Source organism: Sminthopsis crassicaudata, chromosome 6 (genome assembly GCF_048593235.1).
Source record: "Sminthopsis crassicaudata isolate SCR6 chromosome 6, ASM4859323v1, whole genome shotgun sequence".
NCBI lineage: Eukaryota > Metazoa > Chordata > Mammalia > Dasyuromorphia > Dasyuridae > Sminthopsis > Sminthopsis crassicaudata.
Genome location: NC_133622.1, coordinates 209,513,679 through 209,585,767, shown reverse-complemented (window position 1 = coordinate 209,585,767; position 72,089 = coordinate 209,513,679). Strand labels below are relative to the sequence as shown.

Sequence of the window (72,089 nt, the reverse complement as noted above, 5' to 3'; positions counted from 1 at the left end):
TTTGTATCCTGCCATTTTGCTAAAATTCTGAATTATTTCTAATAGCTTTTTAGCAGAGTCTTTGGGGTTCTCGAAGTATACCATCATGTCATCTGCAAAGAGTGATAGTTTGATTTCCTCATTTCCTACTCTAATTCCTTGAATCTCTTTCTTGGCTCTTATTGCCGAGGCTAGCATTTCTAGTACTATATTGAATAGTAATGGTGATAGTGGGCAACCTTGTTTCACTCCTGATCTTACTGGGAAAGGTTGCAGTTTATTTCTATTGCATATTATGCTGACTGACGGTCTTAAATATATGCTCCTGATTATTCTAAGGAATAGTCCATTTATTCCTATAATCTCAAGAGTTTTTAGTAGGAATGGATGTTGGATTTTGTCAAATGCTTTTTCTGCATCTATTGAGATGATCATATGGTTTTTATTAATTTGATTATTAATATGGTCAATTATACTAATAGTTTTCCTAATATTAAACCAGCCCTGCATTCCTGGTATGAATCCTACTTGATCATAGTGTATTATCCTGGGGATGATTTTCTGAAGTCTTTTTGCTAATATCTTATTTAAGATTTTAGCATCAATATTCATTAAGGAAATTGGTCTATAATTTTCTTTCTCAGTTTTCGATTGACCTGGTTTGGGTATCAGTACCATGTCTGTATCATAAAAGGAGTTTGGTAGGACTCCTTCATTCCCTATTTTTTCAAATAGTTTATATAGCATTGGGGCTAATTGTTCTTTAAATGTTTGGTAGAATTCACATGTGAATCCATCTGGTCCTGGGGATTTTTTCCTGGGGAGTTGATTAATAGCTTGTTCTATTTCTTTTTCTGAAATGGGACTATTTAAGCAATTTATTTCCTCCTCTGTTAATCTAGGAAGCCTATATTTTTGGAGGAAGTCATCCATTTCACTTAAGTTATCAAATTTATTGGCATAAAGTTGGGCAAAGTAACTCCTTATTATTTCTCTAATTTCCTCTTCATTGGTGGAAAGATCCCCCTTTTCATTTGTAAGACTAACAATTTGATTTTCCTCTTTCTTTTTTCTGATCAGATTTACCAAAGGTTTATCTATTTTATTGGCTTATTTTAAAACCAACTCTTGGTTTTATTTATTAATCCAATAGTTTTTTTTTACTTTCAATATTATTGATTTCTCCTTTTAATTTTTGTATTTCGAGTTTAATTTTTGGTTGGGGGTTTTTAAATTGGTCTTTTTCTAGCTTTTTAAGTTGCAGGCCCAATTCATTAATCTTCTCTTTCTCTATTTTCTTCAAATAAGCCTCTAAAGATATAAAATTTCCCCTTATTACTGCTTTAGCTGCATCCCACAGATTTTGGTATGATGTCTCATCATTGTCATTATCTTGGGTGAAATTATTGTTTCTATAATTTGCTGTTTCACCCAGTCATTCTTTAAGATGAGATTATTCAGTTTCCAATTACTTTTTGGTCTATTTACCCCTAACTTTTTACTGAATGTAGCTTTTATTGCATTGTGATCTGAGAAGAAGGCATTTATTATTTCTGCCTTCCTACATTTAATTTTGAGATCTTTATGTTCTAATATATGGTCAGTTTTTGTATAGGATTCATGAACTGCTGAGAAGAAAGTATATTCCTTTCTATTGCCATTCAGTTTTCTCCAAAGGTCTATCATACTTAGTTTTTCTAATGTTCTATTTACTTTTTAAATTTCTTTCTTATTTGTTTTGTGGTTTGATTTGTCTAAATCTGAGAGTGCAAGGTTGAGATCTCCCACTATTATAGTTTTCTGTCTATTTCTTCTTGCAATTCTCTTAACTTTTCCTTTAAAAAGTTAGATGCTATACCACTTGGTGAATATATGTTTAGTATTGATATGGCTTCATTATTTAGGCTACCTTTCAGCAGGATATAGTTTCCTTCCTTATCTCTTTTAACTAGATCACCTTCTGCTTTTGCTTGATCTGAGATAAGGATAGCTACCCCTGCTTTTTTGGCTTTACCTGAAGCATAATAGATTCTGCTCCAACCTTTTACCTTTACTCTATATGTATCTCCCTGCTTTAAGTGTGTTTCCTGTAAACAACATATTGTAGGGTTCTGATTTTTGATCCAGTCTGCTATCTGTCTCCGTTTGATGGGAGCGTTCATCCCATTCACATTTACAGTTAAAATTACTAATTCTGTATTTCCTGCCATCATATTATCCCCAGATTATGCTTTTCCCCTTGACCCCCCTGAATCCCTTCCCCGATATTTAATTTATAGACCCCCCTTGTGACGCACAGCCCTCCCCTTTTTTAGTATCCCTCCCCCTCCCTCCACGTCCCTTCCCTTATTCTCCTTTTTTTCCCCTTTTCCTCTCCCTCCTTTTAATGAGGTGATAGAGAATTCTCTGAAAAACAAATATGTCAATTATTTACTCTTTGAGCCTCTTCTGATGAGAGTAAGATTTACACAATTTTTCTCCCCCTCTCTAAATTCCCTCAGATATGGTGTATTTTCTATGCCTCTTCCTGGGATGTAGTTTCCCTCTTTTTATCACTCCTTCTCCTTTTTCTGATACTACCCCCTTCCCTTTACTACACTCTCCCCTTTTTTTCTTTTATATCAATAAAATCAAATTATCCATGCATACTTTCTATATACCCACAACAGAGATACAGTTCTCAAGGGTTCTGTGTACCTTTTTCTGTTTCTCTTCAGTCTTGTGGATGTAGATCAAATTTTTTGTTTAAGTCTGGTTTTTTTTCTTAGAAACATATGGAATTCCTCTATTTCATTGAATGACCATCTTCTTCCATGCAATCCAATAATTCTTAAATGATTTTTCCTGGATCTATTGTTCAAGTCAGTTGTTTTTCCAATGAGTTATTTTATATTTATTTTATATTTTATATATTATTTTATATTTTATTCTGTGTTTTTTAATTCTTTTTTGATTTACAAAACATATGCATGGGTAATTTTTCAACATTGACTTTTGCAAAACCTTCTGTTCCAAATTTTCCCCTCCTTCCTTTTATTTAAGGTTTTTTTTTTTTTTTTTTAAGGGATTGACACCAATTCACATTTTTCTTCATGGATTTGCCAAGTTGCTTAATCCAATTCTTTATCTATAAAATGAACTGGAGAAGGAAATGGCAAACCATCCCAGGTTTTTTTTGTTTTGTTTTTGTTTTGTTTTGTTTTGTTTTGCTAAGAAAATCCTAAATGGGGTCGTAAAGAATCAGACATGACTGAAATGACTGAACAACAAGCACAACAATAACAGGAACTCTACCTCAGATGTCAACAAATCCCCACATGTCAATATAGCAGTTCCTTCCATGGAATTGAGCTCTAACTGTCTAGTTGACCTGCCTGTACTCTGCCTATGATTGCCACCTCCATTGCTACTCCGTGGAGTATTGCATGAAATGATATTAGCCACCCTTTTCTAGATTCCCTCTAGAGATCTCTTTCATTATCAATAAATTCCTTTTTTTCTACATCTCTTTCTTTTTTCGTTCTTTTCATCTTCTGCAACTCATTGTAACTTAGATTTTTCCTCAGGATACTATGCCCATTTGATTGTGGACTTCTTAAGAGAAAGGACTGAATTTTTTGCCTTCTTTTCTATTTCCAGTACTTAGTGATACTTAATAAATATTTGTTGACTGATTGATTTATTGACATCTATTGGGCATCTTCTTCAAGATACTCCTTCTGATACATAGGTCCAGAAGGAAGAGGCAGCATATATCTTTCTCCCCACTGATACTCAGATCTTTTTTCTACTTACCATTACACAGCAACCAACTCTCTGTAATATCTAGTCCATCATATCCAGATTCTTGTGGCCCTTCAAGTGATACTCTATTCTCCCTAGTAAGCCTACAGTCTTCTTTTCTACCCCAAACTGCATCTTCAGGTTTCTCAGTTTCAGCAATCTGCCTTGGGCTGATCTCCATGAACTAGAGAAATGTTCCCATCTTGACTCTCCCTGGCACCTTGTTTATTCTTGTGCCCAGGTGCCACTAGCCTAGATATGGTTCTGATGGCCATAGCACAGATAAGGAAAGCAATTTCTTCTACTAAGGTCAGATAAGCCTTCCTTAGCAAGTTAGTATATAATTTCAAAGTAGAATTTGTTTCTTGTGATAAAGCCAAATCGTTAGCTTATGATCTTATACTGTCTTTCTCTTTGAGTATGGGAGCTGTCTGAGTCACACTCTCATCACTGACCAAGATAAGTCCATTTCTGGTGCAGGCTAATTCCTTAAATAAGAGCATTCTGAGTTAATTCAGTGTGTGCAGCAGTCACACTTTGGTAAATCTCTCTTGGCTAAGACAAGTGGAGGGTAACCAACAGGCTCCATACCCATTGGTAAGTTAAGGAGACATCGACCCTAAATATGTGAAGATATCTCCAGGTAGAATGAGTGGATGAGAACAATTTGTTCCATTGCAGATCACTTAAAGCTTAGTCAGACATCAAAGACACCAAGGTGATCTAATGTATCCCAGCCCCCCCCACATGGTCATCTTGACTTTTTGTTTTGCCACTGGACTTCTATGACTATAGAAGAGAGAGTGAGGCTGACAACTTTGACAACTCCTCCTCACTAAAATCTAGTTCATGCTCGAGTCAAGATATCATCCCATCTTTTTTTTTTTTATTGGTCCTTTTTGAAAATGAATGATGAACAACAGTATATGTTCCATTAGATTGTGAGCTCCTTAAGAGGTCAGATTGGGGTTTTTTTGCCTCTTTTTATGTATATGCCCGAACTTTGTACAATGCGTAGCACACAGGTTTAATAAGTCTTTATTAAGCTAGGCTATATAGTTATATGGAAAAATAATATGAAATGGTACATACTTTCATGAAATTCACACTGAAATCAATTAACCAAATTTTTTCAAGCATTTATCATGTTCCAGATATCGCATAAAGGATATAAATACTGTTTTGATTATATATAAATACAAAACTGTATTTGATAAATACTCAAACAATTGAGCAAATATGTTTTCTTATGGATTATGTGTATATATATACATATAATATGTATACAATTTTATATGTATTATATATAGCAACATTATAAATTACTTGAGCTCAGAGACTAGATTCTCACACTTCTCCCTAAAGTATAGGCATAGGCACTCAATAGCTATTAATCAAATTGGATGATCCTAGGCAGTTCTGGTGAGAAAAAAAAAACAAAACAAAACAGAAGAGAATTCTTTTCTTTCCCTCCAAAGGCCCATTTTCTGTTCCTTCAAGTCATTCCTAAGGATTTGCGTATTTTGATAATTTCTTCTCTTTGAAGTTAAAGGAGAAATTATTCCTGAGCTATTTTTTTTTCTTTCTTTAAACACTAATATAGGCATTAACCTTTCATATCTGCACAGGGACAGAGGGTGGGGCTTAGATAATGATTACTTGGGAAACCCTTTGAGATTTTTGGATGAAAGGCACCAACTATAAATACAATTAAAAATAATAGTGATAATTATTAGTTAGGATTGGCCTCTGTAGAATCATTGGATTTTTCCCCCCTCTGGCAAATTCTAGAAGCCCAAAAGCACAGACCCAAAGTCTACTTGAATCCATTAGACAAAACCAATTTGGGAGTATTTTGAAGCTCTTTATGAAGCATGTTTAAATGCTCTTGTTTGTGCATTTTTATTTCATATATATATGTGTCTGTGAGAAAGAGAGAGACAGAGATAGAGAGGCAGAGAGAGATGGACAGAGAGAGAGAGAGAGAGAGAGAGAGAGAGAGAGAGAGAGAGAGAGAGAGAGAGAGAGAGAGAGAGAGAGAGAAAGAGAGAGAGAGAGAGAGAATATTGAATCCTCACTCTACATGGGCTATATAATACTATCTAATTTTCATAAGAGAGGTTTACCTCAGATCTCATTTGAGAGGTCAGTAGAGCTGTGGTCAAGTATAAGAGTTAGTCTAGGAGTTAGAACATGATTTCTTTTTTATATTTTAAACTTATTAATTTTCAACATTTACTTTTATATTTTGATTTCCATTTTTTCTCTCTCCCTCTCCTTCCCCCTCTTCAAGATGGCAATCAATCTAAGTTATTTAAGTGTACAATCATGTTAAACATATCTCTCCATTAGTCATGTTGTAAAAGAATCAGAACAAAAGGGAAAAACCATGAGAACACCCCCCCCAAATGAAAATAGTATGCTTTGTTCTGCATTCAGACTTTAGAATTTTGTCTTTGGATGTTGATAATATTTTATATCATGAGTCTTTTGGTACTGTTTTAGATTATTGTACTGTTGAAAAGAGCAAAATCTTTCAAAGTAGATAATCTGCACAATGTTGCTATTACTGTGTGCAATGAAGAACATGGTTTCTAATTTGAGTTTGCTTGTATGTATGGCATATAATATGACATACAGTATGACATACTAGCATTATGTCACCGAGCAAATGACTTCTCCTTAGGTTTCAGTTTAACTTCTTTACAATAGGGGACAGCTAGATGGCACAGTGGATAGAGCACAGGCCCTGAAGTCAAGAGGACCTGGGTTCAAATGTAGCTTCAAACACTTACTGTGTGTGACCCTGAGTAAGTCACTTAATTGCCTCAGCCAAAAAAAAATCTAGAATGATAATAAGGAAGTTGACTAAATGCTCTCTAAGATTCTTTTACTAACTCTAAGACTGTGATATACTTCTGCCTTCCCAAAATGCTTATAGAATAAAAGGGAGTTCCATCCTCAGACAATATATATTCTACTTTATTTGTTGTCAGATCCTCATTGGTCTTGATTGGCATTGTTAACTTTATTTTTTTTAAATCATAATAATTCTGCATATTCTCTATTTAGTTCCCTACTTCATCGTGCTCTCATCATGAGCCTTCCATTATAAGGTTATTTTTTCCAAAGAAAAATAGGTGAAAATACCCACAGTAACTATTATATGATATATGCAGCATTTTATACCTTTAGTCTTGTCATCTCTTTAGTGAAAGAAGGAGATAACAATTTCCTCATCTTTTCTCCAAGGATGATATTAATTACATAATTATATAGAATTTAATTTTACTTAGTATTCATTTCATTTATATTATAATCATTATATATTGTTTTTCCAGTTCTGTTTCTTTTACTTTGAGACAATTTATACAAGTCTTCCTGTGCTTTTCAATATTCCTCTCATTTGATATTTCTTATGATTCCAGACAAAATTAGGTATCTAAGAACATGAGTAAGAAAAGAACATATGTAACAAAGTAAGAGCATATAAGTAAGAAAAAGTTAAATAATACATAGATAACTTCAGTCTTTCAACTTAAATCTAAGGTGCCTCAATCTTAATTTAAGATTGTTCTTTGTAATCAAATCAGCCACAGAAGCAATTTGGCTTTTGTCAGCTGGGAAGGAAGAACTTTTTTCAGTGATAATACAGTACATTTTTTCAGAACATAATTAGTTCTAGAACAGTGTTGAGTAAGGAACTTCTAGACTGTGGTCACAGATGGCAGCATCTACTCAGCTCTATCTTACATGTGTCTCCCATTTGCTCCAGCCTCACTATTCTGAGATTGCCTCCAAAATGAGAATTATGCTCCCAATGTTCTATTTCAACCCTTCATTTCTATTTTTGAGGGTCAATTCATTTTGGGTCCTTGTCTAAGAGAGTTCCCCCAAGAAGTTGGGGAAGGAGAAGTTAAAAAGAGACAGAGAGATTATTAGAGTTTAAACATGAATCAGGGATGGAATAGGCAATTTTATTCCCACATGGGAAAAAAACTGCTAAGCAGTAAAACATCATAGAATAATTACAATCAATTGAAGGGCTAATATCCAAGTTTTATTGAGTCCTTTCTAACAGAGCTGCTTATTAGTTACTTTAGAATTTACCTTTGCTAAGCACAGCCCAATCAATTGATGCTAACTGAGGGTCTCTTGTTTTCTGTGGTTTTCTCTCTTTTGGGACATCTCTTCCTCTCTCAACTGGCTCACATCAACGCTTCATTGCTTGGTAAAGGGAAAATAGCAGCTATGCTTTGAGATCTCATTGAAGAAAACTAGAAACAATTAGGAGATAGCCCTATTTTAGATATGTTTGCCTAGAAGGATATGAGTTCATGGCTGGCTCTTAGGAGCTCACAGAGTCATCTTTCTATCTCTGGATCAATAAGAAGGAACGAAATAAGCGTTTATTAAGCTGCTACTCTGTTCCTTGAACTGTGCCAAATGCTTTAGAAGAATGATCTCACTTGATGTTCACAAAAACACTGGAAACAGATGCTATTATTACCTCCATTTTAGAGATAAGCAAACTGAGACAGACAGATAAACTGACCTGTCCCAGCATCACACAGATAAGGAAGTATGAAGCTACATTTGAACTCAGGCTTTTCTGATTCCCGATCCAGTACTTTATCCACAATTCTATCTGGTTATCTTTTTAAGGAAAGTTCTAAGGAAGCATGAAGGTTATTATCTCTTTGCTATATCCACAAAGTTCTGGTTAAGCAACTAATTGAAAGTGTCCCTATGACTCACAGGAAACAATAAGAGGACTTCTGCTCCTGCTCTCTAGTGTGGAAAGGAGACCCTTCTCCATAAGGCATTCCCAAGAAACTTTTTTGCTCATAAGTATATAACTTTTCCAAATTCCCATGTATATAAAATAGAATGTTAAGATAAGGACTGTTTGGTTTTACTTCTTGATATAGTAGAAGTAATTAATAGGTACTTGTTGAATACAAGAGTAGATGAATGTTTTTTTTATGACTTTCATTTGAATGACAAAAAGAAGAAAAGAAAATTGCTTCAATTAATTTTAGTCATTCATTTGAGTTGATGGAAGATTTTCTCCACTATAAGAATGTGGGTAGTAAATCTAGTTGTTTTTAAGGAGATTCTAACTTCAACAGGTGAGGAGGAAAAAAATATATATTTATACCCACAATCATGCATAGCATTCCTCAGGGTTTCTTCATTATTGGAGAAAGTGGATTAGAAGTCAGAAAATTTAATTCATGCAATTGTAATTTCCTTTGGAAATGATCAATCCTTTTCCTTTTGGGATTAAAATTTCATTGGACTGAAAAGGGAGATAGAAATCTGATGTACAATATTCCAATATTTGTGTGTATGGAAATAAAAATGTCTCTAATAAATAAATAAATAAATAAATAAACAAACAAACAAACAAATAAATAAATAAATAAAAAGAGGTCCCAAAGTGAGGTTGGTGACAAGGTAAGGGAAAAAAAAAAAAAAAAAAAGCAAACAGGCTGTGTCATTCATTTCTCACCAGTAATTTCCACATCAAACAAAAGAGATTTGCAACTGCCTTCTAGAACCGGAGTAACAAGGATGACTAATTCTGCTCAGAGGGCAATTGTATAAAAAATCTTGAGTCATCTGCCTCAGAAATTTTCCTGGTTGACTTAAGAGTTAGTTGAATGATAAATACTTAGAATTGGAAAACCCTTTAAATATTGTCTTTTTAAACTGGCTACCCAGCGTAGGAGTCCCCTCCTCAGTATTCCTGATAGATGTACAGCAACCTCTCTTTAAGTTTCTTTGATCACAGAGAATCTCTTGTCTCATGTTAATCCCTCTTATAACTGCATAGTTCTACCTACTAGAAAATTCTTATGATATGTGAGATGCATGTCTTGATCATAAGAATTAAAGTGGCCCTCTTTTTTTCTACTCTCAAACTAAATGAAACATTTCTACTTTCTCTTCTAGTTGACGATCCATGAAATATTGGAAGATGATCAGATCACTTACTAAGTCTTCTGTTCTCTAGGCCACACGTAACAAGTTCCTTCAATTTTTCCTCTTCTGAAATGATTTCAATGATGAATCTTACACAGTCAAGATCATGAAATTTTAATTAAGATGAACCAGGAAAAATATATGCTGGGAAGATAGAAATTAGCGATGACCTTAGATGACCTTAATTAGCTACGCAGCTAGTTGGCACAGTGGATAGAGTTTAGTCAGGAAGGTCTGAATTAAATACAGCATAAGGAACTTATTATCAAGTCACTTAAATTCTCAGTAATTAAATTCTAATGCCTCTATAAAATGGGCATAAAATAGCACCCACTTCACAAAATCAAAGTGAGAATCAAAGTGCTATACAAACCTTACTATGCCAGTTATTATTATTTGTACTTCTTCAGAGATTGTTTCATCCAACTCCTTCTGTAGCAGGCATTCTATTTTTTGTTATTACTATTGCTGTTGTTTTTTTAAAAAAAATTGATAGTAGTTTATTTTTCCCCAAATACAAAGCTAGTTTTCAATATTCCTGTTTGTAAGATTTTGAGTTCTAATTTTTTTTCTCCCAAACAAACAATAATAACAATAAAATATGCAAATACTATGCTTTGATCCACAGTCTCTAGAATTCTCTCTTTGGATGCAGATGTCTCTCTCCATCACAATTGGGAATTGCCTTGAATCACCTCTTTATTGAAAAGAGCCAACTCCATCACAGTTGATTCTTATATAATCTTGTTTTTACTGTATACAATGTTTTCTTGCTTCTGCTCACTTCACTGAGCATCAACTCATGGAAGTCTTTCTGCCTTTTCTGAAATCAGCCTATCGCAGGTATTCTTAACTCTGTGTGTGTGTGTGTGTGTGTGTGTGTGCATAGATGTCTTTTTAAAATAAAACCACATATTTACAATTCTAAAACTTTGATACACTCACCTAAACAAAACAAGTGGATAACTGTACAAGCAATCAAAATTATGATACATAGCAAATGTATCAAGAGTTATCTTTAAGAAACTTGAATTAAGACATTGAAAAATATAGACAGTACACTCCATGGCTCTCTTCAACAATGAGATGATTCAGACCAGTTCCAGTGATCTTGTGATGAAGAGAGCCATCTATATCCAGAGAGAGGACTATGGGAACTTAATGTGGACCACAACATAGCATTTTCACCCTTTTTGTTGTTGTTTGCTTGCATTTTACTTTCTTTCTCATTTTTTTTTCCTGTTTGAGTTGATTTTTCTTGTGCATCAAGATAATTGTATAAATATGTATGCACATATTGGATTTAGCATATATTTCATGTTTAAAATCATGTTCAAAATATATTGGATTATTTGCCATCTAGGGGAGGGGGAGGGAAAATTGGAACACAAGGTTTTGCAAGGATTAATGTTGAAAAATTATCCATGCATATGTGTTGAAAATAAAAAAAAACTTTAATAAAAAAAGAAAAATATAGACAGAAAAAAGGAAACCAATTATGCTGAAATATTATTGTCAAAAGAGATTTAATCAAGTTAAGTCATTCTTTGATACTGCATCTTGACTGCTACTTACTATATGTGTGATTATAGAAAAGCCCTTAACCTCTGTTAGCTTCATTCAGTTTCTTCATTTATATAATGGGCATAATGATAGTATTTACTGCCAGGGTTGTTGTGAAGAGAAAATGAGGTAATATTTGTAAAGCATTTTACAAATTTAAAAACCCTATATGTTGTGAGAGGCATTTATAAATGCAATTTATTTTTATTACTTTTGTTAACATGGGAGCCATTTCTGAAGGATATTTCTCATTTTTGTTTAATTTGCATTTTATTATTTATTATTTGGAGCATTTTTACTAAGGAGGTTGATGGATTCATGTCTCTTTTTAAATGGTATTTTATTTTTTCAAATACATGTAAAAGTGGTTTTACAACATTCATTTTTGTAAGATTTTGTGTTCTAAATTTTTCTCCATTCCTATATTACCACTGCCCTTCCCAAGACAACAAGAAATTTGATATGTCAAACATGTACAATTCTTTTAAATATATTTCCATATTTGTCATATTGTACAAGAAAAATCAAAAAGAAAAAAATGAGAAAGAAAAAGTAGACAAACAAACAAAAAGCTGAAAATACTATACTTTAATCTATATTCAGTCTCCAAAGCTCTCTTTCTGAATGTGGATGGCATTTTCCATGAATGAAGTTTCCATAAGCAATTAGATCATGGGCAAAAGTAAAATAAACATTAAATTTGAAGGAAATATGAAGATGTAAAGAATCTAAAGTACTTGTTGATTCAAAAATGGGAGATGGATAAAGTCAAAGACATTTACTCTCATCACAATTTCATAGAGAAGTTTAATTGATTATTTGAATGAGAATATCCAAACTTGCCTTCTCCCCACCCTTGGATTGTAAACCATTAATCTCCTCTCCAAGCTGAAATATAATGTGATCAAGAGCTATACAGCTTTAGATTATAAACTCATTTGCAAAATATTACAAAGGAAAAAGATAAAAGTTATGGTTATAATTACTTCACCAAAAAAGAGAAAAGTAGCAGAAAGAAAAAAAATCTTCAGAAAGCCTCAGTAGGTCAGAGTATCAATATATTTATAGATGAAATTGGAAAAATGGATAAATGCAAAATGGATTAGATGGGTTACCATTTTAATGGAAATGTGACTATAAAATCTTAGATTTAGAATTAAAAGTAATCTTAAAAGTCATGCAGTCCAATCATTCCATTTTATAGATAAGTGAATAATGAATGAACAAAACATTTATTAAATGCTTACTGTGTGTAAAACATGGTGCTAAACTCTAGGGATACAAATCATGAAATAAGACTGTTCCTGTTCTCATGAGTCTCACATTCTAAAAAACTTAGAAGTTTTAGTTTTAAGTCATATGGTAAGGCTCGGTATTCTTAAAGTACCTGTCAATCACTCCTGGATTCTATCTCCTCTCTAGGTTTTCATGATAGTGCTGTCTCCTGGGTCTAACTGGTAGACTACTTTATCTTTCCTGCCTAATTGTCATCCAAGTTATGGATAAAGAGCATTAGCTGATCCTCAATCATTGAAATAATCCCCCAAAGCATCCCCCAAAGCCTTGTCCTTTCTTCTTTCTATACTATTTCACTTGATAATATCATAAGTTGAACTTAAGAGAGACATTGGAGTTGGAGATATCTAAGAACCATCTGATCTTTGCAGTTGGTACCTATGCAAATAACTCCTGAAGTCTAGCTTTGCATTGCCATTTGCCTTCTGGATCTATTGAATAGGACATCCCCTAGACTTCTCAACCTTAACATATCCCAAATACATTTTTCCCTCCAAACCCTATTCCTTCCTAAACATCCTATTAAGAGCAACATTATCCTGTCAGTCATTTAGATCTGCAATCTTGATGTTCTTAATTTCTTGTTTACACTAACCTTTTCCCACCCCATATCTAATCAGTTGTCAAGTCCTGTCAATTTTATTTTCACAACATCTCTCACTTACGTTCCCATCTCTCCTAACAGCAGCACCACCCTGATTTAGACACTTATTATCTCAAGTCTTACTGCAATAGTATCTTAAGGGGCTCTTTGACTCAATTTTTCCTTATTCTCCATTCAGCTGCCAAAAGGATCTTTCTGAATTGAGGGCCTGTTCATGTCATTCCCTCCTCCCAGTTCAATACACTTCACTGACTTCTTGTTGCTTCCAGGATATTTGGATTTTTAAGTCTTTTTCATCATGGCCCCTTCCTACCTTTTTAGTCTTCTTACCCTTTACTATCATCTAAATAAACACTGTGATATGATAGCACTAGCCTTCTTGCTGTATTTCCCTCTCTATGTATTTCTACTATTTGGCCTCCATTCCGGGAATATTCTCCTTCCTCCTCTCTACCTCCTGGTTTCACTGTTTTTTCTCAAACATCAACTCAAATCCAACCTTCTGCAAGAAGCTTTTTTCAGTTTCCCTCAGAGGTAGAACCTTCTTGAGATTACCTCCAGTTTATCATATATGTATTATTGCTTATGTACAAAAGGTGTTTTTCATGTTATCTCCCTGATTAGAATGTGAACTCCTGAAGGGCAAGCAATGCTTTTGCACAGTGGTTGGAACATAGTAGGCTCTTAATAACTACTTGTTGATTTGATTTCACTTTGCCATCCAGCTAAATTGGCCTTCTCCCTATTCCTCTCACATTGAATGTTCTCTGTCTCCCATGCTTGAAATGTACTTTTACCTTTCATTAGACTGTAAGCATCTTGAGAGCAAAGACTGTTTTTATCTCTTTTTTGTGTGTCTTTAATACTTAACACAGTTCTGGGCATAAAGAAGAAAAGGAGAGGAAGGGAGCACGAATTTATTGACTGCCTATTATGTGCCAGGCACTGTGATAAGTGCTTTACGAGTATCATTGAATTCTCACAACATTATTTTATAGATGAGGAAGCAGAAGCAGACATAGGCTAAGTAACTTGCCCAATATCACACAATTATTAAGTGTCTGAGACTAAATTTTTATCTCCAGCATGTAGCACGGTGCTTAGAATATAGAAGATGTTTAATAAATATATCAATTGTTTCAATCTACTACCCTTGACAGGAACAATCCTCAACACAAACTAGTTATTTGACAGAAATATAGGAAAGACTTTGAGAAAAAGGAATTCAGTAATGGATCAAGGAACACCAGCACATTATTCATTCAGAAGAGATACCCAGAAGAAATGGCTAATGTTATCAGGTCTACTCTGAACATGAAAGGACAGAAAGAAAATATTTAGTTCTTTGCAGGTCTAAGCTATCCTTCTCTAAGTTGATATAAGAAAACCAAGTTACCTCCTTTCTACTTTACTGAGAAAAAAGAGGTTCCTTAAAAGAAAGAATATTGTTGCTGTGATTGGGGAGTGGCGCAACTGAATCAGGAAGATAGCAGTTTTTCCCAGAAACGCTGTATTGAACATCAGGCTTTTTTTTTCTCTTCTGAAGGTATTTTAGTATAGAGAATAAAGAAGAACCTAGGCTTCCAGACTGACATTCATAAATCAACATTCATATGGTGATTATACTGCTAAACACGCTGCTGGCAAAAAGAACCAGAGTTGAGTGAAACTTCATTGTAGCACAGTAAGGCAAGCCTAGAGAATTTGATTAATTGGGTGGTGTCCTTGTGTGTGTCTGTGTTCTACTCTGTTATGTATGGCTTTGGAAAAAACTCAAGCAACGCCTCTTACATGAAGTCTGTCCTGTTAACCTGGTAGAGCAAATGGAAATTTGCCTAATTCCATAGACTCAGCACAAAGGTGGAGTGGTAGTGAATTCTTGTTGTCAGTGCTTGTTTGATTGGTCAATACCAGAAGTTTCCTTGACAACACCTTATGAATCCATGTCTCTTCAAGTGTCTGGGGGGCAGGTTATGGTACTAAGATGCCCTCTAAAACCAGTCATTCCTATTATAAATGAAGAAATTAAGTTCCAGAGAGTTGATGTCAGTAGAACCAGATACTATACCCTAGTTGTTATCCAATAGTTCCATCAAGGGCTCTTAAACTGGTTTGTAGGTCAGGGATTCCTAACGTTTTGTATATTGTAAACTCAGTGGGAAGTTTGGTGAAACCATGGATCCATTCTCTGAATAAGGTTTTAAAATAATTGATTGAATTGCTAAATTTTGATATTGATATTGATATTTGATATTGAAGTTAGTAAAAACAAAGCTGTAATTTTTTCCCACTCAAATTCATTAATTTCTTGAGATTCATCCATACTCAGGTTAAGAATTGCAGCTTTGGAGTTATGGAGCAGTTTGAAAATAATCACCATATCAGAAATTATACCAGCGCTATTTCTGAATAGTCTCATCATAATAGATGCATCTTTACTGGAAAGCTTATTTCCTCTTCCCACTCCCATCCCCATCTCCCAATTAAAATCACAGCAACAACAACACTCAAGGGAGGTAGACAGAGACATAATATGCTGCTTCCCTGGTTACCTTCCATTAGGCTGAAATACCAAAAAAACACAGAAAGAAATTTCCATGAACAATAAACCTTTGGGAAGAGTCAAACAATAGCAACAAAAATAGCTTCCATGAATGAATGAAGGCATGAATGAAAAAGCATTTGCTAAGCATTTACTACTAAGTACAAAGTGCTCTGTGAAGTAGTGAGAATACAAATAGAAAAAAAGAGAATCCTTCTTTTTAAGGATCTCACTTTCTTAAGAGGGAAACAACACATATGGAAGGTATCTTCGAAGCTGCTGATAATCTTATGTCATGGGTTTTGCATCTCATTTGCTGAAATACAGAATACTAGTTCTCTAAAGCCAGAGAGGGTCACATATGGGGAAAGAATATTATCTAATTACAGTTGATCTTCAGGTTTCAAAAATGTAATCTTTTTTTCTTTGCCAATCCCAGAACCCATTATATTGCTTGTGTAGACTCAATTATCCTTTGAGGATAGAATACTGAATTAATTATGACTGTCATGTATTGAGTTTTTGGTGTATCTTACTAAAAAATAGTTTTATTTGAAAAAGTGAATTTCAAAGGAGATGCATTGCTATTTTTGATAATCTATCTCTAAAAGAGTGAGAATTGTTCTCAATTTGGAGAGATACAACCACATTTGAAACCCAGCTTTGTTACTTACTATCTCATGTGAATTGGGACAAATCACTTAACCCTTCTGGACCTTACACCCTCATCTATAAAATGAGGGGGTTGGATAGGATGGTCTCCAAAGTTGTTTCCATTTCTATGACATTACCAGAAGAAATCACCCTATATATAAATATATATGTATTCTACTATGTATATGTGGTATAATTTTTAGTGTCATTTATTTTCCTCAATTACATGTAATTTTTTTTACATTTTAAAAAATGAGCTCCACATTCTCTCCCTCCTTTCCTTTTTTCCTCCATCTCTGAGACAGCAAGCAATCTGATGTAGGTTATATATACATATATGTGTATATATAATTATGTGAAACCTTTTCATATTAGTAATTTTGTACAAGAAGATTTGAGCAAAAGAAAGAAAAGAAGGAAGAGAAAAAGAATGTAAATAAAAAAATAGTATGCTTCAGTCTGTATTCAGATTGCTTTCTCTGGAGGAGGATAGCATATTTTATGATGGATCCTTTGGGATTGTCTTGGATTATTGTATGGCTGAGAATAGCTAAGCCATTCACAATTCTTTATCATACAATACTGCTGTTACTGTGTACAATGTTTTCCTAGTTCTGTTCATTTCACATTGCATCAGTTCATGTAAGTCTTTTCAGGTTTTTCTGAAATCATACCACTTGTCATTTCTTATAGAATAATAATATTCCATCAAAATCATAAAACACAGCTTGTTCAGCCACTCCCCAAAGATAGGCATCCTTTCAATTTTCAATTTTTACTTCATTCTTCATGTGTGCATTATGGTAGACAATAGATGATCCCCTAACCTTTGTTGAAGTCTTCCCCCAAATTTGATTTTAAAGTAAGGGCTCCTGTCTAATACTGCGTTATACAGTGCCAGGCACTGTGCCAAGTGTCGGGCATAAAAAAGAGGCAAAAGATAGTTTTTGCCCTCAAGAAGCTTACAATCTCATGGAGGAAACAATAAGCAAACAAACACGTACAGATTTTACTGGGGCAAATAGGAAATAAAGAGAGAGAAGACACTAGATTGAGATTGAGAAATGTTGCCTTATGGGCAAAGATCTAATCTTACTTTGTTGTTGGAGACCCTGTATTTACCTAATCACAATATATAACAGTTAATTTTTACTTAATAAACACTTTTTACATTTTATCGAAAATAATTCCAAAACACAAAATACATAATAAGGATGTGTATCAAACCATCTTGGAAAAATAGTCAGGGAGAAGATGTCACAACTAAGGGGTATGTGTGCATGTGTGTGTGAGACTTTAATTCTTGGTTTTAGTTTGGTTATTGATATAGTCAATTATGCTAATAGTTTTCCTAATATTGAACTAGCCCTGCATTCCTGGTATAAATCTTACTTGGTCATGGTGTATTATCTTGGGGATGACTTTCTGTAATTTCTTTATTAATACTTTATTTAAGATTTTTGCATCAATATTTATTAAGGAAATTGGTCTATAATTTTCTTTCTCTGTTTTTGCCCTACCTGGTTTAGGTATCAGCAGCACCATATCTGTGTCATAAGGTAGGAGTCCTTCTTTCCCTATATTTTCAAATAGATTATATAGTTTTAGAATCAATTGTTCTTTAAATGTTTGGTAGAATTCACATGTAAATTCATCTAGTCCTAGAGATTTTTTTCTTAAGGAGTTGGTTAATACCTTGTTCTATTCTTTTTCTAAAATGGGACTATTTAAATAATTTATTTCCTCTTTTGTTAACCTGGGCAATCTATATTTTTGTAGATATAATTTTTTATTTTAAAGGATGGGTGTAATTCAAAAAGCAAAGCAAAGAAGGGAGATTTTTGTAGGTATAGTACTGAAGTTGGAAAATAATGTGTCTTGAAGATATAGAACAGTCCAATTGGTTTGCAGAAGAGTGTATATTAAGAAGTAAGATGAAGTAAGGCTAGAAAATAATTATTGATCAAATTTGAGCAGAGATATGAGCTAAACAGCTCCAGGTGTTATGAAAATTAGTCTGATGCAGAGGGGACAGATGAGTTGCAGTAAAAGGAAAGAAGAGCTATTAGAAGGACTTGGGGTGATAGGTGGCTCCTTCAGTGCCTTAGGGCTGCTTCTAAGGTTGAGACCAAGAGAGACCTTCTAGCCCATGGGTCCATGAAATCTGATGGGAATGAGTTCATAGGAAGGTGGTCAGAGGAGCCCTGGAAAAAGGGGTAGTAAGAATACAGGGAAGTAGCCCTACTTTATCTAAGGAAAAGAAAGAGATTTTATTAAAAGCAGGGGTTCAATTTCTGGCAGAGATGGAAATGTTATGAGTATTGTCCCCATGATTGACTGTAAACTCAAGGACAAACCTTTCAATTAGTCTCATCAGCAGAAAATTGGCTACCAGGGGATAAACTATTTTGGTTGTCACAATTAAAAAAGATCATCTACTAAGGCATAAAGTGGGCTATGAGTTACGTATGTGGCAGAAATGACAACAGTGTATGTATCTATGAAGTAATGAAGAGAAGCACTGATTTGTACCTCTCTACCATGCCATAAGGAAGTATTTTTCAATCCTTTTAATTTAGTGATAATTCTGTGAATTAGATCAGTCAGTCAATAAATATTTTTAAGCATCTATTATGCACCAAGAATAAAAGCAAAATATTGTACCTGCTCTCAAGGAGTTCACACCCTAATAGGGGAGGCAATATAAAACTATGTATCAACAAACTATATACAGGATAAAGTTGAAATAATCAGCCCTGAAAAGGTGTGGTGGCAGTGGAAGAAGGGTTTTGCACCCAACTGTATGAGGAAAACTATTAAATGGAAAAATAGTTAATCTTTTGTGGCATTGACTGTCTCAATTAGAATTTTGTCAACTGTATACAAAGCTTGTTATGAATTATTACAGATTCATGGAATTTTGAGAGATGGAAAATACCCAGAGTTCAATCCCTTAATCTTATTAGCTAATTAATAAGATTTTCAAACCTATTATTATACAATTACATAGAGCTTTTTGTTAAAGATTAAACAGAAACTAAAATTCAAATAAGCCATATATTGTGAAGGATAATCATTTGTTAGTTTAGGTAAGACTCTTTATTGGCAGCTGAATTTCAAAGCACTGACTTGAAACTTATCCTCTATAATAAAATATTGAACCTGTGAAATGCAAATTGAACATGATATAAATTACAACATACTATGTGTATCATTAGGTAATAATAAGTATCTTAAACAAAGTTGTTTCTTAATACAAACAAATGTTTAGGATTGTCATAGAAGGAAGTATCATGTAATAGGAAGGATCCTGGATTTTTGGGTCAAAGGATCTCTCTTATATTCTGACCTTACTACTTGTATGACTTTGGGCAAATCATTTAAGTTTTCTGTACATTAATTTGTTCACCTGTGAAATGAGAGGCCTCTTCTAGATAGCTTTTAAGACCTTTTCTATCTCTTTTGATACTGAATATAGATATATTTTAAAGAGTACATATTTCATTATTTTCTCTATCGCAGAATTAGGTAGATCTTAACCATGTATGTTCATATGTACATATGTACATATATGTTCATTATAACTAGTGAAAAGTAGTATAAATTATTCTAGATTGAATTAATATATCACCACAGTCAAAAAGGGCCAGTAAAACACAGCATCATCAGCAAGAAGTATTATATATTCCTTGCATATACATTAAGGACATAGTACATTCAGAAGACAGTAATGAAGTTCTGGTTGCTATAATTTACAAGAAACCTATCAGTGCTGAGAAAAGGCCAGATAAGGATAACCAAATTGTTTGGGAAGTTACAAGGTTTTTACCAAGTCCTGCATGTTATCTTTGTGGACAAGATAGAGCAATATTGGATAGGTTATAGTATGGTTAGGTGATTTGGAACTGCTTGAATAATGAGCCTTAGAGGATAGTAATTATTGGATGAAGAAGACATTGAATAGAGATGATAGGAATAAATGAAAAGTTTAGAAGTTTCATAGTACTAAACCTAACTTCTATCCTTTGCTTCAAAAAATAAGTATAAAATAGAGAACTTGTGGTCAAGCAATAGATCCTATTAAAAATATCTAAGAGTCTCATTGGGCCCCCAGGTCAATATGAGTCAACAGAGTAGTATAGTTGTCCAAAAGTGGGAATATTATCAGAGTTTACATTAAAATAAGCTTAATTTTCATAATGAGGGAGGAACTACAGCTATACTCTCACCTCAAATCAACAAATATTAATTGAATGCATTCTATATGTTGGGTACTGTACATAGCAAAGAAAAATGAAATAGTGGCTGAACTGAAGGAGTTAACATTCTGTTTCATTCTTAGAAACTAGAATACAAAATCTAGTTCTGAGACAACATTTTAGAAAAAGAACTGAATGATGGCAAATCAACTTTTCTTGTAACAAAGAAAAATCTCTACATTACTTGACTGCCATCTAGTGACATCACTTGATAATATCACTTCCAGATGCACTTTTCCCCCACAGGGTGCTGTGTTAGAATTGAAATCAATTAACTTAAAAAGTTTGTTTTCATAGTTTTTAGAAGCTTGTAACCAATGCTTCATACAAGACTTTAGCTACAACAAAGTATTGAGCAAACATCTGATGTACTGAGGCTAAAACAATAGATATTAGGGCTATTTTCTTAGCCCAAGATAGCGCAAACTAAGGGGTAATTTTTAGTCCACTGTTCAAACTGTGGCAATCCACATCCTTATGTAATGCAGCCAAACTGTTTTGGGGGGGGAGTTTAAAATGAATTTCCTTGAAGAAGTGTAGTGCCCTCTCATAGGCAATTTTGAGATAAGACTGATGCCAGAATGCCAGAATGCCAGAAGAAAATGACGAAATAAAATGGATGGTTCTAAATTAAGAATATGCTTGGTCTGAGCATTGATAAAGAACTCACCAACTACCAGATAATATAAAGAGATTGGACGAGATGGCCTTTGAGATTCCTTCCTTATCTACATGCTATAATTATATATCAAATTATTTACAATGATCAGGAACTATAGAGTTGGAAAGGACCTCAAGTAACTTACTCTACTCTTGTCCTTTTAGAGATTTAGAGAATGACAACCAAATTGGATGAGAGCTCACCTGAGGTCACACTGGTAGCTAATAGCAAAGCTCATCGTAAGTCATGATTCTAGGAAGATAATGTTTACAGGTAACTCATTTTCCCAAAGACTTAGAGAACTTAAAGCTGAATTGTTTGTTAGGGATCAACTAGCTCAAGTTTCTTATTGTACAGAGAGGGCATCTAAAACTTTAAGAGATTACTGACTCTATGTCACACAAATAGGGACAGCATTGTAACTAGGAGCTAGATCTCCCAATTACTGCTCTAATGGTTTTTCCATTGCTTTATAATGCTTTTTCTTTCTCATTTTTGAGCCTTCCTGGTTTGAATATCAGCACTATATCTATGTCATAAAAGGAATTTGGTAGGACTCCTTCTTTCCCTATTTTTCCAAATAGTTTGTAAAGTATTGAAATTAATTGTTCTTTAAATGTTTGTTAAAATTTACTTATAAATCCATCTGGCCCTGGAGATTTTTTCTTAGGAAGTTCATCAATAACTTGTTTAATTTCTTTTTCTAAAATAGGACTATTTAAATAATTTATTTCCTCATCTGGGCAATCTATATTTTTATAAGTATTTATCTGTTTCACTTAAATTATCAGGTATATTGGCAAACAATTGGCAAAATCACTCCTGATTATTGCTTTAATTTCCTCTTCATTGGTGGAATACTTTTTCTTAAAATGAAATTCATTAATGGAATATTAATCAAACTAATACTTTTTTTTTCATCTGCTAGCTTCATATGCAAGCAAGAAATCAACAAACATGTCATTAACAACAGGCCATATATGAAATGCCTAGAATGTGGGCCTTCCAATTGACTTCAGCTGAATAAATTTGTTCTCACATCTTACCTCAGATACTTATTAACTTGTGACTTTGGGGAAATCATTTAACTTCTTTAATTTTTGTTTTTCCATTTGTTAAATGGACCTAATTATGGCACTAAATTCATGGGTTTACTGCAGAGATGCATAAAGATCTTTGCCAACTTTACTAATCTCTTTTAATGCTAGAACATTGCATCTATTGATTATCTCCAATACATATGGTATAATATATATGCATATACATTTATGTCTATATATACACATATATATCTTGCTTGTACATAATAGTTTTTGCATGCTCTCTCTTATTAAACTGTAAGCTCCTTGAGAACAATTTGTATCTTCTTTTGTTATCTCCAAGGTTTAGCTATTTGTCACAAAGTAGATACTTAATAAATGTTAGCTGACTTACTGTCTTTTAAAATGTATCATACATGTAGCTATTATATCAAATTGAAGTACCTATTGTTTTCAGGGAACTTGTAGTCTGGTATAGAGACATTTATATATATACATATATATATACGTGTATATATATGTGTATATATATATATGCGTATATATATGCGTATATATATATATATATATATATATACATATATATGTATATACCTATACACACAAATAAATAGAAGGTGATTTCATATATGGGAGGGTCTGGAAAGTCCTTAAGTTGGTTCTTGACCTAAGCTTGAAAGAAAATTGCAATTCTTTGAGGTGGACATGAGGAGGGAGGAATCCAGGTATGGGAGACAAAGATGCCTGTACAGTAGCACAAAGGTAGAAGACAAAGTAACATGTATGAAGGACTAAAGGATGGTCAATCTGCCTGGATCAAAAGTAATAGTATAGAGCAAGACTGAAGAGCTAAGTTGGAACTAGACTGTGACAGACTTTAAATATAAACAAAAGAATTCATATTAGATTCTAGAAGTAACAGGGAGCCATAGGCATTTGTTGAGCAGGGAAGTGTTATGATCAGATCTGAGCCTTACTTCACCCTGCAAAAAAATCACCAACGCATTTTTATCCATACTTTTGTTATTTAATATTTGTTTAAGACCGCTCACTTAGCTTAGTGCTTTAGAGGTGTTGATACAGAGAAAAATAAGACATAGTTAGATTTGTCATCTGGGTGAGGAAATCAAATATGTTTGTCTGTTGAATCTAACTAGATGAAGGAAATGTGAAGTCCAGGCTAGCTCTCTGAAGGACTCAGAATCAGCCAGAGTCAGGATAAGCAAAAATCCTTGCCCCACGTTGGGTGCCAAAATGTGAAGTTCTGTTGTCTCTAGATTGCAATCGTTCTCTGGGTAGAGAGCTCTTGGGGAGCTTCTGGGGAGGCAGCTTTAGTTTTAGTTCCAGTACCAGTAATCCCCAAAATGCAGCCAGGAGTTAAAGTCCCTTTACTGTCTCTTTCCAAATCTCCAGCCAGCTTCAGTCTCTAGCTCCTTCTGAATCCAAAGCCTCCAAGAGTATGGGATTGTGGGTTTCCCAGGAGTCAATCCTAGATGTGAATCTCCCCGAAGTCCATGAACAGGCTTTTCCTTTAGACTTGTGAATCTGCTAGACTTGCGAATGCATGGGAAATCTCCTTGACACAATCCAGACTGACTTCTTCCAGACTGTCTCTTCCCACTGAGTCTTGGCTCCTTTTATTTTCCCAGAGAATGGGCTTGTGGGGTACTCCTTACAACCAATGAGCTAGCTCTTTTAAAGGTGTTAACTCCTTTAAAGGTGTAAACTCCTTTCAGAAGTCTAAAGATGTAAACTCCTTTTAAAGGTGTGAACTAAAGGTGTGAATTCTGAGCTAGAGAACTGTTAAGTACCAACTTACTACCCAGTAAAGATCCTAACAGGAAAAGGTGTTGTTTCTTATCAAAAGTTTTTCTGCTTTAGTTGATATGATATATAACCTTTGCTATTATTGTTGTTTTTCTTACTTTTTAATTGATTTATTTTGTGTTTTGACATCATAATTTTTAAAATCACAATTTCCCCATTTCACTTTCAGAGAGCTGTCCCTCAGAACAAATAGTATCGTTAAAAAAAGAAAAAAAGAAAAAAATGTCCATAATTGATCAATACATTCAAAAAGTCTAGAAATATGTAGAAGGTATATTTGTAGATGCCCTGACTCTCAAAAAAGGGTTAGATAAGAATATCTTTTCAGACATGAATCATTCTTGCTTTTCATAATTTTGGAACATTCACGTTTGATTTTTTTTTGGTGTTTGTTCATTCCATTTACATTGGTGTGGTCAATGTATATATATTGGCTCTTCTGCCTCAGTTCAGGGTAGATTTTTTTTTTTCTATTTATCATTTCTTAAAGTACAGTAACATTCAATTTCATTCAGGTAAAATAATGTGTTTAATCATTCTCTAGTAGATCTACTTTGTTTCCAATTCTTTGTTATCATAAAAAACACTGTTATAAATATTTTGAGGCCTGTCAATGGTTTTCTTGAAGTATAAACTTATTGATAGCATATCTAGGATAAAGAGATTTTAGCCAATTTATTTCATAATTCCAATGTGAAAGTTTGCATCCTAAGCCCCATTTCTCTGCAGAATATGCTACACCATTCCTTTTTATATTTTCTTGTGGATACTAAATAATTGTGTGTGTATGTGTGTGTGTGTGTGTGTGTGTGTGTGTGTTTAATTCCCTTTCCTTCGTATTTTAAAATCTTTCTCCTGATCTTTTCAGAATTTGTTATTTCTGAATTGAACTATTGAATTATACCACAATGTGTCTTGGAGTTTCTAGCCTTGGATGTTTTTCTATGGTCTATGAAATCTTTCTATTGAAATTTAATTTTCTATAATTAGAATTTCTGCATAGTTCTCTTCATTGAAGGAGTTTAAAAAATACTATCATATCCTTTTTAAAGACTTGAGATCCTTGGATTCTGTCTCTGTATCCTGTCTTTAAGATCAGGATGTTTTGTTCCCATAGTTTTATTTTAATGATATGTGTGTGGCGGGGTTTGCTTCTCTTCTTATATATTTTCCTTGACTTTTGCATATTTGCATTCCCAATCTATTGTTTTTTCTTTTGTTTCTTTGGTGAGACTTGCCCATTATTTTTATTGTGCAGACCATTAATTCTACTCTTATACTTTTCTTTTTCCTTTTGAAGCCACTCAGGAATTCAATGTTCTGGTTCTATATTCTCCCCATATTCCACAAACTCCTTTATCTAATCAAGAATTGCTTTGCTTTGCAATACTTTTTCATAGATGCCTGAATTCATTTATTAGATCTGCAGGCCATATTTCTCTGTTGTCAATGTATTATCTGCTAATCATTTGCCAACATTCAAAGTCCTTGAGTCTTGAGATCTTCCTTAATTTTAATCTTTTTCTCACTATCTATTCCTTTCTCCTCTATCAAGAGTGGCTTCCATGGGTATGATATCTCAAAGCATCTCAGCCTGGATAATCCACTAGCCTAGATTTCTGCTCCCAATGACTTTTGAATAGACAGACATAGCCCCAGCTTTATGCTGAGCTCTCTGTTCCAGTCTTAGTGGAGTGCTGCACAGTTCCTATTTTCTCCCCATCCTGATGGACCATTTGTTTTGATGTCCTCTCCCCTTCCTTCTTTTCTCAGCTCTCTGGCTTGGTAACTAATTCTGAGAGCTGCCTCACTGGTTCTTTGAGGTTGTCTTTCCTGGTACCAAAAGTTAAGAGCTTTGTAGTTCTGATGCTACTTTGTTATCTGTCTGTGCTAGCTGTCTGTCACAGTCCAAGAAGACTCCTGCAATTAGAAACTGGTTCTCCATTAGAGTATGGAGGTAGGCCATATAGCAGGTTCTTGGATCTTCTATTGTAGCTCTGTTGCTGTTAGCATAGGAGGTAAAGGAAGGGTACTGGGTGAGCTCAGAGTCAGTGAGCATCAGTTCACAAGGGTTTTTTTAAGCCGTATTTTGGATTTTGTGTTTTCTTGACCATTTAAACAACTGATGTTGCTTTATCTTTGGTGTATAATTTTTATTTTGGGGAGTTTTGAGAGGTGATGAGGATAGAGATAATTTCTCGTCCTCCATCTTGTTGCTCACATAACCTGAAAATCAAGCCCATAGTTTTTTATTCTTCCTATTTTAATCTATTTCATTGGTGTACTTCTTTGGAATTTTTCAATTAAATACATATAATTTTGATGATTGTTGCTTTACAAAATAAATAGATATATAAAATTGTTTTTGCCCTCTTTGTCCTTCCCTCTAGATAATTTTCTTTGATTTTCTAGATTTTTACTTTTCCAAGTGAATTTAATTATGAAAGTCTACAAAATATTCTTGTCATAATTAATTGCTATAGAATTAAAAGTATAAATTAACTTCAGCGCAATTGCCATTTTTGTTGTATTGGCAGAGCATAGCTATAAGAATTGTATATTCTCCCTGCTATTTATGTAAGTTGTTCTTAATTTCTTCAAGGAGAACTTTGTAATCGAATTCATACAATTTTTTTTGTACTTTGGTAGAGTGATCTCCATGTACCTTATTACATTTTATAGTTATTTGGAATGATATTTCTTTTTCTGTTGCTGCCTTTTGGATTTTATTATTATACACAATACTGTTGACTTTTGAGAGTTTATTTTGCTACAATTATAAATTATATCAATTAATATTCTTAGTGATTCTCTAGGATTTCTAAAGTAAACTGTCATAAGTAAATAAGGGTTATTTTATTTTCTCTTCACCTATCTTTAGGTTTTAATTTCTTCTTGTCTTATTGTTATTGCTATTATTTCCTGAACTATTTCAAAGTGTACCGGGGAAAGTCCGTATCCTTGTTTTTTTTTTTTTTTTTTTTTATTAAAGCTTTTTATTTTGTTTTAATTCATTTATATTTTCATATTTTTATTTTCAAAATGTATACATGGATAATTTTTCAGCATTAACCCTTGAAAAATCTTTTGTTCCAAATTCCCTCTTTCTTTCCCCTATCCCCTCCCTATATGGCAAGTAATCCAATATATGTTAAGCATGTTAAAATATATGTTAAATCCAATATATGTATACATATTTATACAATTATCTTGCTGCATAAGAAAAATCAGATCAAAAGGGGGAAAAAGGAGAAAGAAAACAAAACACAAGCAAACAACAACAAAAAGTTTGAAAAATCTATGTAGTGATCCACACTTAGTTCCCACAGTCTTCTCTCTGGGTGTAGATAGCTCTCTTCATCACAAGATCATTGGAACTGGTCTCAATCATTTCATTACTGAAAAAAGCCACATCCATCAGAATTCATCATCATATAATCTTGCTTTTGCCATGCACAATGATAAAATAAGACTAAGGCAAACTTAGGGTCACACAGCAAGAAAACTCTACTTAGCTTCCCCATGAAAGCATTTTACTACTATTATCACCACCACTGCTGCCATTGCCACCATCTCTACTACTGCTGCTACTATTGTCACTACTACTATCATTTTTATTGTTATAATTATTTCTGCAAGTTTACACTTTGCTGTTGTAAGTTAAATCAAAGTTAAGAGACATAGATCTCAAAGTGGAATATCATGGGAAAATATAGCTATATATTTTTGATATTGAAACAAACTGAATAAATTGATCCCTTGAGAAATCATAGAATCATAGGTATGATTTTAAGAACTACAATTAATACCTCAAAATATAGCATGTATATATCTTTCTTTGCTAATGATGTAAAGTGTATTTTATTTCTAAGGAAGCACACTTAAGGGAATCAGTCCCCAAATACTTAAAAGCCTGCATAAATAAGACTTGTAATTAACTACACTGGAATAATTCTCATTCTTAAAGGTGGGCTTGCCAGGGAGTAAGTCTTTGTTTTAGTCACACCTGACTCTTCGTTATACAGACTAATAGATACGGTAAATGGCAAATATATATCTCTGATAGTCATAAATTTATGAGCCTACTGACTCTTAGAATCCTTTGTTATCATCAAGAACACTTCTTAAAAGAAATCTTTATCAATTCCCTTACTTTTAAATAGTAATAAATTATTTGGGCAAATGTTTATTTCCCTAGTGGAATGAAATCTCTTTAAAAGTGGTTCTGTTTTTCATTTTATCTTTGTATCTCTGAAGAATATTACAGTGCCTTACATATAATAGGCATTTAATAAATACCTTTTCAATTGAATTGAGTTGTTAAAACTATTTCTCCTATTAGAAAGGGAAAAAAAAAAAGACTTAAATTATCTATATGCAAAATCTAAGTTATTGGACCTCTCTGAACATCTGGCTCCTCATCTGTAAGGTGGGATTAATAGTACTTGCAGCTAGTGGTGCAGTGGATAAAATACCAGCCCTGAAGTCAGAAGGACCTGAATTCAAATGTGACCTCACACTTAACACTTCCTAGCTGTGTGACCTTGGGTGAGTCACCTAACCCTAATTGTTTCAGAAAAAAACAAACAAATTTAAGTTTAGATTAGATGATCTCTAAGATCTCATCCAACTCAAGATCATTAAGACAACTAACAACAGTAGAAAGCTTCTCAGACAATGTAGAATTAAGGTGATTTAGGACTAGAGGTAATTCACATGTATGTAAACCAGAGGACTGTTATTATGTTTTTTATTGAAAAAAAGTTGATGCTTTGTTGGCTATCAAATGTGTATACAAGACCTTGAGAGTTCTGTTGATAACTCCATAAAAGAAGTTTCTTAAACTGGGGTCTATGAACTTATATTTTTAATATTTTAATAGCTACATTTCAATACAATCAATATCCCTTTTGTTCCTATCTTTTTTATTTTATGCATTTAAAGATATTATTCCATTGGCTTCATCAGACTTCCAGAAGCATCCAGGACACACGAAAAAGAGTAAGAATCCCTGAACAAAGATACAGCTAAATCCCTATTAATGTGACTAATGAAATCCCGGTAGTGGTTGCATATATCTGAATTTAAACTATTTTAAGTTATAATTATATAAAATATGGTAATTGATTCTAGCCCAGTGAAAATATTCAATGTGGATTCAAATAATACAACTAACTACATCAGAGAGTTCATTATCCATACTAATTAGAATTTAGTTGAATCTTAAAGACTTTTTAGTCCAATTCCTTTTTTTATAGATAAGGGAACTCAAGACTAGAAGGAAAAGTGACTTGTATGAGATGATAATCACTAGAATCCTGTTTCCTGCTCTTTCCCTTTTATTTTCCTGGTTCCTTAATTCTGAGACCCTAGTTAAATGAGATATCATAAGAGAAATGAAATCATTAGGTATTGCTGCTACTTGGCAGGAGTTTGGAGGTTTAGGATGGAAAGTAAGGGCAAGCAAGATGAAATGTTCATTCTTCTGGCTCCTCTCTGCTTAGGAGTATTTGGACTATCCAGATTCTTTCTCCACAACATCTTTCTCCTACTACTGGACATCACAGGAGGTATGATTTTCTCTTTTTCTATACCTCTATTCCATCCCCTGCTTAGAGATCAGAGCTTCTTTGAGACTAAATTACACCTCAATTTGTCTCGACAATGGCCCTTTTAGCTCTGGAGTTGATCTGGAAGTCACATGGGGCAACTATCTCTGTAATTTAGAAGCTTATAAAAGTTACATCGAAACCATAAAATTCATAATCAGCTTAGTTTTTAGCTAGGGAATTTCTAGCCCTCTGAAAAGAGGCTTAAACCTTTGACCCATTTCATCCTGTTTATACTAAGTTGGGTCTTGGCATTCTCTATAGACCATCTGCATGCAAATTATATACAAACAGATATCACAAAGAAGTTATGATTGCTCATAGTTTTCATATGAAAGAAAAAGCAAGAAATAGAAAAAGCTTAGAGAAATTAAAAAAAAAAACCATTGTATAGAAAGTACCAGCCACAAGAATTGGGGAGAGAATTTGGGGTTTAATCCTTTTGTAACTGTCAAAGAAAGTCACAACCAGAATTTTCAATTCATTCCAGACATCACAGGAAGAGCAACATTTTGAATGGATACTTAGCCATTTTAGTTTAGTCTTCAATGCTCAATCTCTACCCTTGACCTTTAGTTGAAAAATACCTATTATCTTTTCTCCTCTCTTCTACCACAATCATTGTGCTGCCTGGCACTGTCAATGGCTCCTTTATTAGCCCTCTTCTCTCTTCTGCCAAAGTCTCAGTTCAACAAGTCAGTTTTGCTTGGTGGAAAACTTTCTCAAGGTTTCTTAATCATCCCAGCCTCTCCTAAGACAAGACTGTTACTTGACTAAGGATGCAATTCTCAGAGAAACAAATTAAGTTTGAATTCTTTTTCCTTGATAGAACTGGATAAAAATACCACAAAGTTATAAAACTGATTTTTAAAATGTGTTATTTAAGATGGTCAGCTGTAAAAAGACAACATGTAAAAATGGAAGGAAGAGCAGTTCAGCATTTAGGAGTCTGTGATTCCTAGTCCAATCTCTAGAATTGACCTTGGATAAATCAGATGTCTTTTTGAAATATAGCAGCTTACTCTCTTTATCTCAAAGACATCAAGGGAGATCATGTCACTGTAAGAATATTCTATGAATAACATTATAAAAATACCATCCAATTGTATCTTTTATGTTTATGTTTTGGAATAAGAAAAGAAATCCAAATGCTGTGGCTAGGAAGCAACATCATAGACTTAGTCAGTAGTTGTTTCCCCTTAATTAATGATCTTTGATTTCCAAATATACCAAACCATATCATGATAATTTTAAAAAATGAAGCTCTTGAAAAAGTAAAACCCTAGTTTCTATTTAAAATGCAAAAAGCAAGCACCATTAAAAATATAGACCATAGGAGGATATTTTTAACATGATAAAAAGCACATATTTAAAATCCAGAACTAGCAGTATATGTGTTGGGCACACATTAGATTCTTTCTCAATAAATTAATTTACAATCATGCTAATTGTTTCCCTCATATTCCAACTTTGCCATTGTAAATAGTTTTTTATGTACTGCTATAGTCTTTGGATTAGATTTTGTCTGAAAATTTTTTATTGATATTAATTTGTGATACTGGGTTAAAATTTTCTTTCTTTGCTTTATTTCCCCTGTTTAAGTATTAGAACTGTATTTGTCACATAAATGAGGGGATGATAGTATTTTATGTCTCAATTTAACTAGTTTAGTTAAATTAAACACAGTGTAGGTAGTAATATAGATATTAATTGTTTAAAACTTTAATAGAATTACTCTACCAATCTATCTGGACTATGGTTCTCCCCTTCATTTTTCAGTTTCTTTACTACTTCAATCTCATTTTCTTTTAAACTGGTTTCAATTTCATGTTTATAATCTCTATTTCATATTCTGTTAATTTGAGCATTTAAAACTTTTACAGGTAATCCTCTATATTGGTTAAATTTTCAGTTATTCTGGTAAGTACTTCAATCAAAAGTACTATGTGACAAATAATGTTCCAGATTCTGTGAATACAAATACTCCATTTCAGGAAGTATATTCAAATGGAAGAAATAACAACAAATATAAGTATATGCAGGACATAAAAATTACAAATAATTGCAAATTTATTAAATTCAAATTAATTTGAGAATAAGCTCACTAGCAGTTGAAAAGATCAGGAATTGCTTCCTATAAAATGTGTCATCTTCAATAGCATCTTGAAGGGATGGAAGGATTTTATGAGGAAGACAAATAGAGGAAGTATATTCCAGGCATAAAGAATGGCCAAAGGAATGGATGTGTGAGATGCATATTATACATGAGAAGTAGTAAGGTAATTCAGTGGATAGGGAGCTGGGCATGGAGTTGAGAAGACATTTTCCTGAATTCAAATCTGGCTTCATATATTTGCTAGCTGTGTGATCTTGGGCAAGTCACTTAACCCTGTTTGCCTTAATTTTTTTATCTCTAAAATATGCGGGAGAAAAAAAGTGGCAAAACCACTCCAAAATGTCTGCCAAGAAAATTCCAAACTGAATCAGAAAGAATCAGAAATGATTGAAATGAGTGATGACAGCAGCAGAAGGAAAAGAGAGGTCAGTTTGTCTGGATAGTAATGTGTGTATGGAACAGTAATTTAAAATTAAGCCTGAAAAATAAGTTGTAAAAAGGTTAAAAATGTCTTTAAGAAGCTGAATACAGGAGTTTGTATTTCATTCTAGAGGAAAAGAAGAAGTATTGGAGTTTATTGAGGGCAGCTATATCTTCAAATATACATTTAAATAAAATTGCTTTAGCAACAGATTGAAGGATGGGATGAAGTGAGAAGAGACTTGAGACCAGGACATGAATTAGGAAATTCTTCTAATAATCTAATTTATTTTTTTTTATTTTTGAGAGTCAGTTGGGTTTAAATGACTTGTCCAGGATCATACAGCTAGTAAGTGTAGTTAAGGCTGTATTTAAACTCCTGACTACCAGGGTCAATACTCTATCTACTGTGCCATATAGCTGCCCCAAGCAAGCTAATTGAGAAATAATTAGAATATGAAATAAAGTGATTGCTATATAAGTAAAGAAAAGGAGTGTTGGATGAGAGCTTTGTGGTAGAGGTACAGGTGGCAAGATTTGGCATTTGTGACATGTAAGGTAAGTGAGAATGAGGAGTTTATGAATACCAAGGTTGGAATATAGGAGACTGTCTGATACAAATGGAAATTTGGAAGACAGATAGATTGTGAGGGAATTGAATGAATTTTATGAACATATTGAGTTTGGGATGTCTCTGAGAAATCCAATTTGAAATGTCAAATAGGCATTCAGTGGTAGGGGACTAGAGATCAACAAGGGATTCCCCTGGGATTGGATGTTGATGAGATCACCCAGTGAGAATAGAGAAAGGATAAATAAGACAAGGATAGAGTTTGTGAAAACATGAAGAGTGACCATAGATTTGGCAATTAAGGGAATATCTGAATTTTTGTAGAGAACCATTTCAATCAAGTGATGAGGTTGGAAGTCAAATTGCAAAAAGGTAAGGAATGATGAAGAGGAGAAAGTAGAGATATTGTAGACAACTTTAGTTTGGTTGAGCAAGGAAGGAAAGACATAGGATGATAGCATGAAGAAATGATGGATTCTAATGAAAAAAATTTAATTATGAAGGAGATATGACCATATGAAAGTAATAGAGAAAGAAACAACTGCTAAGTAGGAAGAGGTTGAATATTATATATCATGATGTGTAGTAAGTTTGATTATTTTTTTTTATTTCTCCTCAATGTGATTTCACTTCATTTTTTCACTTAGTTTAAAAAAATCTATAGAGTCAAAATGGAAAAGTTGAACTGATGCACCATTGACCATATCATCTGACCTTCCACCGATGACTATATTTTATTGGGAGAAATTGCAGAATCAATAATTATATGAATGATGGACAAAGGGGAAAGCATTATATACTCTTATTGTGTTCGTAATGCAGGGATATGGTTTCTATTGTATTTAATTTAAAAAGATAGAGAAAGTTATGAAGAGAAGGGGCTGTAAATGGAGATTATAAGGCTCAATGGTTACCCCAAAGGGAGCTAGAGGATGCTGTTGAAGAGCTTTCCCATTAGAGCAAAAGGCTGTGGAAGGAAATGGGGACCTCATGATAGCTTTAGTTGGAGGGAATTTTTGCATTGCAAAGCCACTTCCTTTAAGAGAGTTTTGTACCTCTTTGGGCAATATTTAATCCCAAAATAGAGAATCTAAAATGGTGTTTGCAAACCTAGAATCTATCGAATCTCATTGAGTCTGTGCATAAATTTTAATATGTCCGTGAACTTAGATGTGTCATTTTCACCAACCTTTAATTGAAATTTAACATTTCTTTCAATTATAAATATAGGCAAAAATGTTATTCTGAGAAAGTTTAGGGTCCATGGCACAAAATAGTAGCGAATCTTTGAATTGTAGAAGGTATGAGTAAGATCTTAGGGGCAGGCAGAACTCAGACTATAATGATAAAGGGGGAAGATAGAGCTTGGGAACAGATGGCATAATTTTTGGGAAAAATAATGATCTTTTTGAGAATGGATAACCAGATGTGGTACACAAGGAAATTTTTGAATCAGGACATTTCTTTCCTTTGACATTTGTTCCTTCACCAACTAATATCTCTAAGAATAAGGGAAAACAGAAAAAAAAGAATAATGAATCAAGACCTATTAAAGCAATAACAAAAAAATTGGATAGAAAAAGGAATCAAAGATGGTTTTCTAGAGCATCAACTTCATGTGAATCTCAGGGGGAATAGAAATAGAGTAAATTTTATTTTCACTTTCATCCTTTTTAAAATTAGTCTTTTTATACAAAATGGCTAATATGTAAATGTTTTACATGATTGCTCATATATAACCTGCAGGACTGCTTACCATCTTGGGAGTGAGGGGAGGTGGAAGGAAGAGAAGGATAGAATTTGAAACTCAAAATTTTAAAAAATTCAAATATTAAAAAATTGTTTTAATATGTAATTGAGAACAAATGATATATTACATAAGAAATGAAACAAAGATAGAAGCTGTAAATAGAAAAATGAATTTCAGGATAGATTGGAAAAGAAGAGAAACTTGTTTTCAAAAAGTAAAAGAAAATTACTAAAACTGGAGTTGGAGAAGAGATTTTAAACTAATCAATTATCTGAGAGGGGAAAGAAAAGGGATAAATGAGGGAGAAAGGATAACACAAAAGAAAGAAAAATAAATGAACAATTAAGTAAAATGAAAAAACTTGAGCTAAGGTAAGCAATTGAAAGTAGAGGAAGGATCTGGATAGCATCAGAGTAGTTTACATAAAGTTATTTGTAGGAACAAAACACTGACTTAAAATGGGAATAAAGAAAAGCAAAACTAAATAAATAAAAGAAGAAAACACGAACTTAACAATTATCACTCCAAAGGAGAAAGGTTTAAACAAGGCAATAAAAAAGAATGTAAAAGAATGGATAAGAAGTTCCCCAAATCTACTGTTTTCAAGAAATGCATCTGAAGAGTAAAGGCATTGGATTCAATGTGAAAGGCTAATGCAACATTTGCAATATACCAAATGAATCTAAAAATTAGTAGTAATCACATTTTCAGCCAAAAAAAGAGAAACTCACAATAACAATAGAGATAATCAAATAAACTACATTATACCTACAGAACCACTGATAATAAAATGAAATTAATACTAAATGTATATGTACTATGAGGCATGCCTCTGAATTCATAAAAGAAAGGTAAACTAACATAAATATAGATAGTAAATTATAAGGAAATGAGATGTGCTAGAATCTAGAAGAGTTCAGATCCCTTATAAACATCTCAGAAAAGTTCTATATATGTACTAAAAGGATCATTATAAATAAAAAAAATTAAAAGCCATAACCATCTTTGTTCAGCCCAAGACTGCACAAAAATATTGTCAGAATGTTATGGAAGCTTGAATAATAGACAAAACCCTAAAGCAGAAGCCAAAGCAGTCAGACCAGAAAACAAAGTGTTCCTAGAGCCCAGGTAGCTCATGTGCCTATGAAATTCAGACCTAGGCAATCTGCTAGGAGAACAGCAGTAGATGGGGCCAGATTGCTGTCTGAGTACTTCGATATGTAGCACCTGGGCAGCTCCAAAGATAGTAACAGGAAACTTTAATATTCTTTTAGAGTTTAAAATGGGGTTTAAATTGACTATATATTTTTTTTACCATGTTTAACATATATTGGATTATTTGCCACCTTGGGGAGGGACAGAGGGAAGGGGGGAATTGGAACACAAGGTTTTGCAAGGGTTTATTTTGAAAAATTATCCATGTATACATTTTGAAAATTAAAAATCTTTAATAAAAAAGAGACAATCACAATAAAAAAGAAGAAAAAATTGACTATGCACTACAACAGAGAAATTATATTTTTAAAAGTAGAAATACTACACATCATTATAGATTGTGCTATAATCAAACAATACTTATGTAGTTTGATTAAAGGATACAACAAATTAAGAAAATGCAAGTAAAAGACATAGACCTAAATGCAGACTTAATATAAAATCTTGAATAATGAGTGGACCAAAAGAAAAAAGCATAAAAGCACACTAATAAAAATGTGTAAGAAAATAACAATGAAGAGACAACATACCAAAATTTCTGAGAGGTCTGAAATGATAATCAGTTGAAAAAATCCCATCTTAGACATTATATATTGACAACAAAAGAATAACTTAATTGAATATAGAATTAGTAATAGAAATTCAACAAATGAACCCAAAATGTGCACAAAAGAAGAAATTATTTAAATTATTTAAAAATACTTAAAATTATACAATTATTTAAATTCATTTACATTATTTAAAATATAAATAAGAAAATATTCATTCTTTGAAAAGATGAATAAAATTAATATATGATTGATTAATCTGATGAAAAATAAGGGAAATATCATTTAAATTACTTGTAAAATATTCCATTGAGTATCTATCTTCACTTTTGTTATACCAGGAATCAGACATGGAGTTTAAGCCATCAGGAAACTACACAGCAGTCACCAACTTCCTTCTGCTGGGATTAACAGATGATCCCCTTCTTTGTATTATCCTTTTTGTGTTCTTTCTGGGAATATATGTATTCACAGTAATGGGAAATTTCTGCACAATCATTTTAATCAGGCTCAGTCCCCAGCTTCATACTCCCATGTACCTCTTTCTCAGTCATTTGGCTTTTGTTGATTTTTGGTATTCTACAGGGGCTACACCTAATATGCTTGCAAATTTTTTAGAAGAGAAAAATATCATCACTTATTCTGGCTGTGTTACCCAGCTGTGTTCTCTAGTGACCTTTGGGGCCACAGAGTCCTTCTTGCTTACATCGATGGCTTATGACCGTTACATGGCCATTTGTAACCCATTGCTTTATTCTGTGAAGATGTCCGACCAGGTCTGCCTTCTCCTTATAGTGATTTCCTACATAGGCGGTTGTCTGAATGGAGTAACTTATACTGGCTGCTTATTGAACTTATCCTTCTGTGGACCCAATGTAATTGATCACTTTTTCTGTGACTTCTCTCCATTGGTTAAGCTTTCCTGTTATCATCCTTTTATAGCAGAAATACTCCCTGCTATTTACTCTGCAATAATAATAGCTATAGCTCTTGTTACTATTATCATTTCTTATCTGTATATCTTCTTCACCATTCTTAGTATGAACTCAACAGAAGGAAGACACAAAGCCTTTTCCACCTGCACTTCTCACCTAACTGCAGTCACTCTGTTCTATGGGACCATTATCTTTATTTATGTAATGCCTACATCCAGCTATTCGACAGATCAGAACAAAGTGGTGTCTGTTTTCTATATTGTGGTGATCCCAATGTTGAACCCCATGATATATAGCCTTAGGAACAAGGAGATTAAGGATGCCTTAAAGAGACTGGTCAGCAGTAATAGACATTCTTAATTATTAAAACTATTGACAATTTCAAATAAATATGGTTCATACAAAACAAATAAGGCAATGCAATTATTTGGGTAATGTGATTTAATAGAGTGCTTGATTGATAATCTAAAGAAATTTAGGTTTTGGATGCAGTTACAGACTTTGACATTGGAAGAAGTGAAATGCTCTCTCTGTGCCTCAGTTTTATTTTTAAAATCCAGGGTTTATCTCTAATATCTGGGTTATTTCTAATATCTGTAGCAAAGTGAAAATAGCACTGCATTTGGAATCAAATTCTGAGTTCAAAACTTCCATTACCTTGGACAATTCATTTAATCTCTTTGGGTCTCAGTTTCCCATATACAATAAATTTCTTGTATTAGATGATTTATACTCATAGGTTTAGAGATGGAAAGATTGATAGAGTTCTCATAGTTCTCTTCCTCATTTTATAGATAATGAAAGTAAATGTAATTAGGTTTAATAACTAGCCCAATGACATGTAGGTAGTGAATATCAGAGTAAAATTTGAACTCAGGTCCTCTGACTCTGAGACTAATGCTCATTTCACTGTACTAAGGTCCCATCTTGCCCTGAATATGTGATTCTTTAACACTTCCAGCTCTAACACTCCACAGATTGATTAGTTGAATTATAACATTGTGCATCTAGCTAGGGTTTGCAACATTTTTAAAAGAATAGGGTTTTTTTTTCTTCTTTTTTATACTTGATGCTTTTTCTTGCTGTTTTTATTTTATCCTTGTTTGTGTTATATCTATTTGAATGCTTGTGATTCTTAAGGGAAATTTCAATAAAATCTATAAGCTAAAAAAAGTAGGGATATTTCTTGACTGAGATTGTCAAATAAAGATTCTACCAAAAAAATCTTTTGTGAATCAATTGTATGCCTAATCCTTCTATGACTACTCTCATTTAAAAATAATACTGGTATCTTTTAGAACTTTGTTCTAAATGATTTTCAATTAACTAATATCTTTTGCTCTATTTCCCCCCCCCCCATTCCTTTTGTTTTTTTTATTCAAAGAAGTTTTACTTGCATGTAGAAACATTTGGGGTTAAATTGTCTCATCCATTATGCTACTCTTTTGTTTAATCTATTCATACACAAGGTCTTTATTTTCCTCTGTTTTCCTCTAATTCTTTTGTATTTATCCTTTTCTTTTAAATCACTAGTCACTATTATTGATTTTGCTTAGAATACTTTGATTCAAGTATTTTCTCATATTCTTTTCTCCATTTCTCTTTATTTGCCCTATCCAAAATTTACCAAATTTATTTAAATTACTCATTTCTCCTCCTTCCTTCCTCTTTCCTCTTGAGTAAATTGAAATTGATCAATATATGGAAATAAGAATTTATCCTTTCCTTAAAAACAAACAACTTTCCCTTCCCCCCGCAAAAAAGCCCCTTTAAAGACTAATGAATTGCTTTTATAAACTAGTCTTGACTATTTTAGTAATCTATCTTTTATGTATTTACATACTGAATATTCTGTTCATTTCTTTTTTATTTTTTTTACAGGCATGAACCAAATTGTTCTATTGAAGGTTAGTATTTCCATTAATAATTAGGTTCTGATTTACAAGATAATTTTTTTTTACTGACAAATTGAAGAACTTTGCTTTTTTGGAACACATGATTCCATTCGTTCCAATACTTTGTCATGACTGTGGAATAATCCCAAGTTATTCAAATAGGCATTTCTTCGTATCTAAAAATGTTTTGTTTTTCCTACCTGCTTGAAAAGTTCATTGTTTATTATTAAAATTGAGAAATTTATTCACTACCTAGTATACATTTCCTGATTATGATCCTTTGATTTGGTGAACCAGTGCTTTGTTTTCTATATTCAAATGTTTTAGCCACTTTCATGCATTATTTCCCATCATGCTATTCAGAATTTTTCCTTTTAGGGATATATCTTTTATTTTCCCCACATTTAAAAAGAAAGAGAAATAAAAATTTAAAAATATACTTCAATCTGTAATTTAAGTTCATTACTTCTCTCTGTAGAGTTGGATAGTGTGTGTGATCATGATTCCCTTGGAATTATGGTTGGTCATTATGCTAACCAAAGTCTTTCAGAGTCAACTATCTTTATAATATTGCTACTTTTGTGTGGATTATTCTGTTTCTAACTTCATTTTGCATCAATTCATAAAGTCTTCCCAGGTTTTTTGGAAACCTTTATTGTTTTTACATAATAAGATTTCATTACATTCATATACTATATCTTGTTCAGTCGTTCTATTTAATATCAATCTCAAATTCTTTGCTACCACAAAAAGAGTTGATATAATTACTTTTATAGAGAGAGGTATTTTCCTCTTTTTTTTTTGAATCTCTTTTGGACACAGATTTAGTACTGTTATTGCTGGCTCAAAGAGTACACATAGTTTATCACCCTTTGTATGTAGTTCCAAATTGAAAGATAAAAATGAGACTTTTATTAGAGAAACTTATTGTAGATATTTCCCAGGTTCCTACTTTTATTCAATATTTAGCTGCATTAGTTTTGTTTGTTCAAGCCTTTTTAAGTTTAATGTAATCCAAATTATCCATTTTGTTTTTTGTAAGCATCTCTATCTCATTTGATCATTCATACATTGGCACATAATTTATTCCGGACTCCAGTAATTTGCTTATGATATTATCTTTGATGCTTTAATTATATACCCATTTTGAGCTTGTTTAACTATTTGGTGTGTTACATTGGTCTATGCCTATTGTTAGATTGCTTTCTAGTTTTCCCAACAATTTTTGTCAAACAATGAGTTTTTGTTCCAATAGCTGGAATTTTCCACTTTATTAAAGATTGGATTATTGTATTATTTCTATCTTTTGTGCACTTAGTCTTTTCCCCTAATTAATTTATCTCTTTCTTGTTCAGTACCAAGTGTTTTCAATATAGTTTGAGATGTGGCACTGATCTCCAACCTTCCAATTTAAAAATCAATTCCTTTGATATTTTTAACATTGTCTTCTTCCAAATGAATTTTATCATTATTTTTCCTAGTTCTATAATGTAATTCTTTGTGGTTTGATTAATATAGCATGGAATAAGTAAATAAATTTAGTTAGATGTCATAATTATCCTTATTTTACAGATGAAGAAACTGAGGCAAACAGGCTATGTAACTTTCCCAGGATCACACATCTAGTAAGTGTATGAAGCTGGATCTGAATGCAGGTCTTTGTGACTCCAGGACTGATGCTCTGTCCACTGTACTTCCTCAATGCTCTGAGGGATGTTGAATGAGCTCTGACTATTTAAATATATCTCAAGTTGCTTAATAAATTTTTTTATCTTGTATAATATTTTTGTCTTTTCCTTATTCTATATCTCTTAAAGAACTTTCATTTCTAGTATCTCATTTGATTTCCATTACAACTCCATGAAGTAGGTATTATATACATATATAAAATAAATAAAAACTCATCTAAAATGAAATGGTTTGCATTAGTGGGTAATGAATTGCCTCTAGAAGTGTTCAAGAAGATGCTAGATATCACTTGCCACAAATCTCATAAAGGGTTTCTCATGTTTTACTTAAAAAGTCAAGTGATTTATTAGAAAATCCCATAATACATTAGCTACAGATACAGGACAAAATAGCTCTCCTTCCTCTACACCCCAATTTCTTTCCTCTAAATTACTAAGATCATATAAATAATAATTCTACCTTCTTTTAGATCCATGACCATGTCATACTTGACCTACATCTTCTACCATACTCTGGAACAGGATTGCTCAGTAAAGATTTATTTATGGATTTTTTTTCTTTTCTGAGGCAATTGGGGTTAAGTGACTTGCCCAGGGTCAAACAGATAGGAAGTATTGTTTGAGTCTGGATTTGAACTCAGGTCTTCCTGATTTCAGGGCCAGCACTTTATCCACTGCGCTGCCTAGCTGCCCCTTAATCATGGATTTCTAATGTTTATTTCCTATTTCACTACTTGGCAGATGATGAAGCACAATTCTCTCACTCCCTCATATCTCACAAATGGAAGTGTCCTAGCTACTGACAAATTAGCCTCCAATTAGCCTCATACATAGTGCTATAATGAGAAGGCTTCTTGCTGTGGGATATATCCAAATTTTCTCGGTTACCCATACACACTTTCAGTTGGTTGGTTTCCATGATTTTTGGTCTTACTCTGCTGGAGATGGTAATTTTTTATGTTGTACTTTGAGTGACCTAAGAAGTGAAACTTTGATTAGTGATCTTGGCCTTTGGACTTAAGAACTACTGATTGATCCATTTTCCCCTAAAGGGGAATGTATCCATTGAAGAATTGATAAATAAGTTTTGGCATTTGAATGTGATGGGATTATTGTATATTAAAAAAAGAAAGACTTATAAGAATAAATGCAGAATGATATTCATATTATAAATATGAACAATTTTGAAGATTTATGAGGAATGAATGAGCAGAACAAGGAGAACAATTTATAAAATGACAGAACAAATGAATTTGAAAATTGCAGTTCTTGCCAGGAACATGATTCCAAAGAACTGATGATGAAAATTCAATTCAATTCAATTACAGAGTAGTGATGAATTTAGGATACAGGATTATACACGTACACATATATTTATTTACATACTTACATGTAATGTTTGGGCTAGCTTTCTGGAGGTTCTAGGGACAGCCTTGATTTTAGTGGAGGAATGCAGGAGGCAAGAGAGCCCCACCAGAAGTATGGTCAAAAATGGAATGTCTCTATTTCCAGTCCTCTCAGACCTTGGATACCTCAGTATGATTACATCACTACAGCACACTAAGTATATGTGACCTAGAGAACCATTACATTGCCATACTAAGTACTAAGTACTAGAGAACCATCATCACATTGAGTTAACACTCTCCTGCAAGTATCTTTGCTTCAAGTGTACTTTTCCTCTACATTTATATACATGTGTAGATAGTCTTCTAAAATCATGGTAGCTTTTTTGACTGTCTTACACTAGTGATTCATACATAGTTTGTATTACACTTAAATTCCAAAATATTTTGCAGAGGCATTATACTATTGCCAAAATTTCCCTAGCCTGTCCTTTTGCAATTAATTTTTTAATCCCATTCATGACATTATAATTATCTTTATTAAATTTCTTTTTACAAGTTCTGGCCAAGTATCCAGTCTTTTTGAATTATGATCTTATCTTCCAACATATGAATATATAAATATCCTCCAGCATATAAATTATCATCCTCACGGTTGTATCATCTGAAAATTTGATGGTATCTCTCATTTTGTCTTTGTCATGAATAAAAATGTTGCACAGTTCAGGGTCAAATACCAATTTCAGGGCCATTCACTAGAGAATTCCTTCCAGAGATATGTTGATTCATTCATTTCAATTGAATGATACTTTGGATCTGGTCATTCAATGAGACTGAAGTCATCTATTATATGCTCATAGAAGTCTATGAAGTCTACAAAGATTACATGGTAGATTTTGCTGAAACAAATGTATTATCTATGGCATTCTCTTGATTGATCATTCATTCATTTGATAAGCATGTCTTTGGTAGACATAATATGCAGGGGTTCTCAAACTACTGCCTGCGGACCAGATGCAGCCGCTGAGGATGTTTATGTGGCCCGCCAGGTTATGGCAAATGGGCTGAGGGGCGGAGACAGAGTGTGGGGTTTTGATTTTACTATAGTCCGGCCCTCCCACAGTCTGAGGGACAGTGAATTGGCCCCCTATTTAAAAAGTTTGAGGACCACTGTCACACTGGACTAGGTGATGAGGTTTTGATACCCAAAGTGAAAAATTTGCTGGATTTGATGAGCTTACATTCTATTGGAGGAAATACCACGTATATGTATAAGTATATACAAAATATGTGCAAAGTAAGTTGGGGCACTATGGGCTAAGGGTGTATGTTGAGAAAAGCTCTGAGAAAGAGATGCTACTTAAGCTGAGCTTTGAAGTAAACTAGGAATTTAAAAAGATAGGGATAAGAATAGGATACATTCTAGGCAGAGGCACTCACCTGTGCAACAACACTGATGGAGGTCATAAAAAGGGTCACCGTGTTCATAGTAGCACTTCTTTGTAATAGCGAAAACTGGAAACAACGTCTATGTCCAACAGATAGGAAATGATCGAAACACTGAGGATTATGAATGGAATGGAATACCATTGACTCTACTGCATAATGGATATGTAGGCGGGTGGCTTTTATGAACTGAAGCAGAGTAAAGAAAAGCAGGAAAACAATAAGAACAATGACTACAATCATGTACATAAGGACTACACTAAGAAACAACATAATTCTGATTAATTAATTTGGTAGCCATGTACAAGGTAGAAGCAGGGAGACCAGTCTTTGAGGCCATTGCAATAGAACAGGCAAGAAGTGATTAAAGCTTGAACTAATATAGTTATTTGTGTAAGTGGAGAGAAAAAGATAGATGTGAAGGATGTTATAAAGTAAAAAACTTCCATTTAAAAAAGATGCCCGGGATAGCCATCCCTTTATTTCCTACTGGGCTATCTATATTACTTTGGATTTCTTAAACATGCTTCTCCAAAATACTATTATTTTTCCTTCTTTTTTCCCCACTTCCAGCTTTTAATTTCTTTTTTATTGTGTCTTCTGTCATTAAATGGTAAACTCCTTGGGGCCATAAACCATCTTTCTCTTTCATATTTGCATATCTAATGCTTAGTATAATGCCTGGCACATAGGAAGTGCTTAATAAGTTGTTATTGACAGACTAAAACTTGGCAATTACTTGGCAACTATATAGATATATGCAATGAGGAAAAAGGAAGAATCAAAGATGACTCAAAAGTTGTCAACTTAAGTGATTAGAAGGATAATGGTCACAGAAATAATAAAGCTTAAAGGGAAGGTTAAAGGGAAGGAAACTTTAAGGAAAAATTGCATTTTTCATAGTTGATTTTGAGAAGCTTAAAAGATAAATGGCAAACTATTGGTAATGTGGAATGAATTCAATAGTTATTGGGGCTACTTGTATAAATTTGAGAGTCATCAGAACAGAGATGAGAGGTGGTAATTGATGACAGCTGACAGCAGCTGATGAGATCATAAAAATAAAGATTGAGAGGGAAGGAGGTCCAGGATAGAATTTGGGGAAATACCTTTGTTTAATAAATGATAAAATATCATAGAAGCAAAAGGAGAGGGACAGAAAGACAGAGGTAGTGAGACAGAGATAGAGAGAAATATACAGAAAGAGATGAAGACAGATGGAAGAAGGACAGACAGAGATAGCGAGACAGAAAGAGACAGAGACAGAAACTGACGAGAGAGAGAGAGAGAGACGAGACGAGAAGAGAGAGGAGAGAGAGAGAGAGAGAGGAGACGAGAGAGAGATGTTTACAGGAAATGGAGGACAGGGAGAAAGGACGAGAGTGAGAAGGAGAGCTTATATAGGGATTGACAATGGAGTAGTTCAAAATATGAGAAAAGCTACAGGGAGATCAACTACAATGAGGACTGAGAGGAGTCCTCCTCAGTTCAGAGATTATTGGTGAACTTGGATTTAATATGTTCAAGAGTGATTTCATCTTTCTCCCCTTCCTCTTGTTTTGGGTCATAATAGGGATGTATAGCCAAAAAGGTACCATTTCTCTTCCTAACTTTCCATTTTTTTCCATACTACCACTCTTTCAATTACCCAGTTTTGTAACCTAGATGTCATATTACATTCTTCACTATCCTTTACTATGATATCTGATATGTTACCAAATCTAAAGGATTCTACCTTCAAAACATTTCTTATATGTGGCTCTTTCTCCTTAATTCAGGATCTTAACTCACCTCTCTTAAAGCTTCTTAATCCTTTCATTTAGAGCTCAAGCTCTGGGCCCATGCTATTCTGGCTGGTGAATGCTTCAGGAATAATATATAGCCTGGCTGACTACAGTCAAGCTTCACTTAACACACTTTATATTCCTGTCATCTTCTTTCCAGCTACCATATGAATACCCTTTTCTCCTTTCCAATTTTCAATTCTATAACTATAATCAAATTAATTTTACTATTAGTACTTAAAAGAGTTTGTTAATTTATACCCTTATGGCTATATTCACTATCCCTGTTATGGCCCGAACCAAAACAGATTCCTCAGGTATGATTCTTCTATAGTATTATCTCTTTATTAGAAAATATGCTCCTTATTCCAATAGGCTTTGAATGGAAAATGCCATCCATATGCAGAGAGAAAACTAGGAAGACTGAATATGGATTGAAGCATAGTATTTTCACTTTTTTGTTTGTTTGTTTTTCTTCCTCATGGTCTGATTTTTCTTGCACAACATGACAGATATGGAAATATGTTTAAAAGAATTGCACATATTTAACCTATTCACATTGCTTGCTATCTTGGGGAGAGGATAAATGAGAGAGAGAGAGAGAGAGAGAGAGAGAGAGAGAGAGAGAGAGAGAGAGAGAGAGAGAGAGAGAGAGAGAGATTTGGAATACAAAGTCTTACTAAAATGAATGTTGAAAACTATCTTTACATACATTTGAAAAATAAAATGCTCTTTTATAAAAAAAAGAAAACATTTCTATGAATTTGATAATTTAAAAAAGAAAAGAAAAGATGCTCCTTAAAGTCAGGGATTATTTTCTTAATTTATTTGTATCCCTACTGTTTACCACTGTATCTCACATATTAATGAATGTATGTATCAATAAATATTTTTACAATACTTAATAGGTGCTTTTTATTCATTTAAGAAGCTCCAGTGGCCCCATTTCACATCTAGGATCAAATAGTAATAGTAACTAGTATATATATATATAGTATCTTAAAACTTGCAAAGCACATTAGATATTCTATTTCATTTGATTCTCACATCTCTGTGAGATAAGTACTATTACTATATTTCTACTTTACAAACAAGGAAAATAAGATCCGGGAAGGTTAAGCAGAGTCACACAACAGCAAGTGTTTGTGGAAGGATTTGAACTCAAGTATTTCTTTCCTCAATGTCCAATCTTCTATCCATTACATCAATTAGATGCTAAATCTATGTTTCTCTAACATTTAAAGCTCTTCACATTCTAGCTCTAGCTTCTCTTTTGAGAATTTTACATATTATTTTCCTTCATTCACTCTGCAATACAAACAAACTGGTCCACTTTTATTCTCCAAAAAAAAAGACATTGCATCTCTTATTTCCAATCCTATGTACTGGCAGGCTCTATGCCTGAAATATCCTCCCTTATTATTTTCATTTCTAAGAATCCCTAGACTTCTTCAAAAATCAGCTTTTTAATTTTAAAGCTTATCCTGATTTTCTTAGTTTTTAATCTACTTACACATGTACTTGGTTCTTCCAAAAGAGAACAAAGACAGAGAAGTTAAATCCCCATCATGTATTTTCCCTTCATTTCTGCCTCTTAAAAACCTCAGCTACTTTCAGTATTCAACTGAGGTGCCAACTTCTGCAGAAGGCTTTTTTCATTTTTCATGGCTGCCTCTCTCTTAACAAGTTATTTTGTATTTCAATATTTCTTTATATGTTATATTCCATACATATACACTCCACAGTAGAATATACACTCCCTCAGGTCAGGTGCTATTTTTCATTTTACCTTTATATTTCCAGCATTTTGCACAATACCCCACACATACTAGGAAGTGAAAAAATTGATTGTAAAATTAGATAGAATAATTAGAATAAATTTTCCATCATGGAAGTATCAAAGGGATAAGGTTGCAAATCCTGACTTTGATAAGAACATTTTTTTGTATTTGTATCCACATCCCAGTCGAATAATTAACATAATCAAGCACTTAGGAAATATTTATTGATTCATTGATTGATTGTTATGGAGAATTTGAAACCTTTACCCTTTTCTTTTGTCTGGATGCTTTCTTTTCTTCAGATTTTTGGCACTACATTTTTGATTCTCCTTTACTGACTGACTGCTTTGCTGTTTTGCTTTTAATAATTCCTTAACTAGTAACTGAAGTAGTATCTTAGTTTGTCTGTTTAGTTATTATTTTCTATACTCCCTTCTCTGGCAATCTCAATTATCAGCCTCTATGCAAATGACATCTGTCTCTCTATGTATATGTGTGTGTTTGTATGTGTACATACTTATGTACACATGTGTGCACACATACTTGTATATATACACACATATACCATATATATCTTTAGATATATATGGTATATGTGTGTATATGTGTATGTATATTTGTATTCATATATCAAGGTGACTTTGGGAAGTTAGGTGGAGCAGTGGATAGAACACTGGACCTATGGTCAGAAAGACTTATCTTTCTGAATTCCAATCTGACTTCAGACACTTATTAGCTGTGTGACCATAGACAAGTCACTTTAACCCTGTTTGCCTTTGTTACCTCATCTGCAAAATGAACCGGAAAAAGAAATAGCAAACCACACTGGAGTCTTTGCCAAGAAAACCCAAAAAGGGGTCATGAAGAGTTGGGCACAACTGAAAAACAACTAAACAAAAACAAATCAAAGTTGATCTCTTGCTCAAACTCAAAGTAATCCACATGACACTTATACCTGGATGTCCTCTTGTGACCTCAAAACCAACATATATAAAATAAAATCCATCCTTTTTGCAACAAAGCCATTTATTCCCACTCATTTCTTTCTGCTGATGGCAAAACCAATGTCTAATTGTCTATTGTTCTAAATCTTGATAGTGTCCCTTCCTCTCGCTTCTTCTTCCTTTCTTGAATCTATTTAGTTGTTAAATCCTCTCCATTCTACGTTATTGGAGACGTAATCCCCTCCACTCCATTCCCCCTCTGATGTCTTATTCCTACTACCATCATTCTATTTAAGGTCTATTGATATAGCCTTCTGCAAGGACTTCCTACCTTCATTCCCTCCAGCTGCTAAGCTATCATTTATCCCCTGCCAGAAGAATTTTCATTATGTTTACTTATAAGTCATGTCACTCTGCTGCTCTAAATCTATAAAGTGCCTGAAAATAAAGATTTATATTGATTGAGAACATCAGTCTTTTGAAGATATTTGCCATAGAGTGGATGGCAAAGTGAACTAGCAGGCTCTAATGAATTTGATTAATACATTTAGTGCAATTGAATAATTCAGGTTAAAATGAATCTTCAAGATTTTACTCTAACATTCTAGAGAATTTCTGAAGTTTTCAATTTTATTTTGTTAGTGCAGTCACAATAAGTAGATATAGGTCTCAAAGTTGAATAGCAAAAAACAGAGGAGAGCTTTATTTTTTGTAGTTGAAACAAACAGAATAAATTAATCCCTTAGGAAATTGCAGAGGTTTAAATGTGATATTTGGGACTGCAATTAACCTATCAAGGTGAACCATGTACATGCCATTTTAATGGCCTAATGGGTATTTCATTTTTTAAAAAGTGCACTGAGGAACTTCTGGGAATCAATCCCCAAATAATTGAAAATTTTGAATAAATAGAATGTGATTATCTGTATTTCTTTGAATGACTTCTCATTCCAAAAGGTAGGTTTTGTAGGGATGATATTCTTTTCTTCCTTTTTGGTCATATTTAGACCCTCCTACTTCTTGATTACATGTGATAATGGAATGGAAGAGTGACTTAGGAAGTATTTAACAATATTCATTTTATATGAGTATACAGGATTCTATCTTCCCATTTGGTGACTTTATGCAGGGTATCATCTTTGTTTGGAATGCATTTCTTCCTCATACATTCTTTCTTTATCTCTAACACTTCGAATTCTTAGCTACTATCAAGACACAGCTAGGTATGCCCTGTTACAGAAAGCATTTCCCATTTTTCAAATCTGTAAGTGTTCTCTCTCTTACCAAATTATTTTCCTTTTTGTTATCTGTACATGTTAAACTGCCTCCCTATCTCAGAATATAAGCTTTTTGAAGAAAGATGCTATTTCCACTTTCCCCTTTACTTTACCAGCATTTATCCTAGCATTTTACACATAGCAGAATGAAAAAAAAACCCTTTTTTTTTGAATCGACTTGAGCAATTGATGTAAACTTCCCATTGTCAAAAGGACAAAGAAATATTATTTCTTTTTTTTAAAGAAATATTATTTCAAGCAACACTTTTGCTATATGATCTTGTGTGAAAAACTATACCTAAGTTTCTATTTCCATAGCTCTGTAATGTAAGGAAAATTGTATTTGTCTTACCTACCTCACAAGGTTGTTGTGAGGTTGAAAGGGGGAAATGTATACAAACTACTTGAATACCATGAAACTCAGTTCATATAAATAACAGGTACAGTTATTGCTAATTTAGTGTATAAGGATTTATACTTGATTCAGGAAGGTAGAGAATTTATTCTGCAGAGTAATTTTAAAAATGATTTCTCTGTGTGATATATTAGTATTAGTTTGTCTTTTCTGTGAGTCTAGAATCTAAGGACCTTGATCCAATTCCAAGCTCTACCATTCTGCTACTGTAACATAAATCAATGACTTCTGAGTCTTGTTCTCATTTGTTACACGATGTGGCAGACTACATGATCTCAGAAGTCTCTTGAAACTTTAAATTAAAATTGTCAAGAATAGGACACAAAGTGCAAAGTGTGTGAATTGACAATCCCTGCATTGTACTAGAAATAGTTCACATGCATATAAATTAAAGATCTATTTTAAAAATCTATTCATTAAAATAGGTGCTATAGTACAGGGATTCTTTACCCTTTGTGTAGCATGGACTTCTTTTGCATCCTGATGAAATATAAGGATCTCATCTCAGAATAACTTTTTATTTATATCCATTATTAATTGAAAGAAATGTGAAATTTTGGTTAGAGATTAGTGAAAATAAATATACATTTTATGAAAGTTTATGAATCCCCCAAATCTATCCATGGGTTCCTTGAGGTTTGGTGGATTGCACAATAAAACACTTATTCTGGTTAAATGATTCCATGACACATATTTTTGTTGTGTGTCCTTCATTCTTGAAGAAGATCATGGCATCAGGAAAGTAATGCCATGGAATGCAAGTGAATTGGATTTAAGTGAGAGAGGGCTGTGCAAGGTCACCAGCCTCAGTTTTTCCTCTGGAACTACCTGGGTCCAGTAGCAAGATATCATCAGGACAATTAGAAATGACAGTAGATGCAATGGGAAACAGCAATACTTCTCTTCTAATTTTAGGCAAGAATAATCCCTTTCTGAAAGCAAGGAAGGGAGGAGTAAATGATAAATACAAAGTAAAAACATACCGGGAGTAATAGCGCTATAGAAAAAAATGTTACCCAATGACATTTTGGGTTGAGAGAACACAACCAAACTTCTTGAATGGTAGGCAAATAATAAACCTGGAGTTAGTTCCTTCCCTTGACAGATCCTTGGAGGCAGATAATGTCTTTCTACTAATCCTAATCCCAATTTGAATTCCCAGCAGGATCTGTGTTTACAAACTAGACTTTTTTAAGTTAAATTTAATCAAATAAGTGTTTGTAATGGTTAGGGTGGGCATGGAATGGGAAAAGCACCATGATCTTGGTTATGCTAAAGAACCAGTTAGACTAATTATATTTGGGAACCATGGGGAAATAGCAACAGTGAGAAAAGATGACTTTTCCTTTTGATCTAGTTTGATGTGGGACAATTGGTTTATCTAGATCTATTACTACAATATATAATCTCTTTTACTTGTCAGAAAAATAACTGGTGCTGATAAATACAGTACTCTAAAGTTTCAAAATGTCTGACGCAGATAATCTCATTTGAGTTCATGACACCAAAGTCCTTTCTCCATTATATAGAAGAGGAAACAGGCTGAGTCTATTATTCTACTGTCATATTATCTGTGCAAACTAAGCAAAATGACCAGCTTCCTCTTTATTGTATTTCCAACATTGCCTAGCATAGAGTTTTGAACATAGGAGAAACTCAAAAATGCTTATTAAATAAATATATTATTAAATATAAACTTGCTATTCATATTTAGAGACTTGCAAAGGAAACACCATGCTTTGTTGACTGATAGTTTCACTTAAGTTGTTATTTAATTTGGAGATAGGAACCATCATTTGAACTTTCTGACCCTTCAACTATTCTGGTCTTGGTCAATTTTATTAATCTGTGAAATTGGCACATCTACTTACTAAAGGACAATTTAGGCCATACAAATCACACAATCATAAGTGTTCAGGGACACTAATCTGTCCCAGATTTTCTAAACAGTCTCTAGAAAAGAATTGCTTAAAATAATAGATATTTTTGAATGTGAATGTGGATATATTTAAATTTCCAGTAGTCCTATTTAAGTATATTTTATTGGATTTAGAATTATCAAGAAAGGAAATGTCACAGTATTAAATTGCTCCAAGACTTATTGAGTTTCAATCTTCACTTTTGTCATAGCAGGAATCAAACATGGAGTTTAAGCCATCAGGAAACTACACTGCAGTGATCAACTTCCTTATTCTAGGATTAACAGATGATCCAATTCTTTGTATCATTCTCTTTATGTTATTTATGGGGATATATTTGTTCACCGTAATGGGAAATTTCTGTACAATTATTCTAATTAGGCTGAGTCCACAGCTTCATACTCCCATGTACCTCTTTCTCAGTCACTTGGCTTTTGTTGACGTGGGGTACTCCACATCAGTTACACCTAATTTGCTGGTGAATTTTATGGTGGAGAAAAACATCATCACTTATCCTGGTTGTGTTACTCAATTAGGTTCCCTGGTGACCTTTGGGGCTACAGAGTCCTTCTTACTCACATTCATGGCTTATGACCGTTATGTGGCTATTTGTAACCCTTTGCTTTACTCTGTGAAAATGTCCGACCAAGTCTGCTCTGTGCTGATAGTGATTGCGTACATGGGTGGTTGTTTGAATGGGGTAACTTATACAGGCTGTTTATTGAATTTATTCTTCTGTGGCCCTAATGTAATCAATCACTTTTTCTGTGACTTTTCTCCTTTGGTTAAGCTTTCCTGTTATCATATCTTAGCAGCAGAAATACTTCCTGCTATCTATTCAGCAATAATAATAGCTATAGCTCTTATAACCATTGCCATCTCCTATCTATACATCTTCTTCACTATTCTCAATATGAACTCAAAAGAAGGAAGACACAAAGCCTTCTCCACCTGTACTTCCCATCTTACTGCAGTTACTCTATTCTATGGAACCATTATATTCATTTATGTAATGCCTACATCCAGCTATTCCACGGATCAGAATAAAGTGGTATCCATCTTCTATATTGTGGTGATCCCAATGTTGAACCCTATGATTTACAGCCTGAGGAACAAGGAAATTAAAGATGCCTTTAAAAGACTGGTCAGTAATAAAAGACATTCTTAATTATTGGGAATTAAATTACTTTACTTAAAAACAAATCTTATAAAACAAAATCTGAAAATGCTATCATTTGGATAATGCCATTAAACGGTACTTGACTTGTCATCAAAAGAGATTTGGATTTAATCTCAGCTAAGTTACAAACTAGTTGTCTGGTCATGGGAACAAGTGAGTTAATCTGTCTCTCGGTTTCATCTCTAAACCAAGGATTTGGTCTAAGTGATCTCTAAGGTTTTTGGTGTAATAAAGAGTGATGAATTTGGAAGTAAATCCTTCTCTGCCATTTTCTATCTATGCAATCACTGGGTAACAACAACAACAATTAATATTTATATAGCTCTTGCCAAATCCCAAGCACATAGCTTTACAAATATTTGAACCTCATAACAATCTTTGGAAGTAGGTGCTATCAGTCTACAACAGAGGAAATTAAGTCAGCAGAGGTTAAGTGATGGGTAGGATCTTAAAACTATTAAGTGTCTTGAAATGAATTTGAACTCAGTTCTTTCTGAATCCAGACCCACTGATCTATCTACCTTGCTATCTTAATCATTAGTAAAATAAGGATATTTTGGTTAGATGGCAGCAAGTGTTCCTTCCAGTTCTATAACTGTGATCCTAAGATCCCGCCAGTTCTATTATTTTATGTATGTATATGAATATATATATATATAATATATATTAATAAATTGTTGGCAACTTTTTCAAAGCACTTTCACATCTGTTTTATTTGATCCTCACAACAACTTTTTCTGACCTTGTCACCCCCATTCTCAAAATTCTCCAGTGGTTTTCTACAATATCTACAATCCAATATAAAATCTTTTGGCATGTAAAATCCTTCACAGTCTGAGTTCTTCATGCATTTCTAGTCTTCTTACAGATTTCTCTTTCCACGGATTTCTTGATCTAGATGTATACAAGTGTATCTGTTATTCTTTACTTATAATACACCATCTCCCTACTCCCTGCCTCTGAACTGGCCGTTCCCCAAACCTACATATGTTTTCCTTCATCATTTCCAACTCTTAAAATCCTTTATTTTCTTTAAGACTCAAATAAAGTGCTGTCTTCCACCAGAAGGTGGATCCCCCAGATGTTAGTGTCATCCCTTTAGGTAACATTCATTTACTATGGAGTTATATGTTTTGATTTATATGTGTTATCTACAACATTATAATGTAAAGGACATGGTGTTTTGCTTTTTCTCAGTATCCCCTGTGTTTACTGTAGTTTCTGGCACATGGTAAGCACTTAAGAGATGCTTGTTACTTATTGATTATTTGATTTGGAGGTAGAAGGGATCTTAGAGGTCATCTAATTTTATTTTTTCATAATAAAATAGTAATGATAAAGACTAACATAAAGTTCTTCAAAGTTTAGAAACTTTACAAAATATTATTTTATTTTCACAGTGAGAATATTTAATTGGCATTACTACCACCATTTTACAGAAAAAGAAACTGAGGTAGACAAAAGTCTACCTCAAAGTCTACTTGCCCTCACAGAATCCCACAGTAAGACAGAACCCTAAGTCACATCTTTGTAATGTCAAGTCTAGCATACCATTCCTTATGCAGTCTTAGTGCCTTTATCTGATGCATGAAAAAACTCAGTTTCAGAGTAGGGAAGTAACTAGCCTTAAGATACACACTTTGACAATAATAAGAGATCATAGACTAAGTTTGATTAATTACTAGTTTGATATATTTTTGACTACAGAATGTTGCCTCTTGAATAGGGTCTGAGACCTCCTTTATTCTGAAGTTCTATAGATATAGTTTTTTTAATTTCAAAGTGCCAATCTAGCATTAATTAATGTCAAATATTTACTATATATAAAGTTCTATTTCAAATTCCACCTCCTCCAACTTGTCACCAACCTTCTTGCCAACCATCCTTCTAGTCCTTCTTCTTCTTCTTCTTCTTCTTCTTCTTCTTCTTCTTCTTCTTCTTCTTCTTCTTCTTCTTCTTCTTCTTCTTCTTCTTCTTCTTCTTCTTCTTCTTCTTCTTCTTCTTCTTCTTCTTCTTCTTCTTCTTTCTTCTTTCTTCTTTCTTCTTTCTTCTTCTCCTCCCCTCTCTTCTTTTCTCCTTTTATCTCTTTCTCTCATCTTTTTTCTTCTTTTCTCTTCTCTCTGTCTCTGTGTGTATCTCCCCCTTTCTACCCACCACTCTCCCTCTCTCCATTCCCCTTCTCTCTGTATCTCTCTGTCTCTGCCTCTCTCTGTCTCTGCCTCTCTCTCTCTCTCTCTCTCTCTCTCTCTCTCTCTCTCTCTCTCTCTCTCTCTCTCTCTCTTTCCCCCTCCCTCTCTCTCTCTCTCTTCTTTTCTCTCCCTCCTTCCCTCCATCTCCTCTCTCTCCATTCTTAGTTCTTGAAGCCAAATGTTTCCTAGATTTCCCTTTTTCTTTCCACCTAGTTATGTAAAAGTTCCTAGCAGTGATTCATTCATCACAAAGTATTTCCTTTTCCCATCTGACACCAAGAATGAGTATTATTCCTGTATGCACTCAAGACCAACAGAGAAAGATATTCAAAGACCTTAAGAAGAGATATAGTGGAAATCATGGACTGAGGCACATAGGGCATTCAGATAGAAATACAAGGGGGTAACCAAGAAAACTCAACAAACAAACACCATGAAACAAAAGACAAAGCAATATGATGATCATTAACATTAAATAACATCAAGTCTTCTTATATCCAAGTAACCCACATGCAATGCATATTTAATCATTTCATCTTTTCTTGATTCCCAGATGTAGTCATGCCATCCTTGAATATTTTCTGAGGACATTCTAGAATAGACCTCTTTCTCAAGGAAGCTCTGAAAGAGGCTCTGCTTGCCTGATCACTTGTAAAGATTTCTATGTAATTCTGCAAAAATCTTCCAGTAACCGTACTGCTCACCAAACGACACAAAACATCCAAACTTTTCTTTGCTTTTAGGAATTTTATCTTAAGTACATTTCTTGGAATTAAATGGCTATTAACAGGAGTAAGAATGAAATTTTTTGAAACATCATTGCACTAAGTCCAAAGATACCGAATATAGAGTGAGACAGATTTTTATGTATCAAAGCCAACTATCAACTAACACCAGCAATTAAAATAAAACAACTTCCAGGATTCAAAATTAGGTCATCTGATTTCTAATAGTAGGAAAAATTAGGGACTTTCCAAGTTGTAAGAGGAAGAATGAACAGGCTCAATTCCCTGAAATCAGAAAAAAAGCATCCTACTCACCCCAAATGTCTGTGAGCATTCAGAGGGACATGGATACAATAATCGATTAATCAATTTAGGGGCAAATTTCAGATAAAATGAGTGATTTGTTTCAGATAAACAATTACGAAAAAAACTCCTTGCATCTATCCTTGAATCTAACTATTTTCTAACCACCATATCTTATGGGTCTCTAAGTAATAGGTAGAGGTGGTCCAGCCATATGGGTCTAGATTCAAACAATGCAATGAAGTTTTCTGACAATTCCAATAATTGATTAAAGTTTTATCATGAAATAAAAGTTAGGTTAGACTTATAATTAAAGAAAAAGAGGACTCAACTAAATCCAGAATTGAAATACAAAATAGGAATTAGTGTGATTTACTCGTTTCCCACACTATTCTTTCAGGCAAGATGTTGACATGTAGGCTAGATGAAAGTACAGTTAGATACTTTTGGACTGCTTGAATGAAAGAACCTAAAGATGTCATTAAAACTCGATGTCAAATTAGAGGTAGGAATTCAGTGGAAAACCCCAAACTTAGACTTGGGATATTTAAATTTTATGTTAATGTTAATGACTTAGATGAATAATTAATGGAATGCTTTTCGAACTTGCAGGAAGGATGAACTTGAAAATGATAACTAATATGTTGTTGGCAGAATCAGGATTCAAAACTCCACAGATTAGAGTTAAGGACCCAGATAAATCAGAATAATATCCAACAAAAGAATGTAAAGACATATACCTGAGTTCAAAAATCAGATTCACAAATGGAAAAATGATATGGGAATTGTAGTGAAAGACCCCAAATGCTATCCAAGCTATATTAAGAGAGATAAGATTCTTAGAATGAGGCAGATGAGAATTTTGTCAGCCATATTCTCCTCTGAACAGATCACAAATAAAATGTTATGTTCAGTTCTGAGCATCAAATTACAGCAGAGATATTAATATATGAGCAGAATGGTAAAGACATTTGCAATCATGCCATATGAAGGCTAAAGAAACCTAAAAAAAAAACTTAGAGGAGGAATTATATGAGAGCTTTCTTCCAATATATGAAGGATGGTGGAATACAAGTTACATTTTTTCCCTATATCATTCCAAGAAGAAGGAGGAGGAGAAGGAGGAGGAGGAGGAAGAGGAGGAGGAGGAGGAGGAGGAGGAGGAAGAGGAGGAGGAGGAGGAGGAAGAGGAGGAGGAGGAGGAAGAGGAGGAGGAGGAGGAGGAGAAGGAAGATGAAGAGGAGAAGGAGGAGGAGGAAAGGAAGGAAGAAGGGAGGGAAAGAGGGAAAGAGGAAGAGGGAGAAGGAGAGGGAGGGAGAGAGAGAGAGGGAGAAAGGGAGAGATGGAGGTCAATGGAAGGAGAGAGAGAAGGAGAGGGAGAAGAGGAGAGATGGAAGGAAAAGGAGGGACAGAGAGGGAGAGAAAGGGAGGGAGGAAGGGAGGAAGGGAGGAAGAGAAGAAGGGAGGAAGGGAGGAAGGGAGGAAGTAAGAGGGAGAGGGAGAGAAAGAAAGGGAGGGAGAGAGAAAGGGAGGGGATAGAGAGAAATTTTTGAAGGGCATGTTAGATGATCACATATCAAGAATGTTCATGTTTAAGTTGAAATAAATGGCTTTGGAATTCTCTTTAAACTCTGAGGTTATATAATTCTGTCCTCTGAAAAGGGTAACATATATAATTTGGATGTTTTTTTTAGCAAGGTTGTACAAAAAGAAACTTTCCAAATCCTTGTCATTTCCCAAAGGAGTGGGCAGTAGAAGTTTTTAGGTGCTGATAGGTAGTAGGACCAGTGGGGAGGGAAAGGGAAGTAAAGTGCCTGTGTCAAAGGGAGTTCATTGGAATAGGTAGAACCGAAGAAGTAAAACATCTTGCAATATCCTTCATTATCTTCTATATGCAGCTTTTAAGTAGTGGTTTAATTCAATTTAGCTATTTCTTTTCCAATCAGAGGGTCTCTTGAAGCTATGCTACAAAGGTCCATTAAATCAAATTAATTGTTGATTCCTACATCAGAATACGGGAAATGGTACTATTCATTTCTGACGGAACTGACAAACATAACTAGCATTCCTTTATTTTTCTAAAACCTCACTAAGTTCTGAAAGCTTGTAGTGCATATTCCCTAAGGTTTATGACTAAGAATCTCTTCTTTAATTTTTTATGCTCACTTTCTCCCTTGATGATTCCATCTATTCTCATGAGAGCAATTATAACCATTTTGTAGGTTGCTCCCAAGTTGATATTTATATTTTTAAAATTCTTCCCAGGCTACAATGCCATGTTTCTTGCCTATTGTCTCATGTGAAAGTCTCAATAGCACCTACAAGTAAATGTGTCTGAAATTAAATCTATAACCTACCTCTCTGATCTGACTACTTAAATAATATCTCAATTTCTTTTGATGTTACTATTATTTTTCAAGTCTCCCAGGACTGGAATCTTCTTTGATTCTTCCTTTCTTTCATCTCACTTGTTTACTTAGGTGTCATGTCTAATCATCTCTCTCTCCTTAATATTTCTCCCATCTAATTTCTCCTGTCTGCTTCCACTATAATTCCAGCCTTCATTTCTTCTTACCCAGACTATTAAAAAAACCCTTAGAAGATTCTCCTGTACCTAATTGTTAGGATTACAAGCTGAGAACTCAGGTTGTCTGGACAGTGATAAGGTGAGAATTCAGGTTGTCTGGACAATTACAAGGTGAGAACTCAGGTTGACTTGACAGTTCTCTGGCTCAGATCTTTGGTTCAGGCCTTTAAAGGGACTTTACACCTTAGGAATTCTAAGAGGAGCAAGTTCATTGGTGGAAGTATTTCCCCACACCCCATTGAGTTCTCACCTGCCTATTCTCTGGAAGGATAAAAGAAGGGCAGCATTGGGTCTGAGAGAATCGACTCTGGGATAGAGTTTTGACTCCAGGCATGCTGAAAGGAGAGGAAGGACAAGAGTTGGAGGAGATTCAAGCTCCCAAGAAACTTGCACACAGAGGAAAAGATTTTACAGATCTCCTCCCAGAGAAGGATTATAATTGAGCAGACAACCGGTCCCTCACAATTCAAGAAATTTACACCTAATCTAATTTGCTCTAACATTTCCCCTATATTATTTGTAATAACAATCTTTTAAGGCATTACCATTAGAAAGGTGCCATAATTCAAACATCTAGTCAAAAATGTCAATTGTTCTTTGCTGCTAAGTCAATAGAATGTAAAATCTTGAAAACTGTCATTTAAGACTGCAATCTATCTGCAATTTACTTATTTTACCTTCTTAATGTGTTTTTACCTAGGTGAACTGAACTCTTCATCTTACATTATTATTATCATTATTACTTAGCCACAATTATAAAAATAATATGGTACTAGAAAAATAGAAAAGTTGATCAGAAGATGGAGTAAGCAAGAAAAGGAAATGTGTACAAGTCATCTATTTCTTTATAAATACTTGTCTGATCACTGAAGGATTTTGGTACTAACTCGAATCCTGATCATGGATGAGGAGTGAAGGGGTGGAACTCATGAAGATGGTCAACAGGGGGAGTTTGTTTATTCAAAATTCTCTCAGTCTTATGTACCCTAATATCCTTACATAACTATATAACACTGCACATGTGCTAAGTATGTGGAACCACATAAACAGCTTGCTATTGTGTGTAGATATCTCCTTATCACTTTAACATAACTCTGCTTTAATTACAACCAAGGTTGTCTTGCCCCCTGACTTCTCAGGAAGGCCAAGATGTCCCCCAAAGGTAATGGAGAGTCAAGTCAGACACTCATCAGAGTTCCTTTTGCTGGACTAAAGGGTTTTATACTTTGCCCAGGGTTCCCCACTATCTATGGCTCTCTACACATAAGAAGACACAATGATGAGATGGGAGATCCCTTTAAAAAAACTTGAGACCTACTAGAAAAATAAGAAATATTTGGCAGAAAATGTGTGTAGATCTGGACCTTACACTATTTCAATAATGTGAAAAAGAATAATATTATATTTCACACAACTAGATAGGGGATGGATATGCAATCAGTCAACCATAACAAGTAATAGTATAGAGAAGCAAGTAGACTACCACTCTGTTATTAATTTTTTTAAAAAGAAAAACTATAATACAAATAAAATAAATACAACTAAAATTATTTGTCAAACACTAGATTGCTATAGTTATTGACTATCATGTCTTGTGAACCTAACCTATTCCATTGATCAACTAATCTATTTCTTAGCCAATACCAAATGGTTTTGGTGACTGCTGCTTTATAATATAGTTTTAGATCAGGTACAGGTAGGCCACCTTCATTTGATTTTTTTTTCATTAGTTCCCTTGAAATTCTTGACCTTTTGTTTTTCCATATGAACTTTGTTGTTATTTTTTCTAGGTCATTAAAATAGTTTTGGGGAGTCAAATTGGTATAGGGCTAAATAAATAGATTAGTTTAGGTAGTATTGCCATCTTTATTATATTTGCTCACCCTATCCAAGAGCATTTAATATTTTTCCAATTGGTTAGATCTGACTTTATTTGTGTGGAAAGTATTTTGTAGTTTTGATCATATAGTTCCTGATTTTCCCTTGGCAGATAGATTCCTAAATATTTTATACTTTAAATGGAATTTCTCTTTGTAACTCTAACTGTTGGATTTTGTTAGTGATATATAAGAATACCAATGACTTATGTGGGTTTATTTTGTATCCTGCAACTTTGCTAAAAATGTGAATTATTTCTAATAGCTTTTTAGTAGAATCTCTGGGGTTCTCTAAGTATACCATCATATTATCAGCAAAGAGTGATAATTTGGTTTCCTCATTACCTACTCGAATTCCTTTAATTTCTTTCTTGACTCTTATTGACAAAAGCTATCATTTCTAATTCAATATTGAATAGCAATAGTGATAGTGAGCAACCTTGTTTCACTCCTGATCTTATTGGGAATGGTTCCAGTTTATCCCCATTACATATGATGCTTACTGATGGTTTTTAATAGAAGCTACTGATTTTTTAAGGAAAAGTCTATTTATTCCTGTACTCTCAAGTGTTTTTAATTGGAATGGATATTGGATTTTATCAAAAAAATTTTCTGCATCTATTGAAATGATCATATAATTTTTGTAAATTTGGTTATTTATTGGTCAATTATACTAATAGTTTTCCTAACTATTCTGCATTCTTGGTATAAATCCTATTTGATCATAGTGAATTATCCTGGGGATGATTTTCTGTAGTCTTTTTGAAAATATCTTATTTATAATTTTAGCATCAACATCCATTAAGGAGATTGGTCTATAATTTTCTTTCTCTGTTTTCAACCTATCTGGTTTAGGTATCACTATGAAGTCTGTGCCATAAAAGGAATTTGGTAGGACTCCTTCATTCCCTATTTTTTCAAATAGTTTATATAACATTGGGGCTAATTGTTCTTTGAATGTTTGGTAGAATTCACATGTAAATCAATCTGGTCCTGTAGATTTTTCTTAGGGAGTTGATTAATAGCTTGTTCTATTTCTTTTACTGGAACAGGACTATTTAAACAATTTACTTCCTCCTCTGTCATTCTGGAAAGTCTATATTTTTGGAGGTAGTCATCCATTTCACTTAGGTTATCAAATTTATTGGCATAAAGTTGGGCAAAGTAACTCATTATTTCTCTAATTTCTTCTTCACTGGTGGAAAGTTTTCCCTTTTCATATTTAAGACTAACAATTTGATTTTACTCTTTCCTTTTTCTAATCAGATTTATCAAAGGTTTATCTATTTTATTGTTTTTTTATAAAATCAACTTTTAGTTTTATTTATTAATCCAATAATTTTTTTTTTACTTTCAATATTATTGATTTCTCCTTTTAATTTTTGTATTTCAAGTTTAATTTTTGGTTGGGGGTTTTTAAATTGGTCTTTTTCTAGCTTTTTAAGTTGCAAGCCCAATTCATTGATCTTCTCTTTCTCTATTTTATTCAAGTAAGCCTCTTTCTATATAAAATTTTCCCTTATTACCCTTTGGCTGCATCCCACAAATTTTGGTATGATGTCTCATCATTGTCATTATCTTGAGTGAAATTATTGTGTGTAATTTGCTGTTTCATCCAACAATTCTTTAAGATGAGATTATTTAATTTCTAATTACTTTTTGGTCTATTTACCCCTAACTTTTTTGTTGAATGTAGTTTTATTGCATTGTGGCCTGAAAAGAAAGCATTTACTATTTCTACCTTCCTGCATTTAATTTTGAGGTCTTTGTGTCCTAATATATGATCAATTTTTGTATAGGTTTCATGAATTGCTGAGAAGAAAGTATACTCCTTTCTGTCACCATTCAGTTTTCTCCAAAGATCTATCATACCTAATTTTTCTAATATTCTATTTACCTCCTTAATTTCTTTCTTATTTGTTTTGTGGTTTGATTTATCTAATTCTGAGAGTGCAAGGTTGAGACCTCCCACTATTACAGTTTTGCTGTCTATTTCTTCTTGCAACTCTCTTAACTTCTCCTTTAGGAAGTTAGATGCCATACCACTTGGTTACATATATGTTTAGTATTGATATTATTTCATTGTCTATGGTATCCTTTAGCAAGATATAGTTTTCTTCCTTATCTCTTTTAATTAGATCAACTTTTGCTTTTGCTTGATCTGAGATAAGGATGGATACCCCTGCTTTTTTTTACTTCACCTGAAGCATAATAGATTCTGCTCCAGTCTTTTACCTTTACTCTGTATGTATCTCCATGATTTAAATGTGTTTCCTGTAAACAACATATTGTAGGGTCCTGACTTTTGATCCAGTCTGCTATCCACCTCTGCTTTATGAGAGAGTTCATACCATTCACATTTACAGTTAAAATTACTAATTCTGTATTTCCTGCCATCTTATTATCCCCAGATTATGCTTTTCTTTTTCTTTCCTCCTTTACACCCTTTCCCAGTATTAAACTTATGGGCACTACTTGCGTCATGCAGCTCTCCCTCTTTAGGATCCCTCCCACCCCCTTTGAATCCCTTCTCCTTTTTTGTACCCTTCCTTTATTACTCTTTCCCTTTTCCCTTTTCCTCTCCCACTTTTTAATGAAGTGAGAGAAGTTTCTCTGTAAACCAAATATGTCAATTATTTTCTCTTTGAGCCAACTCTGATGAGAGTAAGAGTCACACAATGTTCCTCTCCCTCTCTAAATTTCCTCAAATATGATAGGTTTCCTTTGCCTCTTCATGGAATATAGTTTCCCTCTTTTTATCTCCTCTCTTCCCTTTTTTCTGACACTATCCCTTTTCCATTTCGACTTCCCTTTTTTGTTATATCAGTAAAATCAAATTATACATATACTCATTATGTATACCCACAACAGAAATACAGTTCGCAAGAATTCTTTTTTACCTTTTTCTGCTTCTCTTGAGTCCTATTGTTGGAAATAAAATTTTTTGTTTAGTTCTGGTCTTTTCCTTAGAAACAAATGGAATTCATCTGTTTAATTAAATGTCCATCTTCTTCCATGGAAGAAAATGCTCAGCTTAACTGGATAGTTTATTCTTGGCTGCATTCCAAGTTCTTTTGCCTTTCAAAATATCAAATTCCAGGCTCTTTGATCTTTTAATGTGGAAGCAGCTGGATCTTGAGTGATCCTTATTGTGGCACCTTGGTATTTGAATTGTTTTTTTTTTTTTTTTTCCTGACTTGCTTGTAATATTTTTTCCTTAGTCTGATAGTTCTGAAATTTAGCCACAATATTCTTTGGAGTTTTTATTTTAGGATCTTTTTCAGAAGGTTTTTGATGAATTCTTTCAATGCCTATTTTACCTTCTGATTCTATTATATCTCGGCAGTTGTCTTTGATGATTTCTGTAAAATAGTATCTAAGATCTTTATTTCATCATATTTTTCAGGAAGTCCTATAATTCTCAGATTATCTCTCCTAGATCTATTTTCCAGATCTGTTGTTTTTTTCCAAGTAGATATTTAACTTTTTTTTCTATTTTTAATTTTTTTGGTTTTGCTTGACTGATTCTTAATGTCTCAATGAATCATTCATTTCTATTTGTTAAGGTCTGATTTTTAATGAGTTATTTTCTTCATTAGCTTTTTTTACTTCTTTTTTGTATATGTCCAATTAAGTTTTTAAATGAATTGTTTTGCTCTATGGAATTTTTTCCCATTTCACTAATTTTTTTTTACCAAACTTTTATTTTTCCAATTCACATTTCAGGAAGTTGTTACTCTCTTGCATAGCTTCTCTTTCCTTTCCCCATTTTTCTTCCAGCTCTCTTTTAAGATTTTTTGTAGTTTCTTCTAGGAGAGCCTTGTGTGATGGGGACCAGGTTACATCTCGCTTTGGGGTATTGTCTGGATACTGTCTGCTATTAGTCTCCTTGGGGTTGAAAATCTGCTCTCTTTCTGTATAGAAGCTATCGATCATCCTTTTGATTTTTTTTACTCATTTTTTAAAAAAGCCTATAGGATCTGCCTTCAGGTCAAAGAGGTTAAAAGCTTCCTCTGCAGAGCAGGGATAGGTATATGGACAGTAGCTAACCTGCTAATGGGCTGCAAAGAGTGGCCAAACTGAGGGGGGGAAGGGGGTGCTCTGGGAAAAGTTCCACACTGGAAGTTACTCAAGCCTGGGTTCCATGGCCGAGCTACAGAAGTGCCTGGTGAGGAGCCCCTCTGTGAGAAGCCCCTCTGTGAGGATTAGTGACTCCCTTGGGGCTAGAGGCTGAGCAGCAAAAATATCATTGCCCCCCCCCCCAAAAGCCCGCTTTTGGTATTAGGAGTTGCTCTACCCCTCACAGCACTGGAAGTGTCTCTGCCTGGGGAGCACAGTTGTGCTGTGGACATTCTATTGCCCCAGGCCAAGCCCCCTACTATGCAGATTAGAGGCTGTCCTAGGCTATGCCCTTCTGTCCTGCAGATTTGTGACTGACCCCGCAAAAGGCCCTGCTACAGAATGCCATTGCACAGCTGTGTTGTGACCTGTGCTAGTTCATTCACTTCTGGTTTTGGGTGGGTATAACAAGATCCTGTTAGGTTCTGATGTTTTTTAAAGTACCCTTTGCCTTTGGCTTTAATTTCTCTGCTGGTCTACTGCTTTGCAACCCAAAGCAGAACAGCCCAATCTATGGTAGAGTCTTTTCTGTAAAGTTTCCAACCACAGAGATCACCCCCACCCCCAGTCCGCTCCAGACTATAGCTTTTAGTTCTATCCCAGCTTATGCTGGTCTGCTCCTGCCCAGGCAAGACAAACCTTTTCTGGTGATCTTCCAGATTATCTTCAGCTGGTAAGTTGTTGTACTTCCAATCTTTGTGAATTTTACCAGTCAAGCACTATTTTTGATGCTGATTTTAATAATTAGTAATGAAGGTATGAGAGAAGCTCAGAAAGTTGCATGTGCCTTCTCCAACATCTTGGCTCTGCCCCTAAGATTGATGTTGATGGGTTGATGGAGAGGAAGAACTGGTTATTGAGGAGGAAAGAGGACAATGGAGAACAATAGTGGTTATTTGGTGATGATTGTAGAAACAGTTAAAGTAGATTTAATGAAGGAAAGGGAAAAAATGACAATTCAAGGATCTGTCTCAAAATAGCATTGAGGAACAAGGAGAAAGTTAAAGAAAGGACTATAAAGCAAATTATGAAATAGCTTTGAGAAAGTGTGAAGAAGTATTTAGACTTGGTTTCTGAATTTAATTCAGTAATTCAAATTCACAAGTCTCTATTGCTTGTAGAATGAGGTATTGGGTGAGATACAAAATCAATATGACACATTTTTTGCCTTCATCCAGCTTATAGCAAGAAATTGACACATATATAAAAACTCTGAAATTAAAAAGATATTAAGTATATTTAAGATAATGATCCAGTACACATTAGAGGTTTAAAGGATCAGGTAGCTATCAACTGAAGAGATAAGGGAAAATTTCTTAGAAAAGTTAGCATATTAGTTATACGTTAGAGGATAAATGGAGGAGAGAAGACATTTTAGGCATAGGCAATCAATATTAAAATATCAAGGAGTAGGAAAATGCAGAATGTATTTGAGGGGAAAAAGAGCTCATTTTGACTTTTGTATATAGTGCGTAGAAAGTAGTAGTATGAAATTAGGTACAAATTAGGAGAAATCACAAATTTTGGAGGTTTTTGAATGCTTGTAAAGTTTTAATTTTACTTGGGAGGCAATATGAAAAAAACTGAAGGTTTTTAGCCTGGAGAAAAGCCCTAAGTTTTCATGTTTGTTTTAATTCTCAAATGATCTATTAAAAAAGAATTTTCTGAGATTCCATTGTTCTTATTGTTTACTGATTATGAAAAATGATTTGACTTGATAGAACCAAATGAGGACTTATATACTTTTTAAAATGTTTCCCATATATTAAATCATTCAAAATCTTGAAGCGCATCAAAATCAAACTAAGACTGTTCAATAACCCTTGTTTGATAAACATGATAAGAGAGCTATGCAATATATAGATATAAGCTTGCTAAAGATGTTCACATAAGTCAAAAAGAGATTCTTTGTGCATGCTGAGGTCCTCCAGATACACCTAACTATGAATGATATTGTACTGTTAAATTAGTCAAAACATTGCAAGATATCCTGGAAGAAATCTATAGTCACTCAAAGGAGTTTGACACAACCATCCACACACTAAAGATCAAGTAATGAGAAACATTTATTTCCTAGTATTCAATATGCATTTGGACGGATAGCCTATAAACAACCTACCATCATGATAGGTATCTGCTACTGACAATATAGACAATAGGTTGAATACAGAGTTGAGGTTGAGAACTGCTTTTAGGAAAATTGTCTATTTACTGATCTCAAACTTTCCATGATAGTAAGGACCAATTTTTATTAATATCAATATGCTACTAATATTAATATATGGAAACAAGGAGCAGCTAGGTGGCGCAGTGGATAGAGCACCAGCCTTGAATTCAGAAGGACCCGAGTTTAAATCTGGTCTCAGACACTTAACACTTCCTAGCTGTGTGATCCTGGGCAAGTCACTTAACCCCAGCCTCAGAAAAAAATATATGGAAACAAGATATAGAATACAAATATTTCTGAAAAAATAATGTAAATATCACAAAGAGGCCAAGAGAGAGGTGCAAATTGGGTATAAGCAGAACACAACATATAACAAATGAAAAACTATAAAAAAAAACAGAGAAAAATATGTCTTTACAGAATCATTTGATAGGGAGAGAAAACATCCTATATGGAGTGGTAAGGGAAATGGTCTGATAAGTAGAGAGGCAGAGAATTCTACTGATAACTTCAGTATGTTGAAAGAGAGAACGCTTTTAGAATTTTGGATTGGTCTTCTGTGATGAATATCAGAGAAGGACTTGGATAAGAGTCACTAAGGATGGACAGGCATAAATAGGTTGAGACCTATATCATTGGAGGAAATTTCTGAATCAATAAGATTGTAGATATACTGAGTCAAGTCAAGTATTTATAATATCTGTGATAATCTTTCTTGATGAATGTTCAGGTTTATAATTTCATCAATGTGACTAAGCTTCTGCTGTGGAAATTCCATCTCCCAAAGCAGAGTAGCAAATCACTTATAATTTATAGTCTTAGAAAGTAGCCCTGAAAAGCTAAGTAAGTGGCCTCTAATTTTATAAGACATATCATGGGCAGGACTTGGGCCTAAACTTTCCTGATTCCAAAGTAGGCTATTTGTTTTTAGCATGTTGTCTCTCTTTTATCATTTCATAAAATTTATTTCTTATGAACCCTTAGTAATTAATAATTAGGAAATAATACATTTTAAACACCTGTGCTTCCTAGGATATGTGTGTACATATATGTGTATATATGCATTTCAGATTTATAGATATAATTATCACATAAGATTAGAGATTTCAAGCTGTATTGGACCTTAGAGGCCGTCTCCTCCAAGCCAATTTTACAGATGAGGCAATGAGTTTCTGTGAATTGCCCAAAGTCACTCAGGTAGGGATTTGCAGAACTGGGATTCAAAATTTATATACTATGAATTGCATCATTAACAACATTATATAAAGGCACATACACAGAAGCAGCCCAAGGAGCCTTGAACTTAATCAGACCCAGATCAAATCATCTTACTGCAAATTGAAGCATAGTCATTGTTGAGACTGATGGCATAATTCCTATTATTTTATTCAAAACTTGTTTACCTAAAATTAGACTTTGGGCTTGGATTAGGAATGCTTTTTGTAGCTTAGTGTAATGGTTCCTTAGGGAGCAGGGCGATATTCGCTGATAGTAAATTTATATGTGCACATTGGTTTTTAACATTAGCTTGGAAATTTAACATCTATATTTTGGCTAAAAATTGAATTGTAGACTCTAGCAAAAAAAGAAAAAAATCTATGGATTGGTGAGTAAAACACAACAAAACATAAAATCTTGTTCCTTTTCTCATTCCCTGCCCTCACCTAGAATTGAAACTGATAGCATATCTAAGTCGTAGAGTGATGCTGTTCCCCAGGTAATGTATGTTAGAGACTCTTGAGTTTTACCAGAAATAACAAGGGAAGGGAATGTTCATTAACAAGGGAACAACTCATTAATTCTTAACATTTAAATGCGAACAATTGAGTACAAATACTGGAGCAATATACTTTTTTTTTTGAGGAGGGGTCCTGAATCTACCTATCTCTCTGTAAATCAACACAATTTACAATTTAGATGCCATTTCTGAAATCACTGTCGCTACCCTTATGGATAATTGGTAAGTAGTTATTGATTTTGTAGCAAACCCTATAGACAAAAGGGGTAGGGTGGAAAATGATTAGACAGTAAGTTTTTACTGGAAAATTGTAAAAGGGTGTGGAAATTTACTTGCTTTGCCAATTGGAAGATTAAATAATATCAAGGTAAAGTATAAAATATTGTGGGAAAGGTGATGATAAGATTCAGGGTGACAAATTATTATTTTATTTCAATAGGGAGCTTTAAATAATGAAATTAAAAAAATTTAAAAGCTTTAAAACTGTTTTCCCCCACATGTACAGTATGATGGGTATTACATTTCCAGAAAAAAAATTATAAACAAATCAGATTTTTATTTTATATCCTTGATTTACATGATATGGTTTATCCTTTCTCTTTCAAACATTTGGAAACACTGACTCAATTTTTATATTATCCATTGAGTCAAATACCTCATATAATTAGATTCACTTTACAGATCTACTGAATTATTTTTCCTCTTCCTAGACATTTTTGTATTTTTTCTTTACAATGACTTCACAAAGAGCAGTGTTTTACATTTAAATATGAGTCACTTGGGGAAGACATGAAGCTTAAAATAATAGTTTAATAGCAAATCTATAAAAAATTGAAAATAATGAGAAAATTAGAATGAAAGATTATCAAAATGGTTAGAAAGTAAGTTTATAATGAAATATTTGTGTTGGAAAAAAAGGTAATTCAATACATGTTCACATGATATGACCAGAGAAGGTTCTTAGTGAATTTTTTAAATTAATAATTGGCACTTGTCTTATGATTTTAGTTTTACAAAGCAATTTACATAATCACATTTGTTCATCACAACAATCCCATGAGGTAGAGTGTTATCATCATTTTATATGTAAGATCATCAATACTCCAAGAAATTAATTTACTTATCAAGGATCATACAACTAATAAATATCTGAAAGATAACATGAACCCAGATCTTTCTGGCTTCAAATTCAGCATTCTCCTTAGTACATCATGCAGCCTCTTCCATGAGTGATGGGGTATATAGTCAATAGAGTCAAATCCATTCAGGAAATCTTAATTTCTAGAAATCACATCATTATTTCCACTTAAAAGAAAACAAGAAAAGCACCCAGAGAATGTTATAGGGACTAAGTTTTGTAAATGTTCAGTTATTTATATTATTTACTATTGGTGTTTTTCTTTTAAAAGTATGCAGAAGTAGTATTCCATTTTCTTCTTACCTGAATCTATTTCTTAGAAAAATTAATTATGCCTTTAAACACATCATCAAAATTTTCTCATCTCAAAGTTCTCAAGAATTTTTTTAAAAGACACAGTAATAAATTATGACAATTTTATAGATAGTTTAAGTGTTAGTACAGAGTAACAGGTCTACCAATAGTGAGGAATACAAGTGATGGGGAAAAGCAGGCCATGTAAAATATGACAAAGAGAAGAGGTTTCAATAGGTCAGCTTTCAACTTGCCAAGGAGAGGTGAATTTTCAGAAGCTTTTGGAAATGTTAAAGAAAATGAGAAGAACAATTTTAAGTACAGTCCCTCAAATTTATTGCCTGAAAGCAAAATTGAAAGATGGGGCAGCTCACTGGGAATACTAAGCCAAATTGCTCTGGCTGGGAACTTTCTCCTCATTTTTTCTTGTTTCCATGTTTTCAGAGGAGAAAAGTCAAAGAATGAAATGGATGGAGAAAATCAGAGCCCAGCCTTCGAGTTCCTGCTCCAAGAATACCTGTTGAATGGAGAACGACAAGAGGTTCTCTTTTCATTGTTCTATGTCATTATTCTTATGGGAGAATTGGGTCCATTCCTGTTATTCCAACTAGGCCAGTATATCCCCTGTGTTCAGCACTGTTTCCTTAGCCCTCACTTTTATGTGGATCTCTGCTGTTTCTCCCAAGTACTTTATACTTTGGCACCGAGATGTGTAGCTGTTAACTTTGCCCATAGGAATTTCCCAAGTGCCTTCACTCTCCCTGAACAGTTTCCCCAAATATCAATGCTCTATGACTCTTATACATCTGTCTGTCACCCTCTCTGCTACTATTCAGTAATTATGTCCAAGATGGCCTGCAGTCATCTGGTAGTGACCATTTTTGCCCATGGTTTTCTCAGCATGATGATATGCACAATTTCAACTTCTCAGTTATTTTTCTTTGACTCCAATATCCTCCATGTCTTGTCTTGCCCTGACCCACAGATACTCACCCTAGCCTCTTTGGACACTTGCCCTCAAGGAAATCAGCTGTTTATTATTGGAACAGTGAGTTTTACCAGCTCTATCCTGACTGTCCTCATCTCCTTTGTTTGTATCCTGGCTGTCTTCAAGATCCTGTCCTCCAAAAGGAGGTTCAAAACCTTCTCTAGCTGTGTCTCTCCCTTTTCAGTTGCCTCTTTATTCTATGAGACTTCCTTCTTTGAGAGGGTAAGGCAGTCCAATTCAACTTCTATTCTGAATTATGATTAAATTTAATGAATTTTGTATTAATGCTGAATGTTTTCTCAGGCTGGTGTTCCTCTAAGGCAGGGGTTTATAACATGCAACTGTTTTATATATATATATATGTATAGAGATAGAGATATAATTAGCTTTTTGTGGAACTCTTATATTTTATTTGCTGCATTTTAAAAAGCTTATTTTGAGAAAGGGTTGAAAACTTTTACCAAAGGATTCCATGATACACAAATCGAAGTGGGGAAATGGCATGACACCGTGGAATTAACAACATACTTTGTACATAAAAACATTAGTACTGCCGCACCTGTTCTATAATTAAAACCTAATTCAAAATGATGCCTCTTGTGTTGTGAAATTTTGAGATTATATAATGCTTGACACACAGATGGTTCCCAATAATTACATGTTGATTGGTTGTGTTTGGTCAAAAAATTAATGTAGCAAAACATGAAAACTGTTAGAACAAAGGTAATACAAACTGATAATAACAATAATGCTAATAATGATAGTTGATGTCCATATAACAATTAATGGTTACAAAGTAGATTCCATATATAATCTTATTTGGTTCTCCTGTGAGGTATTTAGGTCAAGTATTATTACTCACATTTTTAAAAATGATCAATTGAGGCTCGAGGTGTTTAAAGAACTTACTCTTGCTAGCATATTTGAAC

At 33.7% G+C, this 72,089-nt stretch overlaps 2 protein-coding genes across 2 annotated transcripts; both read left to right on the top strand.

Moving 5' to 3' along the window:
* Positions 1-36,775: 36,775 nt before the first annotated feature.
* Positions 36,776-37,720, top strand: LOC141546728 (olfactory receptor 5P80-like). Its single transcript, XM_074274725.1, has one exon. It carries the CDS (start codon positions 36,776-36,778, stop codon positions 37,718-37,720), a length of 945 nt encoding a protein of 314 aa, XP_074130826.1.
* A 14,358-nt stretch (positions 37,721-52,078) lies between these two features.
* Positions 52,079-53,023, top strand: LOC141546725 (olfactory receptor 5P6-like). Its single transcript, XM_074274723.1, has one exon. It carries the CDS (start codon positions 52,079-52,081, stop codon positions 53,021-53,023), a length of 945 nt encoding a protein of 314 aa, XP_074130824.1.
* Positions 53,024-72,089: the final 19,066 nt, after the last annotated feature.

What these genes read in the sequence shown, in the direction of transcription:
- LOC141546728 (XM_074274725.1), top strand. Translation starts at nt 36,776, where the DNA reads ATGGAGTTTAAGCCATCAGGAAACTACACAGCAGTCACCAACTTCCTT.
- LOC141546725 (XM_074274723.1), top strand. Translation starts at nt 52,079, where the DNA reads ATGGAGTTTAAGCCATCAGGAAACTACACTGCAGTGATCAACTTCCTT.